The 57,500-nt window shown below is 52.6% G+C and overlaps 1 protein-coding gene and 3 long non-coding RNA genes across 4 annotated transcripts; 1 reads left to right on the forward strand and 3 right to left on the reverse strand.

Annotated features, from left to right (window-relative positions):
* The first annotated feature begins 21,561 nt into the window (after positions 1-21,561).
* LOC311428702 (ATP-dependent RNA helicase DDX25-like) lies at positions 21,562-29,265 on the forward strand. The gene is made up of 11 exons (XM_084540029.1): positions 21,562-22,418; positions 22,515-22,562; positions 22,899-23,034; positions 23,135-23,227; positions 23,362-23,464; positions 24,446-24,560; positions 25,048-25,225; positions 25,932-26,169; positions 26,700-26,862; positions 27,163-27,351; positions 28,950-29,265. The coding sequence occupies exons 1-11, from the start codon at positions 22,184-22,186 to the stop codon at positions 29,009-29,011; spliced, it is 1,560 nt and encodes a 519-aa protein (XP_084396155.1). The 5' UTR covers positions 21,562-22,183; the 3' UTR covers positions 29,012-29,265.
* Positions 29,266-36,943: 7,678 nt separating this feature from the next.
* On the reverse strand, positions 36,944-38,720 carry LOC311428703. Its single transcript, XR_014687826.1, has 5 exons — positions 38,627-38,720; positions 38,399-38,446; positions 37,894-37,941; positions 37,440-37,505; positions 36,944-37,086 (listed from the first exon to the last, which is right to left on the reverse strand). It is a non-coding gene; the product is annotated as an uncharacterized lncRNA (long non-coding RNA).
* A 3,771-nt stretch (positions 38,721-42,491) lies between these two features.
* LOC311428700 lies at positions 42,492-44,268 on the reverse strand. The gene is made up of 5 exons (XR_014687824.1): positions 44,175-44,268; positions 43,947-43,994; positions 43,442-43,489; positions 42,988-43,053; positions 42,492-42,634 (listed from the first exon to the last, which is right to left on the reverse strand). It is a non-coding gene; the product is annotated as an uncharacterized lncRNA (long non-coding RNA).
* Positions 44,269-48,066: 3,798 nt separating this feature from the next.
* LOC311428701 lies at positions 48,067-49,843 on the reverse strand. Its single transcript, XR_014687825.1, has 5 exons — positions 49,750-49,843; positions 49,522-49,569; positions 49,017-49,064; positions 48,563-48,628; positions 48,067-48,209 (listed from the first exon to the last, which is right to left on the reverse strand). It is a non-coding gene; the product is annotated as an uncharacterized lncRNA (long non-coding RNA).
* Between the last annotated feature and the right edge of the window lie 7,657 nt (positions 49,844-57,500).

Consider the following 57,500-nt stretch of genomic DNA (forward strand, 5'->3'; position numbering starts at 1 on the left):
AACAGGAGAGTAAACAGGAGGCCCTCTGAAATGTGGCAGTTCAAACATTTGAGATTCAAACAGGGTACGGGGATGTGAATGCCTGGATAGAATGGGTCAAATATACTGTCCAGAGTCTCAACCGTAGCTACTGCTATGCTTGTGCCTCGGGATGACCGATTGCCCAGATAGTGCCCTTCCCATGGGGGTGGACCAAAGACTCCCAACGGATGCGATGTATGATTGCATTGTACCAAGAAAAGACTGCCTGGGGAAATGAGGCCTGTAAGTCTCTCTTTGCTGTTTCTTGCATGATAACAATATCACAGTTCCCCCTGCATTCTCTACAGCTATAGGTAACCATACAGCTTGCCTCTCACGGCAGGGTGTGAGTGCTACCTGGCATCTGGGACAATTTGCCTTGTGCTACCAAGGACTTGATGGGAAACTGCTCAAGACTAGAGATCCCCAGGGCAGATCTCTGGTGGTACGGTGGAGGGAAGATATTACGGTCCACCCTACCATCTAATTGGGAAGGCACTTGTGCACTTGTTCAATCAGCTATACCCTTCACCCTGGCATTTGAAAGAGAAACATCACAAATACCCAGAAGAAGTAAAGGAGGCTTAGGAATATCATTTGATGATAGAGTATACATAGATTCTATTGGGGTACCTAGAGGAGTTCCGGATGAACATAAAGCCAGAAATTAAATTGCTGCAGGGTTTGAGTTACTGTTCTGGTGGGTAACAATCAATAAAAATGTGGATTGGATTAATTATTTCTATTATAATCAGCAGAGATTCATCAATTATACCAAGGATGCGATGAGAGGAATCGCTGAACAACGAGATGCCGTCAGCAAAATGGCTTGGGAAAACAGGATAGCATTAGATATGATGCTCGTGGAGAAGGGTGGTGTATGCGTGATGCTGGGCAACCGTTGTACTTTTAGCCGTAACAATACTGCCCCGGATGGCACAGTAACAAGAGCATTGCAAGGGCTTACCACCCTTGCCAATGAATTGGCAGAAAATTCGGGAGCAGACACTTCCATCACAGGATGGTTGAAATCTTGGTTTGGTAAATGGAAAGGGATGGTAATGTCCATATTTACATCCTCAATTATAGTAGCAGGAGTTTTGACAGCTATTGGCTGTTGCATTATCCCCTTTGTAAGGGGACTTGTCCAGCGGTTAATTGAAACCACATTATTGAAATAAATGACCATAGATCCACCACCCTACTCAGATAAAATGATATTAGAGGAAATGGAGAGCAAAGAAAGTGAAGAAGAGGAAGATATTTACCAAATTACACTTAAAATAAATAAATAAATAAAAATAAAAAGAGTTTTTGCAAAAATCAACAGTTTATAAAAAAAGAAAAGGGGGGAATTGTGGGAATAGAAATGTTGTTTTTGCAGAGTTACGTTGTTTAGAAGGAGGGAATGTGGTACTGAGATATGCTTACAGTAATAAGAAAGTTTAGCAGGCGACCTTGTAAAATGCAGACAATCAGACTCCTTAGGACAATTAGGTGAAAATCATGGTGTCAAGTCAAGTCAGATAAGTGAAGAAACATTACCACTTCAAGCAGTAAAAATGTCAAAAGAAATTTGAAATTTAACAGGCCGGCGACTGAAGGCCATGCATTGTTTGTGAAGCATCAGATAGATTGTGAATCTGGATTACCCACTCAGTGGGGAAACAGGGGAGGGTCCTGCCATCAAAAGGTATATAAACTGTGTTTTGGAACTAGTAGATGCGCTCTCTCCTGCTTGTGGGGCGCCCGCCATTGCAATCGCGAATAAATTTCTACTTCACTGAGATCCTCGCCTGAGCCTAAGTTATTGGCTACGGAGTGTTTCTCACATTGAGTAAGCAACAGCAAGCAAAACAGCGCTGGGCGGCCGGGGAGTCTCGGCTCCGCCAATGGCGCGCACCTCACCCCCGCCAGGGTCCCTTTTTATATCTTGGTAATTCCGGGATTACGCAGCACATCCTGGTATGTTCTGCGACTGCGCACACTGTTGCTAGGGGGTCGTCTCTGTCCCTCTGGTGGTCGTGAAGATGAAGGCCATAGTCTTCCTCGGCGTTGTGGTTCACCTTCTTTTTTTATTTGGTCATGTTGGCCCAGCGTGAGACAGGAAGGCAGGATGTTGATACACTAGTTCAGCAACTTATCAGGAGATGGTTACGTGAGCTTTGCAGCAGTGTCTTTGAACAAAAGAGGCAACTGAGATGCAGAAGGAGAGAAGGGGAGGGGGTTCTCTTTTTTGTTACATTAAGAAAAAGAATTTTCATAGTGTCTAGCCAAGCATTATACAGCTCCTTACTTCAGCAGGGAGTTTTCACAACTCCCGTTCCTCAAACAGAACTCCTTATTTTATAATACAAAGGGCAATGAACAAACATTTATTGTGTATTACAAGGGGTACGTATCATAAAGACTGGGAAGAAAAATATTTGTATTAAGTAAAAGGATTTACTAGATTTTCCAGAAAAGGGGGGACTGATATTGTATAAACTCAGGCTCTGCAGTCTATGCCTCTGAGAAAGCAGATTTAAGAAAGGAAAGACAAAACTGCTGCACATCAGCACCAGTGAGACAGAGGAGTGAGAAACAGCCCTGCAGACACCGAGGTCAGTACAGCAGGAGGGCAGGGGGTGCTCCAGGCTCACAGCAGCAGTTCCCCTGCGGCCTGTACAGGGAGAGGCCCCTGGTGGAGCAGGCTGTCGCCCTGCAGCCCATGGTGTACCACAGCGGCGCAGAGCTCCATGATGCAGCCAGGGAAGGAGCCCACAATGGATCTGACCTGAAGGAGGCTGTGGCCTGTGGAGAACCCCTGCTGGAGCAGACTCCAGGTCAGATCTGCAGCCCATGGAGAGGAGCCTCTGCAGGAACAGGGGACCTGGGGGGAGCTGCCACCCATGGGGTCCCATCCTGGAGCAGTTTGCGGCTGATGGATGGATCCCATGGTACGGACCCATACTTGGAGCAGTTCTCGAGGTGCTGCTGCCTGTGGGAAGCACACGCAGGATTCTTTTTGGAAAGGACTGCATCCCATGGGAGGTATCCCACTTTGGAGCAGGGGCAGAGAGTGACCGAGAAGGAGTGGCGGAGACAAAGTGCCATAAACTGACCACAACCCCTATTCCCTGTTTGTCTGCGCTGCGTGGGGGGAGCAGGTGGAAGAGGGCAGATGGGGTGGAAGGTGGTTTTAATTTGTTTTCTCTGTTTCTCACTTCTCTAGCTTGTTAGTAACAGGCAATACATTTCTCTAATCTCTCTCCACTGAGTCCATATTGCCCGTGGCAATCTCCTTGGCCTTATCTCAAGCCGTGAGCCCTTTTCATCGTATTTTCTCCCCCTTTCCCTTTGAGGTGTGGGAGTGAGAGAGCAGCTGTGGTGGAGCTCAGCTGCCCACCTGAGTAAAACCACGACACTCTTCAAGGAGGAGGTTATCACCAACGCATTCCGGGAAGCTCTTAGATTGCTTACGCCCTGCTGTGCTGTCCCTCCAACAGATGTGCAGTGGTTGACGTCTCCCATGAAGACCAGGGCTTGTGAATGTGAGGTTGCTTCCAGCTGCCTATAAAAGGCCTTATCTGCTTGGTCTTCCTGGTCGGGTGGCCCGTAGACAGCCTCCACTGTACTGCCACCTCTCTTGAATCCACCCTTAGTCCCATGCTTCACTTTGCCCCGATCTGCCCTAAACTGGGGGCATATGGCAGGTGGGAAGCGAGGGAGGGGGAATCTGCCCAACAGAGAAACACAGGCCTCTGGGCTCCCAGCTTTCCCCTCAGCCAGTCTGCTCACTGCGGTGGTGCTGCCAGAAAGGACCCAGGCATTCCAGTCACCGGCAGAGGAGAGGGGACACAGGCACACACACAAGGTAGCTTTGCTGAAGGTGTTTATTGCAGATGGGGGGGAAATGGGCCATATCGTCCAGAGGATCTGGCAGCACGATCCAGGGATGACCATCTCTTCATGTAACTGGGGGGCGACAGGATGGGGGTTCATCACAATCTGTGGGCCTGAAAGACAAAGCGCAAGACGTGATCGCCCAGCATCCGTGGGGACACGAGAGAGGCCTCGTCCCCACCAGGTCTCTGAAAAGATCAGAGGAGGAAGCAGGGAATCGTAGCCCACCCCCAGCCCCCAATACACCCCCAGCAGGACTCGGCTCTCTTGGGGTCTGTACGGCACCCAGAGCCCCTTGCCCAGCGTGCAGCTACCCTGGGGTGCCCATAGACCTCTGGACCCAGTCCTATGGGGATCCTGGGGGTCTGTATGGCATCAGAACCCCTGCCTACACTGCATGCTAAGCCTCTGGGTCCATCCAGCCTGCTGAGCATAAGGCCCAGGGACGGTTCTGTCCAGCCACAAAGTTCAACAAGGCCAAGTGCAAGGTCCTGCATCTGGGCTGGGGCAGTCCCAAGGACAAACACAGGCCAGGTGAAGAACAGATTGAGAACAGCCCTGAGGAGAAGGACCTCGGGGTGCTGGTTGACGAGAAGCTTGACGTGAGCCAGCAACGTGCACCTGCAGCCCCAAAAGGCAACCGTACCCTGGGCTGCATCAAAAGCAGCGTAGCCAGCAGGGCAAGGAAGGTAATTCTCCCCCTCTGCTCTGCTCTGCTCTGGTGAGACCCCACCTGGAGCCCTGTGGTCAGCTCTGGAGCCCCCAGCACCAGGAGGACATGGACCTATTAGAATGAGTCTAGAGGAGGGCCACAATGATGATCAAAGAGCTGGAGTACCTCTCCTATGAAGACAGGCTGAGGGAGCTGGGGTTGTCCAGCGTGGAGAAGAGGAGGCGCCAGGGACACATCATTGTGGCCTCTCAGTACTTAAAGGGGGTCTGCAGAAAAGATGGGGGGGGGCTCTTTCTCTGCGAGTGTAGTGATAGGACAAGGCGTAATGGTTTTAAACTAAAAGAGGGTAGGTTTAGATTAGATACTCAGAAGAAATTCTTCACTCTGAGGGTGGTGAGGCTCTGGCGCAGGTTGCCCAGAGACGTGGTGGATGCCTCATCCCTGGAAGTGCTCCAGGCCAGCTTGGGTGGGGCTTTGGGCAACCTGGTCTGCTGGGAGGTGTCCCTGCACATGGCAGGGGACTTGAAACTAGATGACCTTTAGGGTCCCCTCCAAACCAAAACATTCTGTGATTCCATGATCCTGAGACAGATCGTGGCTAATGCCCTCTATTGCCCCCAGCCATACACAAGTTCTGCCCAGCACAGAGGCCTCTGGGGTTTCCTGGAGTAAAGGATCCTTTGCAGGGCCAGCGACACGCCAGTGCTGCTCACCTAGGCATAGAGATCTGCAGCCAGGCGTTTCTTGCGCACTGCTGCCACCACCTCGACAGGCACAGGCTGCAGAGCCCTCTTCCCTCGCAGAAACTTCAGCTGCAGCAGGAGAGAGATCGTGAGACCTCAGTGGGCGCCGGGATGAATTCAACCCAGCAGGTGACGGCAGGGCACGGGGGAGGCAAATGGCCCCGCAGTTCTCAAGACTGGCTCCAGCCCAAGGCCACCCCGATACTCACTTCCAGATCAAAGCCTCCACTTGCCGCAAACTCAGAGTCTTTCAGGAACTAGGAAAGGAGAATGAGGGGGTCAGTCTGGATTGGTGCTTGATGTGGAAGGATGAAGGGGGCACAGGTGTCCCCAGTCACCCCTACTGCGTGGCTTCCCCTCGGTCTGCGAGGGAAAATCCCTTCTGCTCCCCACAGACCCGTTGCTCCCCAGCTTCATCTGGAATAGCTGTTGATGCAGGGACCTCGGGTGGGGATGGAGACAAGGATGTGGGGACCAAAAGACAGGGCACAGAGGGGATTCGAACAGAGGGAATTTGCAGACCCCAGGGGACTACTGGGCTGGGGGTGCTGAAGTTATGGGACCGTGTGGGACGCAAGTCAGGGGATAAGGAATTCAAAGAGAGCGAATGTGGAGACTTCAAGTGACGTGATTGGTGTGGGCTGAAGGAAGGGGCTTGAGGTGGACCAAAACGAGGGGACTGGGAGGACTGCTGGGGGGGTATTTGGAAGTGGGGGTGAAAGGAAGGGGACACCACAGCAATGGATTAGATGAAAGGCAGAGGACTGAGAGGAAAGAATGAAAGAAAGGCATTGGAAGAGATGAAAGGTACGGCACTGGGGAGCCTAGACAGGACATGGAGGAGATCCAGGGAAAGGGACACCTTGGTGCGGACCAAAGGCGTCGGGGCGGTGGGCTTAGGAGGGGTCCCCAGAGGTCTCTGGAGAGGGATCTCCAGACTCTTTGGGCATCCCACACACCTGACCAGGAGTGGAGGGATCACCTGGACACTTTATGGAGTTTTTGCCAAAGTCTAGGTGTCAGGGAGGGCGCAGTGCCCCCGGTCAGTGGGGTCTCCTCCCCAAGAGCTGCCCATAGCATGGAACCCATCCCCATAGCACTGGGGCTCACCAGAGCATCTGCTGGGAGGCATAGCATGGCGAGGAGCAGGGCCATGCTGAGCAGGGCGATCTTCATCTTCCTCCGTGGTCTACGCAGTCCCGGATGAGGCTGGAGAAAGTGAGGGGCAAGATTTATCTCTCGCAGGACTCCCCATTGACCCCACCCCGAGAGCCCAGGGGCAAAGCCACGCTTGGCATGCACCAGCCCTGGCAGTGAGCCCACCGCTGGCAGAGACTGACCCACACCTCCGCCACTCACCCAGCCACCTTCTGCGGCACCAGGCCAGCTTCCTGCACAGGGCAGCTCCACAGGGACGGCTCCAGGCATCAGGGGGTGGCGAGGGGGCGGTCAGACACCCTGCAGTGAGTTCCCCAGCAGGAAACCATCCTCCAACAGCCCCTAAAGCCATGTCTCCCTGTCTCCCAGTGCCCCTCACCTTCCAGGCCAGGCTTACTCCCCAGGACTCCCCCAGAGATGATGCAGCCTCAAATTAAGGGACTCTAAGCAGAGTTGTTTCTGACCCCTCTGCAGTCCCTTGAGTGAACGGGCACGCTGAGACTGACTCCTCTTCTTCAGGCACTGGGGACACTGGCATTAGGGGACACTGGGAAGGTAGGAGGACAGCTGGGGGGCATGGGCAATGGGGACAGCCGGGTGACTGAGAACTTGAGGTCCAGAGGGTGATCAGGGTACTGGGAGGCACTGGCCGTGAGGAGCACTGGTGAATGCTGGGCACCAGGGGATGAGGACTCTGCTTGCAGGAGCTGCTGGGGGCGGTCGAAGAGCACAGCTCCAGCCCAGACCATCTCCAAGTTATTGCAGGCCCCAAACTGGTCCCAGTCTCCAGCCATGGCCCCTGAGAGAGGACAGACAGCACAAGGTAACAAGCCCTGCCCTGGTCCATGCCTTGCCACTGTCTGGGGGCACCATGCCCTCCCGGACACCTGGGTCCTTCCCTGCAGAGCTGACCCCCACATGGCGAGTGCCAGTGCCCCATCACCAGCAAGGCTCCAGCTCCCCTTCCATTCCCACATGGGGCTCAGCCAAGTCTCCCCAAAGGCCTTGTTCCCAGGCAGTGTCCCTGCAATGCCCCTCGCCCCAGCAGAGGCTAGCCCTGTCCCTGAGCAGGATGAGGCCATTCAGAGGGGACGCGATGAGGCAGGCGCTTGTCCCCGGGCAGCTGCTCAGACCTAATTGCGGGAGCAAATTTCCTCTGGACAGGGAAGAGAGGTTTGACTCCAAAGCATCTCTGATAAGCTGTGTTTGCCCAGGGCCCGTGGGACAAGGAGCCCATTCAGGCAGCACGGTCCTTCCGGACAGGGCCCGAGCAGGAGGAGGTTGCAGCAGGACGTGGAGCAGCCTGGGCTCCCTCCAGCATTGGCAGTCAGCAGAGCCCATGGAGGGGGGCAGCCCTGGTGTGGTAGTGGAGGGGCACATCCTGGAGCACCCAGCATGCTGCGGTTCCCTCGCTGCCCTGGGGACCGGCTGGAGCCCAGAGGCAGTGGCAGTCCTCTGGGAGCAGCCTGACAGCCGGGTGGTCACTTTCCTTTGGAGAAACCTGATGGCAGGGCAGTCCTGGCAGAAAAGAGGCATTGAGCAGCAGTACAATAGAGGTGTCTCCCTGTGGGGCACTGCCTCTCTCTGCCCTGCCGGCTCTACAGATCTTCCAAGGGCTACCATGGGGGTTTTCTTCCCTGTCCCCCATCCTGGACATCAGTGTCTTAGGGTCCCTGGGCAGCATCCTCTGGGCAGTGTGCGCCAGGGGAGGCAGTGGCAGTGTGAACAACAGGCTCAACTCTCCCCTCAGATCAAGGAGAGCACCCCAGTGACCCTGAGACACAGTGGTTTCCAGCCAATGCTTGCCTCCTCATGCAGAACAGGGAAGCCAGATGTCCCACATCTTGTTTTCCTCCCCTGCAGATCACGTTGAATATTAGCTTTGGAAATTTACCAAAGAGTAGGCAGTCAACTGGAAGATTTCATGAACCGAAATGTTTGTGTTTTTTAACAGTGGCATATCTCTCCCCTCTTACACAAACATATCTTTTTAGATATCATTAAACCAGCAGATGGGATCTCCCTGAAGACCACTTTTAATAATGTCACTTTGTTTTTAAATATAATAAATAATGCAACACTGATAAGCTGATAATTCAGCTATCTGGCAAGTAGTGCAAGAAGCAGAAGCAGCCAAAATGAAAAACTTCCAGATGACTGCTTGCTCCAGGATGTGCCCCTCCACTACCACACCAGGGCTGCCCCCCTCCATGGGCTCTGCTGACTGCCAATGCTGGAGGGAGCCCAGGCTGCTCCACGTCCTGCTGCAACCTCCTCCTGCTCGGGCCCTGTCCGGAAGGACCGTGCTGCCTGAATGGGCTCCTTGTCCCACGGGCCCTGGGCAAACACAGCTTATCAGAGATGCTTTGGAGTCAAACCTCTCTTCCCTGTCCAGAGGAAATTTGCTCCCGCAATTAGGTCTGAGCAGCTGCCCGGGGACAAGCGCCTGCCTCATCGCGTCCCCTCTGAATGGCCTCATCCTGCTCAGGGACAGGGCTAGCCTCTGCTGGGGCGAGGGGCATTGCAGGGACACTGCCTGGGAACAAGGCCTTTGGGGAGACTTGGCTGAGCCCCATGTGGGAATGGAAGGGGAGCTGGAGCCTTGCTGGTGATGGGGCACTGGCACTCGCCATGTGGGGGTCAGCTCTGCAGGGAAGGACCCAGGTGTCCGGGAGGGCATGGTGCCCCCAGACAGTGGCAAGGCATGGACCAGGGCAGGGCTTGTTACCTTGTGCTGTCTGTCCTCTCTCAGGGGCCATGGCTGGAGACTGGGACCAGTTTGGGGCCTGCAATAACTTGGAGATGGTCTGGGCTGGAGCTGTGCTCTTCGACCGCCCCCAGCAGCTCCTGCAAGCAGAGTCCTCATCCCCTGGTGCCCAGCATTCACCAGTGCTCCTCACGGCCAGTGCCTCCCAGTACCCTGATCACCCTCTGGACCTCAAGTTCTCAGTCACCCGGCTGTCCCCATTGCCCATGCCCCCCAGCTGTCCTCCTACCTTCCCAGTGTCCCCTAATGCCAGTGTCCCCAGTGCCTGAAGAAGAGGAGTCAGTCTCAGCGTGCCCGTTCACTCAAGGGACTGCAGAGGGGTCAGAAACAACTCTGCTTAGAGTCCCTTAATTTGAGGCTGCATCATCTCTGGGGGAGTCCTGGGGAGTAAGCCTGGCCTGGAAGGTGAGGGGCACTGGGAGACAGGGAGACATGGCTTTAGGGGCTGTTGGAGGATGGTTTCCTGCTGGGGAACTCACTGCAGGGTGTCTGACCGCCCCCTCGCCACCCCCTGATGCCTGGAGCCGTCCCTGTGGAGCTGCCCTGTGCAGGAAGCTGGCCTGGTGCCGCAGAAGGTGGCTGGGTGAGTGGCGGAGGTGTGGGTCAGTCTCTGCCAGCGGTGGGCTCACTGCCAGGGCTGGTGCATGCCAAGCGTGGCTTTGCCCCTGGGCTCTCGGGGTGGGGTCAATGGGGAGTCCTGCGAGAGATAAATCTTGCCCCTCACTTTCTCCAGCCTCATCCGGGACTGCGTAGACCACGGAGGAAGATGAAGATCGCCCTGCTCAGCATGGCCCTGCTCCTCGCCATGCTATGCCTCCCAGCAGATGCTCTGGTGAGCCCCAGTGCTATGGGGATGGGTTCCATGCTATGGGCAGCTCTTGGGGAGGAGACCCCACTGACCGGGGGCACTGCGCCCTCCCTGACACCTAGACTTTGGCAAAAACTCCATAAAGTGTCCAGGTGATCCCTCCACTCCTGGTCAGGTGTGTGGGATGCCCAAAGAGTCTGGAGATCCCTCTCCAGAGACCTCTGGGGACCCCTCCTAAGCCCACCGCCCCGACGCCTTTGGTCCGCACCAAGGTGTCCCTTTCCCTGGATCTCCTCCATGTCCTGTCTAGGCTCCCCAGTGCCGTACCTTTCATCTCTTCCAATGCCTTTCTTTCATTCTTTCCTCTCAGTCCTCTGCCTTTCATCTAATCCATTGCTGTGGTGTCCCCTTCCTTTCACCCCCACTTCCAAATACCCCCCCAGCAGTCCTCCCAGTCCCCTCGTTTTGGTCCACCTCAAGCCCCTTCCTTCAGCCCACACCAATCACGTCACTTGAAGTCTCCACATTCGCTCTCTTTGAATTCCTTATCCCCTGACTTGCGTCCCACACGGTCCCATAACTTCAGCACCCCCAGCCCAGTAGTCCCCTGGGGTCTGCAAATTCCCTCTGTTCGAATCCCCTCTGTGCCCTGTCTTTTGGTCCCCACATCCTTGTCTCCATCCCCACCCGAGGTCCCTGCATCAACAGCTATTCCAGATGAAGCTGGGGAGCAACGGGTCTGTGGGGAGCAGAAGGGATTTTCCCTCGCAGACCGAGGGGAAGCCACGCAGTAGGGGTGACTGGGGACACCTGTGCCCCCTTCATCCTTCCACATCAAGCACCAATCCAGACTGACCCCCTCATTCTCCTTTCCTAGTTCCTGAAAGACTCTGAGTTTGCGGCAAGTGGAGGCTTTGATCTGGAAGTGAGTATCGGGGTGGCCTTGGGCTGGAGCCAGTCTTGAGAACTGCGGGGCCATTTGCCTCCCCCGTGCCCTGCCGTCACCTGCTGGGTTGAATTCATCCCGGCGCCCACTGAGGTCTCACGATCTCTCTCCTGCTGCAGCTGAAGTTTCTGCGAGGGAAGAGGGCTCTGCAGCCTGTGCCTGTCGAGGTGGTGGCAGCAGTGCGCAAGAAACGCCTGGCTGCAGATCTCTATGCCTAGGTGAGCAGCACTGGCGTGTCGCTGGCCCTGCAAAGGATCCTTTACTCCAGGAAACCCCAGAGGCCTCTGTGCTGGGCAGAACTTGTGTATGGCTGGGGGCAATAGAGGGCATTAGCCACGATCTGTCTCAGGATCATGGAATCACAGAATGTTTTGGTTTGGAGGGGACCCTAAAGGTCATCTAGTTTCAAGTCCCCTGCCATGTGCAGGGACACCTCCCAGCAGACCAGGTTGCCCAAAGCCCCACCCAAGCTGGCCTGGAGCACTTCCAGGGATGAGGCATCCACCACGTCTCTGGGCAACCTGCGCCAGAGCCTCACCACCCTCAGAGTGAAGAATTTCTTCTGAGTATCTAATCTAAACCTACCCTCTTTTAGTTTAAAACCATTACGCCTTGTCCTATCACTACACTCGCAGAGAAAGAGCCCCCCCCCATCTTTTCTGCAGACCCCCTTTAAGTACTGAGAGGCCACAATGATGTGTCCCTGGCGCCTCCTCTTCTCCACGCTGGACAACCCCAGCTCCCTCAGCCTGTCTTCATAGGAGAGGTACTCCAGCTCTTTGATCATCATTGTGGCCCTCCTCTAGACTCATTCTAATAGGTCCATGTCCTCCTGGTGCTGGGGGCTCCAGAGCTGACCACAGGGCTCCAGGTGGGGTCTCACCAGAGCAGAGCAGAGCAGAGGGGGAGAATTACCTTCCTTGCCCTGCTGGCTACGCTGCTTTTGATGCAGCCCAGGGTACGGTTGCCTTTTGGGGCTGCAGGTGCACGTTGCTGGCTCACGTCAAGCTTCTCGTCAACCAGCACCCCGAGGTCCTTCTCCTCAGGGCTGTTCTCAATCTGTTCTTCACCTGGCCTGTGTTTGTCCTTGGGACTGCCCCAGCCCAGATGCAGGACCTTGCACTTGGCCTTGTTGAACTTTGTGGCTGGACAGAACCGTCCCTGGGCCTTATGCTCAGCAGGCTGGATGGACCCAGAGGCTTAGCATGCAGTGTAGGCAGGGGTTCTGATGCCATACAGACCCCCAGGATCCCCATAGGACTGGGTCCAGAGGTCTATGGGCACCCCAGGGTAGCTGCACGCTGGGCAAGGGGCTCTGGGTGCCGTACAGACCCCAAGAGAGCCGAGTCCTGCTGGGGGTGTATTGGGGGCTGGGGGTGGGCTACGATTCCCTGCTTCCTCCTCTGATCTTTTCAGAGACCTGGTGGGGACGAGGCCTCTCTCGTGTCCCCACGGATGCTGGGCGATCACGTCTTGCGCTTTGTCTTTCAGGCCCACAGATTGTGATGAACCCCCATCCTGTCGCCCCCCAGTTACATGAAGAGATGGTCATCCCTGGATCGTGCTGCCAGATCCTCTGGACGATATGGCCCATTTCCCCCCCATCTGCAATAAACACCTTCAGCAAAGCTACCTTGTGTGTGTGCCTGTGTCCCCTCTCCTCTGCCGGTGACTGGAATGCCTGGGTCCTTTCTGGCAGCACCACCGCAGTGAGCAGACTGGCTGAGGGGAAAGCTGGGAGCCCAGAGGCCTGTGTTTCTCTGTTGGGCAGATTCCCCCTCCCTCGCTTCCCACCTGCCATATGCCCCCAGTTTAGGGCAGATCGGGGCAAAGTGAAGCATGGGACTAAGGGTGGATTCAAGAGAGGTGGCAGTACAGTGGAGGCTGTCTACGGGCCACCCGACCAGGAAGACCAAGCAGATAAGGCCTTTTATAGGCAGCTGGAAGCAACCTCACATTCACAAGCCCTGGTCTTCATGGGAGACGTCAACCACTGCACATCTGTTGGAGGGACAGCACAGCAGGGCGTAAGCAATCTAAGAGCTTCCCGGAATGCGTTGGTGATAACCTCCTCCTTGAAGAGTGTCGTGGTTTTACTCAGGTGGGCAGCTGAGCTCCACCACAGCTGCTCTCTCACTCCCACACCTCAAAGGGAAAGGGGGAGAAAATACGATGAAAAGGGCTCACGGCTTGAGATAAGGCCAAGGAGATTGCCACGGGCAATATGGACTCAGTGGAGAGAGATTAGAGAAATGTATTGCCTGTTACTAACAAGCTAGAGAAGTGAGAAACAGAGAAAACAAATTAAAACCACCTTCCACCCCATCTGCCCTCTTCCACCTGCTCCCCCCACGCAGCGCAGACAAACAGGGAATAGGGGTTGTGGTCAGTTTATGGCACTTTGTCTCCGCCACTCCTTCTCGGTCACTCTCTGCCCCTGCTCCAAAGTGGGATACCTCCCATGGGATGCAGTCCTTTCCAAAAAGAATCCTGCGTGTGCTTCCCACAGGCAGCAGCACCTCGAGAACTGCTCCAAGTATGGGTCCGTACCATGGGATCCATCCATCAGCCGCAAACTGCTCCAGGATGGGACCCCATGGGTGGCAGCTCCCCCCAGGTCCCCTGTTCCTGCAGAGGCTCCTCTCCATGGGCTGCAGATCTGACCTGGAGTCTGCTCCAGCAGGGGTTCTCCACAGGCCACAGCCTCCTTCAGGTCAGATCCATTGTGGGCTCCTTCCCTGGCTGCATCATGGAGCTCTGCGCCGCTGTGGTACACCATGGGCTGCAGGGCGACAGCCTGCTCCACCAGGGGCCTCTCCCTGTACAGGCCGCAGGGGAACTGCTGCTGTGAGCCTGGAGCACCCCCTGCCCTCCTGCTGTACTGACCTCGGTGTCTGCAGGGCTGTTTCTCACTCCTCTGTCTCACTGGTGCTGATGTGCAGCAGTTTTGTCTTTCCTTTCTTAAATCTGCTTTCTCAGAGGCATAGACTGCAGAGCCTGAGTTTATACAATATCAGTCCCCCCTTTTCTGGAAAATCTAGTAAATCCTTTTACTTAATACAAATATTTTTCTTCCCAGTCTTTATGATACGTACCCCTTGTAATACACAATAAATGTTTGTTCATTGCCCTTTGTATTATAAAATAAGGAGTTCTGTTTGAGGAACGGGAGTTGTGAAAACTCCCTGCTGAAGTAAGGAGCTGTATAATGCTTGGCTAGACACTATGAAAATTCTTTTTCTTAATGTAACAAAAAAGAGAACCCCCTCCCCTTCTCTCCTTCTGCATCTCAGTTGCCTCTTTTGTTCAAAGACACTGCTGCAAAGCTCACGTAACCATCTCCTGATAAGTTGCTGAACTAGTGTATCAACATCCTGCCTTCCTGTCTCACGCTGGGCCAACATGACCAAATAAAAAAAGAAGGTGAACCACAACGCCGAGGAAGACTATGGCCTTCATCTTCACGACCACCAGAGGGACAGAGACGACCCCCTAGCAACAGTGTGCGCAGTCGCAGAACATACCAGGATGTGCTGCGTAATCCCGGAATTACCAAGATATAAAAAGGGACCCTGGCGGGGGTGAGGTGCGCGCCATTGGCGGAGCCGAGACTCCCCGGCCGCCCAGCGCTGTTTTGCTTGCTGTTGCTTACTCAATGTGAGAAACACTCCGTAGCCAATAACTTAGGCTCAGGCGAGGATCTCAGTGAAGTAGAAATTTATTCGCGATTGCAATGGCGGGCGCCCCACAAGCAGGAGAGAGCGCATCTACTAGTTCCAAAACACAGTTTATATACCTTTTGATGGCAGGACCCTCCCCTGTTTCCCCACTGAGTGGGTAATCCAGATTCACAATCTATCTGATGCTTCACAAACAATGCATGGCCTTCAGTCGCCGGCCTGTTAAATTTCAAATTTCTTTTGACATTTTTACTGCTTGAAGCGGTAATGTTTCTTCACTTATCTGACTTGACTTGACACCATGATTTTCACCTAATTGTCCTAAGGAGTCTGATTGTCTGCATTTTACAAGGTCGCCTGCTAAACTTTCTTATTACTGTAAGCATATCTCAGTACCACATTCCCTCCTTCTAAACAACGTAACTCTGCAAAAACAACATTTCTATTCCCACAATTCCCCCCTTTTCTTTTTTTATAAACTGTTGATTTTTGCAAAAACTCTTTTTATTTTTATTTATTTATTTATTTTAAGTGTAATTTGGTAAATATCTTCCTCTTCTTCACTTTCTTTGCTCTCCATTTCCTCTAATATCATTTTATCTGAGTAGGGTGGTGGATCTATGGTCATTTATTTCAATAATGTGGTTTCAATTAACCGCTGGACAAGTCCCCTTACAAAGGGGATAATGCAACAGCCAATAGCTGTCAAAACTCCTGCTACTATAATTGAGGATGTAAATATGGACATTACCATCCCTTTCCATTTACCAAACCAAGATTTCAACCATCCTGTGATGGAAGTGTCTGCTCCCGAATTTTCTGCCAATTCATTGGCAAGGGTGGTAAGCCCTTGCAATGCTCTTGTTACTGTGCCATCCGGGGCAGTATTGTTACGGCTAAAAGTACAACGGTTGCCCAGCATCACGCATACACCACCCTTCTCCACGAGCATCATATCTAATGCTATCCTGTTTTCCCAAGCCATTTTGCTGACGGCATCTCGTTGTTCAGCGATTCCTCTCATCGCATCCTTGGTATAATTGATGAATCTCTGCTGATTATAATAGAAATAATTAATCCAATCCACATTTTTATTGATTGTTACCCACCAGAACAGTAACTCAAACCCTGCAGCAATTTAATTTCTGGCTTTATGTTCATCCGGAACTCCTCTAGGTACCCCAATAGAATCTATGTATACTCTATCATCAAATGATATTCCTAAGCCTCCTTTACTTCTTCTGGGTATTTGTGATGTTTCTCTTTCAAATGCCAGGGTGAAGGGTATAGCTGATTGAACAAGTGCACAAGTGCCTTCCCAATTAGATGGTAGGGTGGACCGTAATATCTTCCCTCCACCGTACCACCAGAGATCTGCCCTGGGGATCTCTAGTCTTGAGCAGTTTCCCATCAAGTCCTTGGTAGCACAAGGCAAATTGTCCCAGATGCCAGGTAGCACTCACACCCTGCCGTGAGAGGCAAGCTGTATGGTTACCTATAGCTGTAGAGAATGCAGGGGGAACTGTGATATTGTTATCATGCAAGAAACAGCAAAGAGAGACTTACAGGCCTCATTTCCCCAGGCAGTCTTTTCTTGGTACAATGCAATCATACATCGCATCCGTTGGGAGTCTTTGGTCCACCCCCATGGGAAGGGCACTATCTGGGCAATCGGTCATCCCGAGGCACAAGCATAGCAGTAGCTACGGTTGAGACTCTGGACAGTATATTTGACCCATTCTATCCAGGCATTCACATCCCCGTACCCTGTTTGAATCTCAAATGTTTGAACTGCCACATTTCAGAGGGCCTCCTGTTTACTCTCCTGTTTTCTCCTTGAGTTTCTCCCTTTCTCTGATGGCAATAGACGATTGTTTCCATACAGCTATTCTCAATCTGGCTGTTGTGTCTCTCCCAGTTATTTGTTCTTTCTGCTCAATTGTCATTGGGCATTTAAATCTCCACAAGCTAACACCTCACAAGCATCAAATGTGACGGCTTGTGGTACATAACCCTCTGTCACAGTCACCCATATTTTGATGGGGTATCCCGTTTTTGCTATTATCTGGTCATGCCTTTTCCAAGTTACCAATTGACCGAGGCCTTCTCTGAGGCCTAGAATCACTAAAAACAAAATTAGCAATCAATTTTTCCCTGTCATTATTTTTAAACCTTAGGTTTCCAAATAATTATCGATACAAAAATAAGATGTACACTACTACTATAACAACCCCCCCCTTGGGAGCACTGCAGTTCGCTATAGGTCTGTCCTTTCTCTCAATCACAAGTCACACTCGTTAGTTACCTGTGAAAATAAAAGGTTAGTTTACAATTGTAAGCTCTTATCCTGCTCAGAGTCCACTACGAGATTTTTCTCTTCAATTTTAACTTCCAACAAGTCTTTTGTAGGAACAGCTTCCCAGGTACTAGCGTCGACAGATGCCTTCACTCGAGTATAGTGAGTCCAACCTTTTTCCGCAGTTCTTACGGCTGTTTCAGTGGTCAGTAATTGTCCTTCCCATTCAGGCCGGAGTTGACTCTTTCCAGGTCCGAATCAGGACCCAGTTTCCTGGGTGATGGTGGTGAATGGGGAATTCCAAAGGTGGGGTTTGAGCCAACAACCCACAGGTCCTGAGAGATGACAAAGAAGACAACCCCAGAATACAGTTCTTAAGAAAACTCTCTTATTTTGAATTGTGGTATCTCATCCCTTCTGCCCAGATAGGGCAATCTGAACAGCATCTCATATGGTGAAATTCCTATATCCTTTCTTGGTGCTGTTTAAACCTGTAGGAGTAAGCATTTTACCCAAGGAAGTTGGGTTTCTAACACTAGTTTAGTTAATTGCTTCTTTAATGTCTGATTCATTCACTCCACCTTCCCAGCAAAGGAGGGGTGCCAGGGGCTGTGAAAATCCCACTCAATCTCTAAGGCCTGCTTTAACCCTTGCAGTAAAGCTTACACCCATCCAGTCACGTGCTCAATTAGGACAAACAAGTAACTCAGTAAAGTTTACCTGTATACTTTGGAAAGGTCAGACCCCTGGCTCCCGTCCCTCTCTGGATGGGTTACAGAACACCTTTTTATTTACCTTTTGACATATGGTACATCCTCTACATATGTGCTTCCCTAAAGTGTATATTCCTACACAGACATACTTTCTTAGCACAATATCACACATTGCTTGCACCTCCCAACGACTCTTTTGATGTAAAACAGTTAATATTTGCCTCATTATCACTTTATTCAGCATTTCTCTCCCATCAGGGAGTATCCGTTTTCCTTCAGACTTCATGGCTCCTGATTCCTTAAAAAAATCATTCTTTTAAAACTTTTTAGTTCTTTCTTAATTTTCAACAATTCCCTGAATCCTCTCTGTATTTATTCTTCATTTTCCCTCAGACATTAGATGCCTTAAATACCTGACTTCTCTTTCTCCATATTGAAACCTTTTTTTTTTTTTTTTTTTTTTTTAATACTCTCAAGCCCTGCTTTCCCAGAAAGTTGAATAGCTTGTTAGTAGCTTTCTTCACAACTCTTTTCTCCTGTCCTGACAATAGAAAATGATCCACATATTTGTAACATTAATACCTCCTTGGGAGGTTGTAATTGCTCCAAAATCTTTTTTAAAACTTACCCATATAGATAGGTGGCCCTGTAAACCCCCCGAGGTAAAATTGTCCACCTATATTGTTGCTTCCGCCCCCATTTCAGGGTCTTTCCAGTCAGAGGTGAATATATGTTTGCTCTCAGGGCCTGAGAGCACTCCATTAATTACACTGTTATTCCAGTCTAATAATTTACTAGTTGAATGCCCAATTTAATCATCAAATCCCTTCCCAACAAGTTAGTCTCTGCCTTGGATACATACAATAATTGCCCAGCGATCATTTTATTCCCTAGTCTTAGCTTGGTATCCCCCAAAACTGGCACTGTTATCCCAGCCCCTTCTACCCCCATCACTTTTTAGGGTTTCATTAGTTAATTTAATCCCTGATACTTTACAAGTCAGTAATGACCTAGCTACCCCAGTGTATTGGGTTTGATGGCAAGGTTTGGGGGCTGTGAGTGGGGGGGTGGGAAACTGCAGTGGCAGCCCTCGTGAGAAAAACCCAGAAGCCTCCCCGTAGCAGATAAGGGACAATTTCATCTGGCCCCAAAGGGGCCCACTGCTGCCCAGAGCCAAGCCACGAGCAATACAGTCCGTGCCTCTGTGAGAGCACATCCACGAAAACAAACAAACAAAGAAACAAACAAAAACCTGCTGCTCAACAGCAGTTGGGAGAGCGAGAAACCCCCCGCAGACACCAAAGTCAGTGCAGAAGGAGGGGGAGGAGGCGCTCCAGGCGCTGGAGCCGAAGCCCCCCTGCGGCCGCTGGAGAGGCCCCTGGTGGAGCAGGCTGTTCCCCCCTCCTGTCCCCCTCCCCGATGCTTGGGAAACCGAACAAACACCACAACAAATATGCAAATATACCAAAACTTCTAGACTGTTACTTAGATAATGCCTACATCCTCTTTCCCTGCTCATTCAACTTCAAACAGCTCTGTTAAATATTACATGCCACACCTTTAACACCTTCAGCAACCCTTTTAACACTTCCTTCATCTTTCTCCAGACTGTACTTTTCTAATACCAGCACCGAAGGCTCAGTCAGGGTCCAACTTAATTCCATACCTTTTCCCTCCAAGATACTGAAACAACATATCAATATAGCATATTTCATCCCATTTTCCTTCTTCCCTCCTTCTTCCACTCCAGATATTCCTATTCGAAGTGGCCAGCCTGGCCACACTTAAAACATCTTATCAAAGCCTGTCTCTGCTAGGACTCGGGCCGCAACACAGGCAGCCTTCTTTGCCTGCCATTCCTTCATCTCTCTTCCCCTCCTTTCCATCCTGGCCCTGACTCCCTCTGAAGATTTTCTTCATCTTTCTCCAACCCTCTGCCTCACTACCCGCTGCACTGTCAATACCATTAGTTTTGATCTCTTTTTTCTTTTTTTCCTTCTTATCTCCCCTCCAGACACACACCTCCAGGGCCTCCCACAGGAGGGTCCCCCAGTGACTGTTCACTACATCCCCCCACCTTCTGAAGCATTTTCTGTGTATTTTGCAAGGCTTTAATCACACAATGAACTTTCAAGAGCCCTTGGGATACTGGGTCATCAGGTCTCATCCCCAAGTACTTTCTCATTCTGACCCCAAGTCTCTCATATGATTTCTGTGTTGCACACTATTATTATTCCAGCCAGGATTGGCAAGTGGGTATTTCTGCCCTGCCAGTATTACTCCTGGTCCTGGAGGATGAGCTCTTCCCCATTCTTGTATAGCAGCTCTCCTCCTGATCATTCCCATTTCTTTCCCTGTAAACAACATACTTATAGACATAATTCCCTCCCCCAAGAGTATAAATAAGGTCGTAGGAACTGGTCTAATTGTTCAACTAGGCTGTTGGGGTCCTCGAATAAAGACTTCCTCTCCTTCTTAAAAGTCCTAACCTCTCTGCTGGTAAGGAGGAGGGGGTAGTTCACCTAAGAGGATACACAGTTAGTGTTAGTACTGTTAGTATCAGGGAAGGCAAAATTCTCAATATATCTTCTACCTTGTTCTAATTCTTGCCAGAGCCTAGAGTATGATACTTCTTTAGGGACAGTGTTAATTACAGTCCCTATCTCCCTTCCTGGAGTGACTGCTGCTGCCACCAGTTCAATATTAAGATTATAGGGAGCATAACTTGGCTCCTTCTCTGAAAAAGGAATCTTATTGTTTACACGTAAATTTAAAGCCTGAATTTTCATCAGACCCATATTTTGGCCAAAATACTGCTGTTTCCTTAATTGGTTCTTTTGTCCAGACTGATACACAATATTTAACCCTTTTTTTTTTTTTTTTTAAATTATTTTTCTTTTACAATCCCTCTAATTTTGGGATTATGTTTCCGATTTCTTATCATTCTTCAGGAAGAACTATTAGTAGGCACTCCCCCAGGGATATCTCCCTGTCCCCTGGAACTCATATTTTCCCATTTTTCCTAACCCTCGCCAGTATGTGCTACAGAATTTTCCCTTCTGCAGTGTACCACACACCAACGTACTGAAAGATGGGGGTGTACCGCCAAGCACTTCCCCGTGCCAGCGTTACCGCACACCTGAGTTTACCAGATTCCCTGGTGTACTTCCAAGCACTTCCCCGTGCAAGGATTACCGTACACCAGATTCCCCTGGTGTAGTGCCAGCACTTCCCCGTGCAAGGGCTTACCATACACCAGATCACCCGACCCCCAAGGCAATACTCAATATTTCTGACCTTGGTCTGTGCACAGAGTTACCGGATCGATTCTTAAAAAAAAACCGGAGTGCCTACCTTCTTCCTTTCCCCACTACTTCACGGATCCTGCCTCTTTAACCAGTCTCGGGCCCTCTGTCAGCTTTCCGCAGAACCGCCACCGTCGATGCACAGGACCGCTGAAATCAGCGGGGCATGCCTTCCTGCTGCTGCGGCGGTGGGGCTCCCCAGTAGGTGACTGGCTCCCGGACGAGCCCCCAAATTGTGAGAAACACTCCGTAGCCAATAACTTAGGCTCAGGCGAGGATCTCAGTGAAGTAGAAATTTATTCGCGATTGCAACGGCGGGCGCCCCACAAGCAGGAGAGAGCGCATCTACTAGTTCCAAAACACAGTTTATATACCTTTTGATGGCAGGACCCTCCCCTGTTTCCCCACTGAGTGGGTAATCCAGATTCACAATCTATCTGATGCTTCACAAACAATGCATGGCCTTCAGTCGCCGGCCTGTTAAATTTCAAATTTCTTTTGACATTTTTACTGCTTGAAGTGGTAATGTTTCTTCACTTATCTGACTTGACTTGACACCATGATTTTCACCTAATTGTCCTAAGGAGTCTGATTGTCTGCATTTTACAAGGTCGCCTGCTAAACTTTCTTATCACTGTAAGCATATCTCAGTACCACATTCCCTCCTTCTAAACAACGTAACTCTGCAAAAACAACATTTCTATTCCCACACTCAATAAATTCCTTTCTATTATTAATGCAATGCTCTCTGAAAATTAATTAAGGGGGCAACTTACAACACCCCTCAATACCTTGCCATGCACTTTTGTCAAGGAAGCTAACATGGACATTCGTTGTAACAATTTCCAATTCCAAATACTACAAAAGACAATATTAAACTTATTCCGGCCCTTGTTGGAGATGGGTGACCCAGTTACTAGCCAACCGGCCGACTGGAAGAGGTTCTTCACCCAGAGGGCAGTCGTGCACTGGCACCGGCTCCCCAGGGACGTGGTCCCGGACCAAGCCGGAGGTTAGGACTGTGCTCGTAGTCCTACGGGCTGAACTCTGGGGTAGGCCCGTGTGGGGCCCCTCCGCGCCCTCCTTGTCCGGGGCCCGCCGGCAGCCGCCTTGCGCCCTGCCGGCCGCCGGGGGGCAGCAGGCGGCGGCGCCTGGGGAAGGTTCGCGAGCTGCGGCGGCGGGGGCGCGATGGCCTCGGGCGGCGGGGGCCGGCGGCGGGAGCGGGCGCGGGGCCCGGGCAGCCTCCTGCCGGGCAGCCCGTCCCCGGGCAGCCCGTCCCCGGCCAGCCCGTCCCCCGCGCGCTCCCCTGGCCGGGGCCGCCTCTGCCGTCGGCGCCGCGGGCTGTGCGGGCTGTGCGGCTCGCCTGGCCGCCGGCAGCGGTGCGCGGGCCGGCGCCGGGAGCTGTGTCCGTGTCGGCAGCGGGGTGAGGGCCGGCCCCCCTCGGGGCCCCGTGTGCCGGGGCCGGCCCGGGCGGGGCTGCGGGGAGGTGCTGAGCGTCGTGTGTCTTGTCCCGTGGCAGAGCCCGCCTGCACGAGCGAGGACGAGGAGAGCGAGGAGGAGGACAGAGGTGGGTCCCGCCGGGCCTTGTCCCCCGGGGCCTGCGCGCAGGCCGCAGGGCCGGCACCCCCGGGGCCGGGCTGGGGGAGCGGCAGCTCCCGGAGCCTCGGCAGCAGGCGAGGGCAGCGGAGGCGTGGGCCGGGGCAGGGTGCCAGGCTGCCGTGAAGTCCAGCCGGGTTCCTCGGGACTGAGGTAGGTTGCGCAGGAGAAGAGCTCGGCGAAGAGCCGGCGGTGGCAGGGGCGGTGGGGGCGGATGGCTGGAGAGCCCCGTGTGTGTGGGACGGGGGGCCCGAGGGGAGGCTTCTCCTGGGCACCGGGGCTTGTCACGAGCCCGCGCCTTCTCTAGTGGACTTGGCGGAGAGCTCGCTGTTGAACAAGCTGATCCACACGTCCCTCGTGGAGTCCAGCCATCACGTGGAGATCCTGCAGCAGGACCCCAGCTCGCCTCTCTTCTCGGTGAAAAGCTTTGAGGAGCTGCCCCTGTGAGTAGGCGGCAGCCCCGAGGCAGGCGGGCTTTGGAGCTGCCCCTGGGCGCTGTTAGCCGTTCCTTGTGGAACGGTCGCTTTTGGTGCTTTTGGGCAGGAAGAAGGAGCTCTTGCAGGGGGTCTACGCCATGGGCTTCAACAGGCCGTCCAAGATCCAGGAGACAGCTCTGCCAATGCTGCTGGCCCATCCGTGAGTACCGGGGCCGCCCGGGTGAGCAGAGCGGTACCACCACCGCCTTGGCTCCCCTGCGGCACCGTGGCGTCGGGGTGCCGGTGCGGGGACGCCAAGCCTTTGTGCTCGGCTAAGCAGCCTTTGCCTTGCAGGCCCCAAAACCTGATTGCACAGAGCCAGTCAGGGACAGGGAAAACGGCAGCTTTTGTGTTGGCGATGTTGAGCAGAGTTAACGGTGCAGAGAAGTACCCGCAGGTAACGTAGGAAGGGGAAAGGCCATGCGGCAGGGGTTTGGCTGCACCCTCAAGCCGCTGTCCGTGGACAGAGCTCTGGTTTTGTCCCAGTCTCAACGGTGGTCTAGCCGCTGTAGCCACTGTAGTGGGCTGGTAAACACCCAGGTAGCGTCCCAGCAGCAGGGAGGTTGGATAGAAAGCTTGGGAGCAGATGCAGCTGCCAGCTAAAGGAGGGTACTTTTACTGGGTAGCAGTGGATTTAGCCAGGCCCTAGGTATCCTGACGTTCTGTTTTGAGGAGCATGCAGCCAGCTTTGAGAAGCACGTGCAGAGACTCCAGCTGTTTGCTGTGACTTGCGCTAGTTTCTGGTGCCGTAAAAGCTCCTGAGAAGGCAAGGCACCTCTCTGGGTTCAGAAGCACCTACGCAGGCTGGGTGCTGCACTTCAAAGTCTTGAGTCTCAAGCATCCTATGTAATTTAAACTCTCAGTTGAAAGCTGGGCACAGAAGCAAATGGCACTGTGCCTGAGGAAACAAATTTCCCTAGCAGAAATCACGGGATCCCAGAACGGGCGAGGTTGGAAGGGCCCTCTGACGCTCATCTAGTCCAACTCCCCTGCTGATCAGGATCACCTAGAGCACACTGTGCAGGATGGCATCCAGGCGGGTTTAGAATGTCTCCAAAGAAGGAGACTCCACAGCCTCTCTGGGCAGCCGGTTCTGGCGCTCTGTCACCCTCACAGTAAAGAAGGGACCTCTCCTAGTAGCTGCCTTGAGTCCCTTCTGCCTTCAGCTGTACCTTCCAGGTTACCTTCCAAAGCTGCAAATGCGACTGCCGTTGCTGATCCCTCTGCAGATTTGGAAGAGTTTAGCGGTGAGATTTCAGCGTGCTGAGCTTTCCGTTCCTTTGAAATGCCTTCTCGTTTGCGTAGGGTATGCCATGCCAGGGGCACTGCGTGCTTTTAAAAGATGTGGCTCTTGTCTGACAGCTGTCTTATCTCTCAGTGCCTCTGCTTGGCTCCAACCTACGAGCTGGCCCTGCAGATCGGACATGTGATCGAGAAGATGGGTCAGTTTTGTGCCGACATCAGGGTTACGTACGCTGTTCAGGGAAACAGAGGTGAGTCCAGCCCTGCTGAGCGGAGCTGCGGGCGGTGTAACAGTCCTGTAAGGAGCTAGCGGGATGCTGTGAGAGCTGTGAACTAGCGGGAGCTGTGCGGAGCTCTGAAGGCACATGAAACGGCGTGTGAATTCCCGTGCCTTCTAAGGAGTCATTCTCGTGACCGCTGTCTCCTTTCAGAGGTGGGGCACCCCTTTTGCTGGTTTCCACCTGACAAGGCGTCAGGGAAGCGTCAGCCCTGCTTGATGGCTCCCTGCAATTTTAAGCTCCTGAGCTCCGCTTTGCAATGACCCCCTCAAAGGCATTGCTAGGCAGTCCGAAGCTGACGCAGCAGGGTGGGAACCATGCTCAAGCAGCCGGAACATAGCAGATGTTGAGTCCCTATCTCTCTGGATACTACCCTGCTCATTCGCAGCCAGGTGTGTGTGGCCGAGAAACATAATGCTCCTTGCACTGAGGTGGTGTGATACGATTTCTCCTCCTGCAGTTCTGCCAGGTGCCTTGCTGGAGGAGCAGATTGTCATCGGGACTCCTGGGACAATGCTGGACTGGTGTTTCAAACGGCGAGTGGTGAATATGAAGAGAATCAGCCTGTTTGTGCTGGATGAAGCTGACGTAATGATGGACCGTCAGGGCTTCTCGTACCAAAGCATTCGCATTCAGAGGTGAATACCAGTGCTGGCTTGTGTCCTGCCACAATTTGAGATAGTCAAATGCGGTGTTTCGAGATGCCCTTAGATACATTGGGTAGCGAAAGAAATAGAAGAGGAGAGACAGGAAAAGACAAGAGAGAGAGGGAGAGAGAGGAAGAAAGAAATCCACTTTGTGTGGAAGAAACTGCAGAACAAGGGAGCCAAAGAAATTGTCTCTGACTGCTACATCCCTTGGATGTCCTTGGCCAGACGTAGCTTTGCTCCTGATCAGAACGTAGACAAGTAAATCCTCCTCCCCCACTTTTTGCTGGTTGCTCAGCTTTGAAAAACTCTGTGGGCCATGAAGGTCTTTACAGAGTGAATGACAGGGCTTGAAATGTAGCTCGAGAATCAGGGGATACGGGGACCTGTCCTTGGCACGTGGAAATGCTGTGTGTGAGCGGTGTCTGCAGGTGCAAAGAAGGAGGCCAAGTGTTAATTGGGTGTTTTTTCCTCCGATAGTAGATAGCCTTTTGGAATAATAATACTGCAAATGCAGAGTAGCTTATTCCGACAGGCCTCTTCCGTAGGGCTGACTCATTCTGGAGTGCTGTGCTGTGCTGCGCTGAGTGAGGAATGGCCCTCCCTGGATGGAGGAATCCCTTTGTTTCCAAAGCCTGTTCATCCAGAGGTAGCTTGTAGCATGCCTCAGGGGTAACAAGTCCTTTTTGTGCTCTAGGGCTTTACCGAGGGGCTGCCAAATGCTGCTTTTCTCTGCAACCTTCAAGGAAACAGTGTGGAATTTTGCAAAGCAAATTATCTCCAACCCCATCATAATAAAGCTCCGTCAGGAAGAGCTGACCCTGAGCAATATCAGGCAGTACTACTTTGTGTGCAGGAACAGAGAGGAGAAGTACGAGGCCCTGTGCAACATCTACGGCAGCATCACCATTGGGCAGGCTATGATATTCTGCCAGGTAAAGCAGCTAGTTTGCCAGGAGAGAGTGGTGGTGTCCTTGCAGTCAGTGGTTTGTAAACGATCCGTCTTACAGCGTGGCCTCAGTACTTCTGCTGAGACCATCAAAAGGAAGGGAGGGATGGGAAGCACCTGGGCAGCACTTAAAGGACAGCCCTTCTGGCACAGCCATTAGATTGGCTGGAGCTGAGCGTGAAAGCACGGGCACGATGACTTGCAGCAAGTGCAGCCTTTAAAAGAGGTGTTCTAGCAGCATCTGTCGTGACGGTTGAGATCCCGTTTGCCTGGCTTCCCCAGGGAGCATTGCATAGGAAGCATACTGTGTTTCCTTGCCCTTTGCACTTTGTGTTGGGCTTCTTGCTCGCCTGCATCGCTCTGGTCTTCTTTGGAGGCTCTGCCTGTTAAAAAGCAGCAGGGGCTCAACTGAAGGGATTTAGGGGAAGCTTAGCAGTGAAGGATAGGCAATGACTGAGAGGAGCAGCAGCAGCAGAGCTGCTGCAAAAGCTCCTCCTGCCTCTCCCACGCATCTAGACTCGCAGGAGTGCGGACTGGCTGTCGGTGGAGATGAGCAAAGATGGGCACCAGGTCGCCATGCTGACGGCAGAGCTGACCATAGTGCAGAGGGCCGATGTGATTCAGAGATTCCGCGATGGGAAGGAGAAGGTCCTCATCACCACAAACGTCTGTGCTAGAGGTAGCGTATCCTGAAAAGCAACACCCTGGCGGCGTCTGCAGTGTGGGAATCCCCTTGCTTTGCCCCATGGCCCATCAACTCACAGGGGACACACGATGCTGCTTTGTTTCTGGTGACACAACCCGTGCTCCGTGGCCTCTCCATGTAGGTCTTTTGTTGCCTTGACATGTCACTGTAGTGTGTGCTGCAGAGCCAGGGCTGACCGCTTTATACTGCAAGTGGACTAGCCCCGATCTGGACGCAGGTGATTGCCTTCGGATCTGTGGGAGCCTGGTTGCGAGAAACCTCTCTGTCTTTCAGGGATTGATGTGGCACAAGTCACCATCGTGGTGAACTTCAGCCTCCCTGTTAATCAGGAGAAGCAGCTGGATTTTGAGACCTACCTGCACCGCATTGGTCGAACGGGTCGCTTTGGGAAGAAGGGCATTGCCTTCAACATGGTGGAAAGGCAGACCACGTACCTCGTGCACAGTATAGAGGAGCATTTCCGTGAGTATCCTTGTGCCCAGCTCTGAGACGCTGCGAAGAGCTGAGGGACACGTGGATGAGGAGTGCATTGGGAAGCGTTAAGGGATGTCAGGAGTGTGGCCACCTCTTGCAGCTGCTCTCTTGGGCACGGACCCCACCCACGCACCTGATACCCTGGCGTGGACCTGAGGTACCCCACAGTCACTAGCTGGCCCAGGCTGAAGTTTGCGGGTGAATGCACACACACATACCCCCTCCATACCCACACAGTCTGTAGGAGGTACAGATGCTCACCTCTGCCTCCAGCAGCTGTCACTTCGAGTTCATCATGTACACGCACACACAGTCACAGTCACTCCGGTGCCCCCCAGCAGATGTTTTTTTGGATGCACAGCATCCCCAGCCCAGTGGCTGGGAGTTGAAGAACCGTGCTTGCTGCAGCATCTGCAGTGAGACCCCTGCAGTGGCTCCAGTAGGTGGCAGCCGAGGCCAAGGGCAGCCTTGTCCCTGTCTGACTGCAGGAGTTGGCACCAGTTTTCATTCATGCACGGGTCTCAGCAGTAGCTGGTGAGAAGGTACTGCTGTTCTGCTGTACGCACGCACGTACACACACACACACACACACATACCAGGGATTGAGTGTGAGATCACAGGGAGACAGAAGTGGGAAAAGATTTAAGCAGGCGTAAGACTACAAGACAGACCGTGGCGATCAGTGTCGGGGCTAAACCAAAGAAGCACACCGACTAGCCCCATTTCACATGCAAGTGGCCGCTTCTATGCCCTTTCCTGCTTACCCCCTCTTTGCACGTCCCACCTCCCTTTCCTCCTGCACGTCCCATCCTGGGTTTGTACAGCCCTCCCAGTTCCCACACCCCTTCCAGTCCAGGTCCCCCTGGCTCACAGCCTTACGAGCTGTAAAGTGCAGGTGGTTCTTCTGGGAAGCGGCAGCTGTAGTTTCTCGATAGCCCACCAATGAGTGTGAGTGGTGAGGTTAGTTTCTCGTCATTGTCTCATTGGTTTTGTCAGGTCTGTGTCAGGTGTTTTGTTGCTTGTTTCCTCCTTTTCCCACGTTGCCCAGTTGCCAAGGCCCTTGATCGGATAACCTCTGTGGAATAAACACTCTGAGCTCCATCAGTCAGTGTGACTGATCAGTTTGGGTTCCCATCACTACATACGTCCCTTATCATTTGTCGGTCAGGTTTGTGTCTGTTGTGCTCTCTCAAAGTTTGATTACCTTTTGAACTCCGCAGTGTGGAAATGCCATGCTGAGCACTTTGGGTAGCTTTTCAGCCCAGAGCGAGGTTAGCACGTGCACTGAGCCAGGAAGCCGTATCCCAGAGGTGGCCAGTTGGTCCTGAGATAGCTGGAATCTGTGTCACTTCTACCTCTACCTCTACTCAACTGGGTTTGATGCAAACAGCTGGGCAGGTTTCTAACCTCTCACCTCCGGCCACATTCTGAACAGCTCACAGCTTGTTTTATGTCATCTGTGGAAGGCAGAGCCGAGAGTCCTGGGCATGGCTGCCAGGGTTTGCCACTGCTAGCAGCCCCCGAGCAGCAGTGCTATGCCTTTGCCAACTCCTGGGCAGGCACTGACATTTGTTTTCTTTCTTCAGAGACCGAGATCAAGAGGCTTGACCCAGATGACATGGACGAGCTGGAACAGCTGGACAACTGAGCAAAATGTCAGGATTTGCTCCAGTGAATCCAAGTTTTGGTTTAACATGGATGGGAAAAGGTTTGGGAAATCTCCCAGTTTTCTTCAAAGTTCCTGAAGATGCTTGGTTTTGTTGTGATGTTTTACAAAATGGGAAGATGGGAGGGGAGCGGGGGGGGAGTGGGGGGAAAGACACACACGACCCTCATCCCTCAAAGTTTTGGGATTCTTGCGATTGTTTTTCTGGTAATAAAACTTCCTTGGTTTGTCTCTGAGGTTTTTACAGCCATAATTTTGTGTGTCATGATGAATCACCTGAAAACAGAACATGCAGGGGTTTAACAACATGGACCGTTTGGAGCAAGTCCAGAGGAGGGCCACGAGGATGATTGCAGGGCTGGAGCATCTCTCCGATAAAGACAGACTGAGAGAGCTGGGGGTGTTTGGCCTGGAAAAGAGCAGGGTTTGGGGAGACCTTACAGCAGCCTTCTAGTACCTAATGGGGGGCCACAAGGAAGCTGGAAAGGGAGTCTATCAGTGAATGTAGTGACAGGACAAGGAGTAATGGATTTCAACACAGGGCTCCAGGTGTCCCAAGGCCCGTGGTCGGTGTTGAAAACAGAGGCAAAGAAGACATTAAACGTCTGCTTTGTCTGTGACCCTATTTGTGAGGTGAATAATAGACTACTGTTACTTGTAGTCCCTTTTTTGGTGTTGACATACTTTAAAAAGCCCTTTTTGTTGCCTCCGACAGTACTGGCCAGCTTCAACTCCGAGTTTTGGCCGCACTTTTCTCCTTCCAGGCACACAGCATTTCTGTTGTCCTCCCTTGTCACTTGAACTTGCCTCCAGTGTCCATAGACTTTCCTTTTCCGCCTAAGTTATAGAAGAAGATTCCTGCTCAGCCAAGCCAGCATTCTGTCCTTCTTGTTTAACATCTAACACTTTGGAATCACCTGGTCCTGTGCTCTTAAGAGATGGCTCTTAAAAAGTGACCAGCACTGACGGACTCTGACACCTTCAGAAACAGATTCCCAAGGGACCTTATGAAGTGGTTAATAGCCTGACATCTGTTCTTCTCATATCCAAGGATGACATTTTGAGTGGAGTTTTTCTCCTGTCACCAAAGATTTTAAACTCAACTACTTCATGGTCACTTTGGCCAAGACAGCCACAAATTGCCACTTTACCTTCTCTGTTTACAAACAACAAATCCTGGAGGCACCTTTCCCCTTCGTGCCTGTACCAAGAAGTTAGCTTCAGTGTGCATTAGTTATTTCTGTTAGGAATTCATTAGGAATACTGTTTGTATTGACAGTTGGTATTCCCAGTTAATGTCTGTGAAGTTGAAGTCACCCATAAGGATCAGGTTAGCTGATCTAGAGACATCCCTTGATAATCTGTGACCTTCAAGTTCCCAGTCTTCATACCTATTGTATAAGGGCACCTGGGAAGGCGAGGTAGGGAAGGAGGGGATTTGCTTGCTGCCCTGACCAGAAAAATTCCAGGTGCTGGGACAGAAGTGACCTCACAGCCAGCATCCACAGGGCTACAAGGAACTGTTGTCCTCAGGAGGCCTCTTCTCAGCCCACCCAGGAGTACGGGTTGCAGGGAGTGCCCTGCACAATCACTCAGGTACTCTGCCTGCCAAGCAGCTCATGCTGCAGAAGGCCTCCCCCATGTTCCACCCACATTCCACCTCCTCGCAACTCGCTCAGGCAGTATCTCTGTAAACCTCCATTGGAAACGACAGGCTCATGCACTCCCTGCAGACAGAGACCTGAACAGCCACATCTTTGGGGAGGCATTTGGTACAGGTTGCCACAGACTTTTGGCAAGTGCTTTAGCAAGTGCATGCCAACTGGTGGTGTGGCCATGGCTGGGATTGCTTTCTGGGAGGTACCTGGTAGGTGAGACAGTCTATGGAGTAGATGTCAGTTGTTCTTCCCCTATCCATGAGTGCTGTAAGTCCCTTGTAGAAGGCCACCAGGCACAATTTGCCCTTCGTGAATGTGATATAAGTTCATCTGATTCGTGTCAGTATGGAACAGTGCTAGGGCCGCATGGTATGATGAATGTGACCTTCTGTCTTACATACCCCTGTATAACCACAAGTCTAAGAAAAACAGAATGGTTAATGTATATAGTTCTTGTACCTTGACTTTGGTTTCTTCCCTTTCCTCCCAGTGTCCCAGTCTCCCCCTCATTATAGTCAATTTATGAAATCTTCAGAAATATTCCTCAAATCCATGAGCCTATTTGCTTTTGTTATTCTGAACTCTTATTCCTAACAGTTACAGCCTTTTTGCCGCCTTTGTGGATGATTTAGTACTGCTATAGATGTGACTGGAGTGTCCCTGTGAATGGCCTGTGAGGAATGTTTTAACAATTCGTGAAGTGTCAATAGAGAGCTATTTGTATTTGTATGTTCTTTCTTTGAAGTCTCTGATGTCTGGGAGTTTCAGAACAACTGCTAACAACTAGTAACTGTTATGGCTTCTCAATGGAACATTATGCAAGCCCCTGATATCTGGCCAGGTGGCCAGGAGATTAAGGAGAAGAAAAAAGAATCTGAAGGACGGCTAGGAGACAAAACTTGCAGGGGATGCTGTGTAAGCTTTTGACATGCTGCCAAGGAGTACAAAGGGGAAGGACAAGAAAAAAAAACTGAGAGGAAGACTACGAGCCTTCAGCATGAAAGACCCCCAGAGACCACCAGGGGGACCACTGGAGACTGATGTGCATGCTCCAGTAGGAGGGACTGGATCCTGGAAGCTAATTATAATAACCCAGTTTTTTTTAGAAGTAGTAATGAACATGTATTAGTCTAGGAGCATAAAAATCAGCTACTTGATGTAACTGGTGTGCGTCCTGGCGGAGCGGAGACTCCCGACGCACCCAGCGCTGTTTGCTTACCTCTATTCCTTTAATAAATTGTAAACTTTGATTATAATCCTATTTTGAAGACTGAGCCATTTATAACAGTGAAGCCATGTTGGCTGTTGCCAGTTGCCTCCTTATTTTCCACATGCCTCAGCATATTTTCCAGGAGGATCTGCTCCATGATCTTGCCAGGTACAGAGGTAAGACTGACTGGCCTCTAGTGTAGATGCACTTCAGGCCTATTTGGACGATAGCGTAGATGTACTACAGCCTGACTGCACATTAGTGTAAATGCACTAGGGCTAGTCAAGCTCTTTTTCACTACCCCATATCTCCCATCTCTCTTTTCCCAGCTTCCCCTGGGGGAAGCCCTACCCCTACCTTTTTATGGAATTAGGGAAAAGCTCTAATTCATGCATGACCATTCCTGGCCACTTCTGTGGTTTCTAACTTGTCCATGTCCGTTGTGCCTTTGCTGCTGCATGGCTCTCCATCCCCTAACTCAACATGGATGGCAGACCAATCAACCTTGTTAGCCCACTGTCCTATAACCTTTGTCATACCACCCCCAGGCTTGTCTCTGTCAAGCCTGGTTTTACTCCTTTCCCCTCTTCAAATCTAGTTTAAAGCCCTATCACTGTGTTCTGCCAACTCCTGAAAGAAATCAAAGATCCCTCTTAGAGACAAGTGAACCCCTCCACTGCCAGCAGGCCTGGTGTCTTGTAAAATGACCTGTGATCAAAAAAAAGTTCTTCTATTGACACCAGGCTCTGTGACAGGTATTGTTTTGCTGGGTCTTCCTGTTCTTTGCCTTGTTATTGTCTGCAGATGGAGGGATAGAGGAAAACACCATCTGTTCTGCCAATCCCTTAACCAGGTGTCCCAAGGCCCTGAAGTAAATTTTATTTGCCCTTAGGTAAGGAGGTAGGCTTCAGAAAAGTGCTGTCCCCTCTCTTCAGGATCCTCTTTTCTGACCATATCTTATCTCATTAGCGTGATAGCACTCATTTTCTGCCAAGTGTTTGAGACATCATTCTTTTGTAGCTTTTCAGTCTCTTACACCCATGGAGAGGACCAGGGTGAAGCAGGCAGTGTCCCTGCAGACCACTGGGTACCATGTTGGAGTACATCTCCACCCTGCAGCCCCTGGAGGAGCTCATACTGAAGCAGGTGGAGCTGGCCTGAATCATAGAATCACAGAATCATCTAGGTTGGAAGAGACCTCCACGATCATCTAGTCCAACCTCTGACCTAACACTAACAAGTCCTCCACTAAACCATATCACTAAACTTTAAATGTTTTTTAAAGAAGGGATAGTGACTCAACCAATTCCCTGGGCAGCCTATTCCCAAGGCAGGTCAATCTGGCCTGAAGGAGGCTGCAGCCCATGGCTGTCCACACAGGAGCAGGCCCCTGGCAGGACCTGACTTCCATGAAGAGGAGTCCATGGTGGAGCAGGTGATCTGGTGGGAGCTGCCAAATGTGGAGGAGGCGTGCTGGAGCCACCCGGTCCTGAAGGATTTCACCCTGTATTACAGACAAATATTGAGCAGTTCTTGAAGAACTGCAGTCTGTGGGAGGTCCTTCTAGGATCAGTTCATGAAGGACTGCCTGCATCCCTTGAGAGGCACACTGTACTGGAGGATGGGAAGCAGGTGAGTTGGCAATTTCCCTGTCCTTTTAATAACTCATGAGATGTTTTTGATGTTGATGTTATTAATGTTATTGTTGTTCTTGGTTGGTTGGTTGCTTAGGTATGTTTTGTGTTGTTGTTGTTCCATTTCTTTTTTTTTTTTTTTTCCTGGATTTTCCCTGTCCTGAGGAGGAGAGTGAGACAGAAGCATGTTGGTGCTTAGTAACCTACCAGTGCTAAACAGCCACCGCTCCATACAGCAGGCTGTGCAATGGGGGTACTCAGCACGGGGCTGCAAAAACACCTGTGAACCCAGGAGTGCTGGGCCCCTGTGGAAGAAACCGCTGCCCATCACAGAGTGGGGAAGAGGACCTAGGGATGCGGGCTGTCTGTCTGGACTCCTCTCCTGACCCCTCTCCAAATGGGGGCTGGTGTTCACACAGTGCTCCACAGGCCTCTGCAGCAGCCTGCTTGCACTGGTCCCTCCAAAACAGGGGTGCACCAAGGTGTGGCACCAGCTGCTCCTCATCTCTTTCTCTTCCAGGTGGATGCTCAAGGAAATCCTCCACTCAGGAGAGGTCCCAGGCTACCAGGCCTCCAGTCCTTCCCTCAAGCTTAGCACTGGTGCTGCCAGAGAAGATCCAGGTGTCTGGGTGCTAGCAGATGTTTGCCCCTGAAGCATCTCTGATAAGCCCTGTTTGCCCGGGGCTGATGAGACAAGGAGCCCATTCAGGGATGCTGGCACCTGGTGTGAGGGCCCCATGAGGTGGGGGAGCTGGGGTGGTCAAGTGGCCTGGACGCCTGCTTGCCTTCGCTGCCCTGGGGATTTGTCTGCTCATCGGGCATGGCCTCCTTTCTCCTGCCCCTGCCTGCCTTAGGAAAGCCGCCAAACCACAGGATGATGTCAGTTCAAGTCTATTTGCATGTATTGCAATCTTCCCATGAAAAGAATCTACTACACAGCATTAGAGCCTTTCAAGCTTTTTTATTTTATTTTATTTTTTTTTTATTTTTATTTTTTTTTTTTCCTAACATTGATAGTGCTAAATTTAACTGCAACAATCCAGACAGTCTTTTGAGGGCAACAGTCCAGGGCAAAACTCTGCAGTCTTCCACGCAGCCTGTAGCAACCTGGGTCCTTCATGTCTGGGGAGGGTTGCTGTCCACATCCCCTACTAGAAGGAGAGGAGGAGGACACAGAGCACCCTCGTAGGCTTAGGAAATCTAGGACCATTTTCAGTTCAGCACAATGATCTCTTCTCCCTCTTGTGCATTTTGAAAAGTGACCACTGAGGCACGCCAGATTTCCTGCTCCAATCCCACTCACCTCTTCTCCCCCTGACAGCTAGGCCATAGTGTCCCAGCAGGTGAGAAGGCAAAGGCTGCTGCTCCCAAAGTATTTCTTCTGCGCAGGCCACAGTCCTCGCAACGCTCCCATCCCCTCAGCTTGCAGGGTTACAGCCACCAGCAAGGTTTTCTTCCTAATTGTCTTCTCTGGCTGGTTCGCTCTGAGCACCGAGTGTGTGTCTGGTACTGCTGGCAAAACGCTGCTGCGCAGCCACAAGTACTGGGTTACTCACATCCCAGCACTCCATGGGCATCACTGACCCATGGCAGAGTGCCTCTGTGCTCTGCTGGAAGGCGCCAACAGATTTGCCACTCTCTTAAGGTAACTGAAATTCATAGAGTCATAGAATCGTTTAGGTTGGAAAAGGCCTCTATGAACATCTGCTCCACGCTGTAACCCAGCACTGACAAGTCCACCACTAAACCACACTAATAAGTTCTAGTTCTACACGTTTTTGAAGAACTCCAGGAACGGTGACTCAACAACTGCCCTGGGCAGCCTGTTCCCATACTTCCCAACGCTTTCGGTCAAGAAAGTTTTCCTAATATCCAAAGTAAACCTCCCCTAGCGCAACTTAAGTCCATTTCCTCTTGTCTTCTCACTTGCTGCTTGGGAGAAGACACCAATCCCCACCTCACTATAGCCTGATTTGTACAGACCTATTCCCACCTCACCACAGCCTCCTTTAAGCTAACTGCAGAGTGTTATCAGGAGTTGCCCGAGCCTCCTTTTCTCCAGGCTGAAGAACCCCAGCTCCCTCAGCCGCTCCTCATAAGACTTGTTCTCGGGACCCTTCACCAGCCTCGCTGCCCTTCTCTGGACATGCTCCAGCACGTCAATGTCCTTCTTGTAGTGAGGGGCCCGAAACTGAGCACAGTATTTGAGGTGCGGCCTCACCGGAGCTGAGTACAGAGGGACAATCACTGCCCTAGTGCTGCTGGCCACGCTATTTCTGGTACAAGCCAGGATGCTGTTGGTCTTCTTGGCCACCTGACCACACCGCTGGCTCATATTCAGGCAGCTGTCGACCAACCCCCCAGCACCCTTTCCGCCAGGCAGCTTTCCAGACCGTCTCTTCCCCCTGCCTGCAGCGTTGCATGGGCTTGCTGTGCCCCAAGTGCAGGACCCGACACTTAGCCTTGCTGTACCTCAGACAGTAGGCCTCGGACCATCAGTCCAGCCTATCTAGACCCCTCTGCAGAGCCCTCCTACCCTCGAGCAGATCGACACTTGTGCCTAACTTGGTGTTGTCTGGAAACTTACTGAGGGTGTGCTTGATCCCCTCGTGCAAATCCTTGAGAAAGATATTGAAGAGAATTGGTCCTGGTACTGAGCCCTGAGGGACACCACTAGTGACCGACATCCAGCTGGATTTAACTCCATTCACCACACGACTTTGGGCCTGGCCACTCAGCCAGCTTTTAACCCAATGAAGCGGACACTTGTCCGGGCCTTCAGCAGCCAACTGCTCCAGGACAATGGTGGGGGAAACGGTGTCAAAAGCCTTACTGAAGTCTAGGTAGACCATACGCAGGGCCTTTCCCTCATCCACTGAGCGTGTCACATTGCCGTAGAAGGAGACCAGCTTTGTCAAGCAGTACCTACCGGTGCTAAACAGCCACCGCTCCATACAGCAGGCTGTGCAATGGGGGTACTCAGCACGGGGCTGCAAAAACACCTGTGAACCCAGGAGTGCTGGGCCCCTGTGGAAGAAACCGCTGCCCATCACAGAGTGGGGAAGAGGACCTAGGGATGCGGGCTGTCGGTCTGGACTCCTCTCCTGACCCCTCTCCAAATGGGGGCTGGTGTTCACACAGTGCTCCACAGGCCTCTGCAGCAGCCTGCTTGCACTGGTCCCTCCAAAACAGGGGTGCACCAAGGTGTGGCACCAGCTGCTCCTCATCTCTTTCTCTTCCAGGTGGATGCTCAAGGAAATCCTCCACTCAGGAGAGGTCCCAGGCTACCAGGCCTCCAGTCCTTCCCTCAAGCTTAGCACTGGTGCTGCCAGAGAAGATCCAGGTGTCTGGGTGCTAGCAGATGAGGGTGGACCTGGAACCCCCCCAAAGACACAGACACACAGAGCAGAGCTTTGCTGGAGGGCTTTATTGATCATTAGAGGAAAAAGGTCCAGGGCTCCCATGACATCAGGTCGGTGCGTCCAGGGCTGATCATCTCCTCATGCCACTGGGGGGGGCTGAGGACAGGGGGGGTTCACATCATGTCTTCTTCTCCTGAAAGACACAGCCCAAAACGTGCCCCCCAGAGTCCACTGGGACAAGAGAAGCTTTGTCCCTGTGGGGTTTCTCTCAAAGGACCAAGGGAATCTCTCCCATATCTGCGGTGTCCCTGGGCTGCCTGCATGGCAGCCAGAATCCTGCCTGTCCCTTACAGAGACATTCCTGGTCTGTACACAACTGTGGAGCACAAGGGAAAGACTGGGGGATGGCATTTCCCAGGTCCCTCCAGAGCAGGTCATGGGCAGCCCCTTTCACCCAGACCCGGACCCAGGCCCTGACACCCAATTCCCCAAGGACTCCGGGTTCTGCCAGGGTCACCTGGCAGCCTTTGTGGGGCTCCTACTCACCTAGGCTCTGAGGGCTGCAGACAGGCTTCTCTTGCGCAAGGCCTTTACCCCCGTGTCCAAGGCAGGCTGGAGAGAAAGGGAGTGTTAGGGCCAAACTGGGTTGTACTGGGAGGCAGGGGAAGGCAAGGGGGGCTCTGGGGAAAGGGACCTCCAAGGAAAATTGTGTGGATGCTTGAGTGAGTATTGTGGGGCAATGAAGTATAGTGGGACACACTGGGGTTGCCCAAGACACTGAAGTGCCTTGGGAAAGGCAAGGGAAGGCCTGAAGCCTCCAGACCTCGTGGTGCCTCCCAGAGCCCCTTCTCCTGCACATTGTCCACCTGCAGCAGGAGGCAGCCCATGAGAGACCTGGTAGGTCACAGGGACGTCCCCATGTGCCATGAGGAATGAGAAAGGCGAGCACAACTCTGCGCTTCCCCGGCCTGGCCAGCCCCAGGGTCACCCCGCTACTCACTGGCACAGCAACATCTTCACTTGCTGTCACATCAACATCTGCCACGTCCTAGGGAAGAAGAGCCATGAGGCAGTCGTGAGTGGAGCTCAGTGGTGATGGGATGGTGTTGGGCTGGTGGGGTTGGGTAGTCCCAGGGTTTTGCTGTCCACCCCTCCCCTTGGCTCGGCGCGAGTGCTCCCCATAACCTCACTGCTCCTAAGGCTTCTCTGGGATGTCTGCCCATGCAAGGACACCAGTGTTGGGGGTGGGGGACAAGGAGAGTGTGGGGAATTGGGGTACCCAAAGGGAGGGAGTTGGAGTCTTTGCCAGCCCCTTGCTTGGCAAGGGGAGAAGCAAAGCAAGGAGGTTTGATGCCCACCACTGCGGATTTCTTTTGCAAGAGAGTTGACAGCTGTCAGCTGGGGGAGGAATCCCAGCCCAGTCTGGCCAGAGATCCTCTGAGATGGTCACCTCTTTGGGGTCCTATTGCCCAGAGTGAGACCTGAGGGGCCACGTGAGCACTTACCACCTGGTCCAAGGCCACCACAGATGATTCAGCAGGATGAAGAGCCACCTGTGGCAGGAGAGAAAGGAGCAAGAGAAGGTATGAAAGAGACCGGGGCAGCCAGGCACGGACCCACATTGCGTTGAGACCCCAGTGTCCAAAGAGGGCAAAGTACGCCTGGCCAGAGGGGCCCCCTGCAGCCCATCCCCACCTCCAGCCTTCAGCCTGTGCCCACGATGGGGGGCTCACCTGCGCATCTGCCGGGTGGCACAGGATGGCGAGGAGCAGGGCCACACTGAGCACAGCAACCTTCATCTTCCTCTGCGGTCTGGTGAGTCTTGAGTGAAGCTGGAGAAGGTGAGGGACAAGATTTATTCCTGCCCGGTCTCCTCCCGTCTCCCCCAAGAGCCCCTGGGGCAAAGCTGGGTTTGGCAGGGACACCAGCCCTGGCAACGAGCCCAGCCCTGGCACAGACTGACCCCCACCCCTGGCACTCAGCCAGCCACCTTCCCCGGCACCAGGCCAGCTTCCTGCGTGGGGCAGCTCCATGAGGCAGCTCCATCCAGGCATGAGTTGGTGGGGGGCAGTGCCTCACCTTCTCCTGGTCGGTCTGCCTGTGCCCCCCACCTGCCTCTGCCTCATTTCTCCCTGTCCAGTCAACCCCCCAGGGCTCCCCGTGTGCCAGTATCTTGCCTGAAAGCGGGGCTCTCCAAGCACCGTTGTCCCAGGCACTTTTCCAGGCCTTTGGAGAAAGAGGAGACTGGACTCAGTGCGGTTCATGGGCTAGCAGGAACTGTGGGAACTGGGGACACTGGAAGGTGGTGGTGAGGTTTAGAGGCATGATCAGTGGGCACTCTTGGGGAACTGGGAAAAAGAGTACAGTCAGCGGGGATACTGGGCAGCACTGGAAATGAGTTGTTCTGGTGACGGGTGGGCAGCAGGAGATGGCAGGTTAGCCTTGCAAGGTTTTCTGCAGGCCCCAAACTTGTCCCCCTCTTCGGGCACTCTTGCCCTCCCCAGTGTGGAGACCAGAGAGGAATGTTGCCAGAGCTGCTGCTGCTGCCTGTGGCCACGGTTCCCGCGTGGACACCTGGGTCCTTCTTTGCAGAGCTGCCCCTGGACAGCGGGTGACAGTGCCTCCAGCCCCAGCAAGGCCCCGACCCCAGCCCCGGCTGGGAATCAGCCAATGGTCCTCAAAGACCCTTGTCCCCGGGGAGTGTCCCTTCAGTGCCCTCACCCCAGGCACAGGTCACTGCTGTCCCCAGGCAGGATGTGGCCATTCAGAGGGGACCCGATGAAGCAGGCTCTTGTTCCTGGGCAGCCGCTCGAAGCTAATGGCAGGGGAACAAAGCTCCCCTGGCCTCAGGAGAGATGTTTGCCCCTGAAGCATCTCTGATAAGCCGTTTGCCCGGGGCTGATGAGACAAGGAGCCCATTCAGGGATGCTGGCACCTGGTGTGAGGGCCCCATGAGGTGGGGGAGCTGGGGTGGTCAAGTGGCCTGGACGCCTGCTTGCCTTCGCTGCCCTGGGGATTTGTCTGCTCATCGGGCATGGCCTCCTTTCTCCTGCCCCTGCCTGCCTTAGGAAAGCCGCCAAACCACAGGATGATGTCAGTTCAAGTCTATTTGCATGTATTGCAATCTTCCCATGAAAAGAATCTACTACACAGCATTAGAGCCTTTCAAGCTTTTTTTTTTTTTTTTTTCCTAACATTGATAGTGCTAAATTTAACTGCAACAATCCAGACAGTCTTTTGAGGGCAACAGTCCAGGGCAAAACTCTGCAGTCTTCCACGCAGCCTGTAGCAACCTGGGTCCTTCATGTCTGGGGAGGGTTGCTGTCCACATCCCCTACTAGAAGGAGAGGAGGAGGACACAGAGCACCCTCGTAGGCTTAGGAAATCTAGGACCATTTTCAGTTCAGCACAATGATCTCTTCTCCCTCTTGTGCATTTTGAAAAGTGACCACTGAGGCACGCCAGATTTCCTGCTCCAATCCCACTCACCTCTTCTCCCCCTGACAGCTAGGCCATAGTGTCCCAGCAGGTGAGAAGGCAAAGGCTGCTGCTCCCAAAGTATTTCTTCTGCGCAGGCCACAGTCCTCGCAACGCTCCCATCCCCTCAGCTTGCAGGGTTACAGCCACCAGCAAGGTTTTCTTCCTAATTGTCTTCTCTGGCTGGTTCGCTCTGAGCACCGAGTGTGTGTCTGGTACTGCTGGCAAAACGCTGCTGCGCAGCCACAAGTACTGGGTTACTCACATCCCAGCACTCCATGGGCATCACTGACCCATGGCAGAGTGCCTCTGTGCTCTGCTGGAAGGCGCCAACAGATTTGCCACTCTCTTAAGGTAACTGAAATTCATAGAGTCATAGAATCGTTTAGGTTGGAAAAGGCCTCTATGAACATCTGCTCCACGCTGTAACCCAGCACTGACAAGTCCACCACTAAACCACACTAATAAGTTCTAGTTCTACACGTTTTTGAAGAACTCCAGGAACGGTGACTCAACAACTGCCCTGGGCAGCCTGTTCCCATACTTCCCAACGCTTTCGGTCAAGAAAGTTTTCCTAATATCCAAAGTAAACCTCCCCTAGCGCAACTTAAGTCCATTTCCTCTTGTCTTCTCACTTGCTGCTTGGGAGAAGACACCAATCCCCACCTCACTATAGCCTGATTTGTACAGACCTATTCCCACCTCACCACAGCCTCCTTTAAGCTAACTGCAGAGTGTTATCAGGAGTTGCCCGAGCCTCCTTTTCTCCAGGCTGAAGAACCCCAGCTCCCTCAGCCGCTCCTCATAAGACTTGTTCTCGGGACCCTTCACCAGCCTCGCTGCCCTTCTCTGGACATGCTCCAGCACGTCAATGTCCTTCTTGTAGTGAGGGGCCCGAAACTGAGCACAGTATTTGAGGTGCGGCCTCACCGGAGCTGAGTACAGAGGGACAATCACTGCCCTAGTGCTGCTGGCCACGCTATTTCTGGTACAAGCCAGGATGCTGTTGGTCTTCTTGGCCACCTGACCACACCGCTGGCTCATATTCAGGCAGCTGTCGACCAACCCCCCAGCACCCTTTCCGCCAGGCAGCTTTCCAGACCGTCTCTTCCCCCTGCCTGCAGCGTTGCATGGGCTTGCTGTGCCCCAAGTGCAGGACCCGACACTTAGCCTTGCTGTACCTCAGACAGTAGGCCTCGGACCATCAGTCCAGCCTATCTAGACCCCTCTGCAGAGCCCTCCTACCCTCGAGCAGATCGACACTTGTGCCTAACTTGGTGTTGTCTGGAAACTTACTGAGGGTGTGCTTGATCCCCTCGTGCAAATCCTTGAGAAAGATATTGAAGAGAATTGGTCCTGGTACTGAGCCCTGAGGGACACCACTAGTGACCGACATCCAGCTGGATTTAACTCCATTCACCACACGACTTTGGGCCTGGCCACTCAGCCAGCTTTTAACCCAATGAAGCGGACACTTGTCCGGGCCTTCAGCAGCCAACTGCTCCAGGACAATGGTGGGGGAAACGGTGTCAAAAGCCTTACTGAAGTCTAGGTAGACCATACGCAGGGCCTTTCCCTCATCCACTGAGCGTGTCACATTGCCGTAGAAGGAGACCAGCTTTGTCAAGCAGTACCTACCGGTGCTAAACAGCCACCGCTCCATACAGCAGGCTGTGCAATGGGGGTACTCAGCACGGGGCTGCAAAAACACCTGTGAACCCAGGAGTGCTGGGCCCCTGTGGAAGAAACCGCTGCCCATCACAGAGTGGGGAAGAGGACCTAGGGATGCGGGCTGTCGGTCTGGACTCCTCTCCTGACCCCTCTCCAAATGGGGGCTGGTGTTCACACAGTGCTCCACAGGCCTCTGCAGCAGCCTGCTTGCACTGGTCCCTCCAAAACAGGGGTGCACCAAGGTGTGGCACCAGCTGCTCCTCATCTCTTTCTCTTCCAGGTGGATGCTCAAGGAAATCCTCCACTCAGGAGAGGTCCCAGGCTACCAGGCCTCCAGTCCTTCCCTCAAGCTTAGCACTGGTGCTGCCAGAGAAGATCCAGGTGTCTGGGTGCTAGCAGATGAGGGTGGACCTGGAACCCCCCCAAAGACACAGACACACAGAGCAGAGCTTTGCTGGAGGGCTTTATTGATCATTAGAGGAAAAAGGTCCAGGGCTCCCATGACATCAGGTCGGTGCGTCCAGGGCTGATCATCTCCTCATGCCACTGGGGGGGGCTGAGGACAGGGGGGGTTCACATCATGTCTTCTTCTCCTGAAAGACACAGCCCAAAACGTGCCCCCCAGAGTCCACTGGGACAAGAGAAGCTTTGTCCCTGTGGGGTTTCTCTCAAAGGACCAAGGGAATCTCTCCCATATCTGCGGTGTCCCTGGGCTGCCTGCATGGCAGCCAGAATCCTGCCTGTCCCTTACAGAGACATTCCTGGTCTGTACACAACTGTGGAGCACAAGGGAAAGACTGGGGGATGGCATTTCCCAGGTCCCTCCAGAGCAGGTCATGGGCAGCCCCTTTCACCCAGACCCGGACCCAGGCCCTGACACCCAATTCCCCAAGGACTCCGGGTTCTGCCAGGGTCACCTGGCAGCCTTTGTGGGGCTCCTACTCACCTAGGCTCTGAGGGCTGCAGACAGGCTTCTCTTGCGCAAGGCCTTTACCCCCGTGTCCAAGGCAGGCTGGAGAGAAAGGGAGTGTTAGGGCCAAACTGGGTTGTACTGGGAGGCAGGGGAAGGCAAGGGGGGCTCTGGGGAAAGGGACCTCCAAGGAAAATTGTGTGGATGCTTGAGTGAGTATTGTGGGGCAATGAAGTATAGTGGGACACACTGGGGTTGCCCAAGACACTGAAGTGCCTTGGGAAAGGCAAGGGAAGGCCTGAAGCCTCCAGACCTCGTGGTGCCTCCCAGAGCCCCTTCTCCTGCACATTGTCCACCTGCAGCAGGAGGCAGCCCATGAGAGACCTGGTAGGTCACAGGGACGTCCCCATGTGCCATGAGGAATGAGAAAGGCGAGCACAACTCTGCGCTTCCCCGGCCTGGCCAGCCCCAGGGTCACCCCGCTACTCACTGGCACAGCAACATCTTCACTTGCTGTCACATCAACATCTGCCACGTCCTAGGGAAGAAGAGCCATGAGGCAGTCGTGAGTGGAGCTCAGTGGTGATGGGATGGTGTTGGGCTGGTGGGGTTGGGTAGTCCCAGGGTTTTGCTGTCCACCCCTCCCCTTGGCTCGGCGCGAGTGCTCCCCATAACCTCACTGCTCCTAAGGCTTCTCTGGGATGTCTGCCCATGCAAGGACACCAGTGTTGGGGGTGGGGGACAAGGAGAGTGTGGGGAATTGGGGTACCCAAAGGGAGGGAGTTGGAGTCTTTGCCAGCCCCTTGCTTGGCAAGGGGAGAAGCAAAGCAAGGAGGTTTGATGCCCACCACTGCGGATTTCTTTTGCAAGAGAGTTGACAGCTGTCAGCTGGGGGAGGAATCCCAGCCCAGTCTGGCCAGAGATCCTCTGAGATGGTCACCTCTTTGGGGTCCTATTGCCCAGAGTGAGACCTGAGGGGCCACGTGAGCACTTACCACCTGGTCCAAGGCCACCACAGATGATTCAGCAGGATGAAGAGCCACCTGTGGCAGGAGAGAAAGGAGCAAGAGAAGGTATGAAAGAGACCGGGGCAGCCAGGCACGGACCCACATTGCGTTGAGACCCCAGTGTCCAAAGAGGGCAAAGTACGCCTGGCCAGAGGGGCCCCCTGCAGCCCATCCCCACCTCCAGCCTTCAGCCTGTGCCCACGATGGGGGGCTCACCTGCGCATCTGCCGGGTGGCACAGGATGGCGAGGAGCAGGGCCACACTGAGCACAGCAACCTTCATCTTCCTCTGCGGTCTGGTGAGTCTTGAGTGAAGCTGGAGAAGGTGAGGGACAAGATTTATTCCTGCCCGGTCTCCTCCCGTCTCCCCCAAGAGCCCCTGGGGCAAAGCTGGGTTTGGCAGGGACACCAGCCCTGGCAACGAGCCCAGCCCTGGCACAGACTGACCCCCACCCCTGGCACTCAGCCAGCCACCTTCCCCGGCACCAGGCCAGCTTCCTGCGTGGGGCAGCTCCATGAGGCAGCTCCATCCAGGCATGAGTTGGTGGGGGGCAGTGCCTCACCTTCTCCTGGTCGGTCTGCCTGTGCCCCCCACCTGCCTCTGCCTCATTTCTCCCTGTCCAGTCAACCCCCCAGGGCTCCCCGTGTGCCAGTATCTTGCCTGAAAGCGGGGCTCTCCAAGCACCGTTGTCCCAGGCACTTTTCCAGGCCTTTGGAGAAAGAGGAGACTGGACTCAGTGCGGTTCATGGGCTAGCAGGAACTGTGGGAACTGGGGACACTGGAAGGTGGTGGTGAGGTTTAGAGGCATGATCAGTGGGCACTCTTGGGGAACTGGGAAAAAGAGTACAGTCAGCGGGGATACTGGGCAGCACTGGAAATGAGTTGTTCTGGTGACGGGTGGGCAGCAGGAGATGGCAGGTTAGCCTTGCAAGGTTTTCTGCAGGCCCCAAACTTGTCCCCCTCTTCGGGCACTCTTGCCCTCCCCAGTGTGGAGACCAGAGAGGAATGTTGCCAGAGCTGCTGCTGCTGCCTGTGGCCACGGTTCCCGCGTGGACACCTGGGTCCTTCTTTGCAGAGCTGCCCCTGGACAGCGGGTGACAGTGCCTCCAGCCCCAGCAAGGCCCCGACCCCAGCCCCGGCTGGGAATCAGCCAATGGTCCTCAAAGACCCTTGTCCCCGGGGAGTGTCCCTTCAGTGCCCTCACCCCAGGCACAGGTCACTGCTGTCCCCAGGCAGGATGTGGCCATTCAGAGGGGACCCGATGAAGCAGGCTCTTGTTCCTGGGCAGCCGCTCGAAGCTAATGGCAGGGGAACAAAGCTCCCCTGGCCTCAGGAGAGATGTTTGCCCCTGAAGCATCTCTGATAAGCCGTTTGCCCGGGGCTGATGAGACAAGGAGCCCATTCAGGGATGCTGGCACCTGGTGTGAGGGCCCCATGAGGTGGGGGAGCTGGGGTGGTCAAGTGGCCTGGACGCCTGCTTGCCTTCGCTGCCCTGGGGATTTGTCTGCTCATCGGGCATGGCCTCCTTTCTCCTGCCCCTGCCTGCCTTAGGAAAGCCGCCAAACCACAGGATGATGTCAGTTCAAGTCTATTTGCATGTATTGCAATCTTCCCATGAAAAGAATCTACTACACAGCATTAGAGCCTTTCAAGCTTTTTTATTTTATTTTATTTTTTTTTTATTTTTATTTTTTTTTTTCCTAACATTGATAGTGCTAAATTTAACTGCAACAATCCAGACAGTCTTTTGAGGGCAACAGTCCAGGGCAAAACTCTGCAGTCTTCCACGCAGCCTGTAGCAACCTGGGTCCTTCATGTCTGGGGAGGGTTGCTGTCCACATCCCCTACTAGAAGGAGAGGAGGAGGACACAGAGCACCCTCGTAGGCTTAGGAAATCTAGGACCATTTTCAGTTCAGCACAATGATCTCTTCTCCCTCTTGTGCATTTTGAAAAGTGACCACTGAGGCACGCCAGATTTCCTGCTCCAATCCCACTCACCTCTTCTCCCCCTGACAGCTAGGCCATAGTGTCCCAGCAGGTGAGAAGGCAAAGGCTGCTGCTCCCAAAGTATTTCTTCTGCGCAGGCCACAGTCCTCGCAACGCTCCCATCCCCTCAGCTTGCAGGGTTACAGCCACCAGCAAGGTTTTCTTCCTAATTGTCTTCTCTGGCTGGTTCGCTCTGAGCACCGAGTGTGTGTCTGGTACTGCTGGCAAAACGCTGCTGCGCAGCCACAAGTACTGGGTTACTCACATCCCAGCACTCCATGGGCATCACTGACCCATGGCAGAGTGCCTCTGTGCTCTGCTGGAAGGCGCCAACAGATTTGCCACTCTCTTAAGGTAACTGAAATTCATAGAGTCATAGAATCGTTTAGGTTGGAAAAGGCCTCTATGAACATCTGCTCCACGCTGTAACCCAGCACTGACAAGTCCACCACTAAACCACACTAATAAGTTCTAGTTCTACACGTTTTTGAAGAACTCCAGGAACGGTGACTCAACAACTGCCCTGGGCAGCCTGTTCCCATACTTCCCAACGCTTTCGGTCAAGAAAGTTTTCCTAATATCCAAAGTAAACCTCCCCTAGCGCAACTTAAGTCCATTTCCTCTTGTCTTCTCACTTGCTGCTTGGGAGAAGACACCAATCCCCACCTCACTATAGCCTGATTTGTACAGACCTATTCCCACCTCACCACAGCCTCCTTTAAGCTAACTGCAGAGTGTTATCAGGAGTTGCCCGAGCCTCCTTTTCTCCAGGCTGAAGAACCCCAGCTCCCTCAGCTGCTCCTCATAAGACTTGTTCTCGGGACCCTTCACCAGCCTCGCTGCCCTTCTCTGGACATGCTCCAGCACGTCAATGTCCTTCTTGTAGTGAGGGGCCCGAAACTGAGCACAGTATTTGAGGTGCGGCCTCACCGGAGCTGAGTACAGAGGGACAATCACTGCCCTAGTGCTGCTGGCCACGCTATTTCTGGTACAAGCCAGGATGCTGTTGGTCTTCTTGGCCACCTGACCACACCGCTGGCTCATATTCAGGCAGCTGTCGACCAACCCCCCAGCACCCTTTCCGCCAGGCAGCTTTCCAGACCGTCTCTTCCCCCTGCCTGCAGCGTTGCATGGGCTTGCTGTGCCCCAAGTGCAGGACCCGACACTTAGCCTTGCTGTACCTCAGACAGTAGGCCTCGGACCATCAGTCCAGCCTATCTAGACCCCTCTGCAGAGCCCTCCTACCCTCGAGCAGATCGACACTTGTGCCTAACTTGGTGTTGTCTGGAAACTTACTGAGGGTGTGCTTGATCCCCTCGTGCAAATCCTTGAGAAAGATATTGAAGAGAATTGGTCCTGGTACTGAGCCCTGAGGGACACCACTAGTGACCGACATCCAGCTGGATTTAACTCCATTCACCACACGACTTTGGGCCTGGCCACTCAGCCAGCTTTTAACCCAATGAAGCGGACACTTGTCCGGGCCTTCAGCAGCCAACTGCTCCAGGACAATGGTGGGGGAAACGGTGTCAAAAGCCTTACTGAAGTCTAGGTAGACCATACGCAGGGCCTTTCCCTCATCCACTGAGCGTGTCACATTGCCGTAGAAGGAGACCAGCTTTGTCAAGCAGTACCTACCGGTGCTAAACAGCCACCGCTCCATACAGCAGGCTGTGCAATGGGGGTACTCAGCACGGGGCTGCAAAAACACCTGTGAACCCAGGAGTGCTGGGCCCCTGTGGAAGAAACCGCTGCCCATCACAGAGTGGGGAAGAGGACCTAGGGATGCGGGCTGTCTGTCTGGACTCCTCTCCTGACCCCTCTCCAAATGGGGGCTGGTGTTCACACAGTGCTCCACAGGCCTCTGCAGCAGCCTGCTTGCACTGGTCCCTCCAAAACAGGGGTGCACCAAGGTGTGGCACCAGCTGCTCCTCATCTCTTTCTCTTCCAGGTGGATGCTCAAGGAAATCCTCCACTCAGGAGAGGTCCCAGGCTACCAGGCCTCCAGTCCTTCCCTCAAGCTTAGCACTGGTGCTGCCAGAGAAGATCCAGGTGTCTGGGTGCTAGCAGATGAGGGTGGACCTGGAACCCCCCCAAAGACACAGACACACAGAGCAGAGCTTTGCTGGAGGGCTTTATTGATCATTAGAGGAAAAAGGTCCAGGGCTCCCATGACATCAGGTCGGTGCGTCCAGGGCTGATCATCTCCTCATGCCACTGGGGGGGGCTGAGGACAGGGGGGGTTCACATCATGTCTTCTTCTCCTGAAAGACACAGCCCAAAATGTGCCCCCCAGAGTCCACTGGGACAAGAGAAGCTTTGTCCCTGTGGGGTTTCTCTCAAAGGACCAAGGGAATCTCTCCCATATCTGCGGTGTCCCTGGGCTGCCTGCATGGCAGCCAGAATCCTGCCTGTCCCTTACAGAGACATTCCTGGTCTGTACACAACTGTGGAGCACAAGGGAAAGACTGGGGGATGGCATTTCCCAGGTCCCTCCAGAGCAGGTCATGGGCAGCCCCTTTCACCCAGACCCAGACCCAGGCCCTGACACCCAATTCCCCAAGGACTCCGGGTTCTGCCAGGGTCACCTGGCAGCCTTTGTGGGGCTCCTACTCACCTAGGCTCTGAGGGCTGCAGACAGGCTTCTCTTGCGCAAGGCCTTTACCCCCGTGTCCAAGGCAGGCTGGAGAGAAAGGGAGTGTTAGGGCCAAACTGGGTTGTACTGGGAGGCAGGGGAAGGCAAGGGGGGCTCTGGGGAAAGGGACCTCCAAGGAAAATTGTGTGGATGCTTGAGTGAGTATTGTGGGGCAATGAAGTATAGTGGGACACACTGGGGTTGCCCAAGACACTGAAGTGCCTTGGGAAAGGCAAGGGAAGGCCTGAAGCCTCCAGACCTCGTGGTGCCTCCCAGAGCCCCTTCTCCTGCACATTGTCCACCTGCAGCAGGAGGCAGCCCATGAGAGACCTGGTAGGTCACAGGGACGTCCCCATGTGCCATGAGGAATGAGAAAGGCGAGCACAACTCTGCGCTTCCCCGGCCTGGCCAGCCCCAGGGTCACCCCGCTACTCACTGGCACAGCAACATCTTCACTTGCTGTCACATCAACATCTGCCACGTCCTAGGGAAGAAGAGCCATGAGGCAGTCGTGAGTGGAGCTCAGTGGTGATGGGATGGTGTTGGGCTGGTGGGGTTGGGTAGTCCCAGGGTTTTGCTGTCCACCCCTCCCCTTGGCTCGGCGCGAGTGCTCCCCATAACCTCACTGCTCCTAAGGCTTCTCTGGGATGTCTGCCCATGCAAGGACACCAGTGTTGGGGGTGGGGGACAAGGAGAGTGTGGGGAATTGGGGTACCCAAAGGGAGGGAGTTGGAGTCTTTGCCAGCCCCTTGCTTGGCAAGGGGAGAAGCAAAGCAAGGAGGTTTGATGCCCACCACTGCGGATTTCTTTTGCAAGAGAGTTGACAGCTGTCAGCTGGGGGAGGAATCCCAGCCCAGTCTGGCCAGAGATCCTCTGAGATGGTCACCTCTTTGGGGTCCTATTGCCCAGAGTGAGACCTGAGGGGCCACGTGAGCACTTACCACCTGGTCCAAGGCCACCACAGATGATTCAGCAGGATGAAGAGCCACCTGTGGCAGGAGAGAAAGGAGCAAGAGAAGGTATGAAAGAGACCGGGGCAGCCAGGCACGGACCCACATTGCGTTGAGACCCCAGTGTCCAAAGAGGGCAAAGTACGCCTGGCCAGAGGGGCCCCCTGCAGCCCATCCCCACCTCCAGCCTTCAGCCTGTGCCCACGATGGGGGGCTCACCTGCGCATCTGCCGGGTGGCACAGGATGGCGAGGAGCAGGGCCACACTGAGCACAGCAACCTTCATCTTCCTCTGCGGTCTGGTGAGTCTTGAGTGAAGCTGGAGAAGGTGAGGGACAAGATTTATTCCTGCCCGGTCTCCTCCTGTCTCCCCCAAGAGCCCCTGGGGCAAAGCTGGGTTTGGCAGGGACACCAGCCCTGGCAACGAGCCCAGCCCTGGCACAGACTGACCCCCACCCCTGGCACTCAGCCAGCCACCTTCCCCGGCACCAGGCCAGCTTCCTGCGTGGGGCAGCTCCATGAGGCAGCTCCATCCAGGCATGAGTTGGTGGGGGGCAGTGCCTCACCTTCTCCTGGTCGGTCTGCCTGTGCCCCCCACCTGCCTCTGCCTCATTTCTCCCTGTCCAGTCAACCCCCCAGGGCTCCCCGTGTGCCAGTATCTTGCCTGAAAGCGGGGCTCTCCAAGCACCGTTGTCCTAGGCACTTTTCCAGGCCTTTGGAGAAAGAGGAGACTGGACTCAGTGCGGTTCATGGGCTAGCAGGAACTGTGGGAACTGGGGACACTGGAAGGTGGTGGTGAGGTTTAGAGGCATGATCAGTGGGCACTCTTGGGGAACTGGGAAAAAGAGTACAGTCAGCGGGGATACTGGGCAGCACTGGAAATGAGTTGTTCTGGTGACGGGTGGGCAGCAGGAGATGGCAGGTTAGCCTTGCAAGGTTTTCTGCAGGCCCCAAACTTGTCCCCCTCTTCGGGCACTCTTGCCCTCCCCAGTGTGGAGACCAGAGAGGAATGTTGCCAGAGCTGCTGCTGCTGCCTGTGGCCACGGTTCCCGCGTGGACACCTGGGTCCTTCTTTGCAGAGCTGCCCCTGGACAGCGGGTGACAGTGCCTCCAGCCCCAGCAAGGCCCCGACCCCAGCCCCGGCTGGGAATCAGCCAATGGTCCTCAAAGACCCTTGTCCCCGGGGAGTGTCCCTTCAGTGCCCTCACCCCAGGCACAGGTCACTGCTGTCCCCAGGCAGGATGTGGCCATTCAGAGGGGACCCGATGAAGCAGGCTCTTGTTCCTGGGCAGCCGCTCGAAGCTAATGGCAGGGGAACAAAGCTCCCCTGGCCTCAGGAGAGATGTTTGCCCCTGAAGCATCTCTGATAAGCCCTGTTTGCCTGGGGCTGATGAGACAAGGAGCCCATTCAGGGATGCTGGCACCTGGTGTGAGGGCCCCATGAGGTGGGGGAGCTGGGGTGGTCAAGTGGCCTGGACGCCTGCTTGCCTTCGCTGCCCTGGGGATTTGTCTGCTCATCGGGCATGGCCTCCTTTCTCCTGCCCCTGCCTGCCTTAGGAAAGCCGCCAAACCACAGGATGATGTCAGTTCAAGTCTATTTGCATGTATTGCAATCTTCCCATGAAAAGAATCTACTACACAGCATTAGAGCCTTTCAAGCTTTTTTTTTTTTTTTTTTTTCCTAACATTGATAGTGCTAAATTTAACTGCAACAATCCAGACAGTCTTTTGAGGGCAACAGTCCAGGGCAAAACTCTGCAGTCTTCCACGCAGCCTGTAGCAACCTGGGTCCTTCATGTCTGGGGAGGGTTGCTGTCCACATCCCCTACTAGAAGGAGAGGAGGAGGACACAGAGCACCCTCGTAGGCTTAGGAAATCTAGGACCATTTTCAGTTCAGCACAATGATCTCTTCTCCCTCTTGTGCATTTTGAAAAGTGACCACTGAGGCACGCCACATTTCCTGCTCCAATCCCACTCACCGCTTCTCCCCCTGACAGCTAGGCCATAGTGTCCCAGCAGGTGAGAAGGCAAAGGCTGCTGCTCCCAAAGTATTTCTTCTGCGCAGGCCACAGTCTTCGCAACGCTCCCTTCTCCGTGTCACTCCATGGGCATCTCTGACCCATGGCAGAGTGCCTCTGCGCTCTGCTGGAAGGCTCCAACCTGTTTGCCACTCATTGTTAGGTAACTGAAAAGAAGTAACTTCATCTAACATCTAGCAAATCTAATATCTGCTTGGAGCAACAGGAACATTGAGTGCAGTGAACTGACTTCCTGTACCAGGGTCCTCTGATTCTCCGTATTACTGTCCTCCTGTTTAGGCTCTATCTGCTGCCAGTGCTACAGGGAGCCCAGGCATTGGTGGATGAGCACCCGGCATGCTCAGGTGGCAAATATATTGGCACCCAGGAGATAAAATATGTACTTTGAGGAATAGGCAGGATGATCCAGGCTTTGGAGATGTTTAAAGGATTAGTAGCTGAGGAATTGCTAATGAGGAAGACCATTATGTTGAGATTCCGGGGAGGTTGGGGGAGGGGAGGAGGGGTTCAGGGAATTAATTGTTTAAGCAATCAGCTAGGGGATTGTACAAGCATGTAAATATATTGATAAGGAATTGCATACAGAGTTGAATGGAAAATCCTTTGTTGTATCAGCTCTGTGGGAAAACACCTGGTACTCAGACTTGCACCATTCTAAAATAAATAATATCTTGTCCTAGTGAGCCTATTGGGTCATTGAAACACAGGGTAATGAATCTGAAATTTTTATTGGACAAAAGAATGACAGGACCTTTAAATTACTTCCTAAAGGAAACCCCTTTTCCAGAGCATGAGTGATAAGTGTTCTGCATACACTCACATTAGTGAAGTCATCTGTGGGTTCTGTACACTGACAGACCTGAGTTTTGAATCTCTTGGAGGGGTATCACCCACATGTACACAGCTCTTGGATTTAGTTCCAAAAAAAAGCCATGTCTCCAGGGGGTCCCCAGGGCCATGGGTACAAGTAATAATAATTTTGGTACAATTGAATAGGGGACTATCTGGTGATGTCAGTCATGTGTATTTTAATGGGTTTATTTTCTGTTTTATCCAGAGCTTTTTAAGTGACCAAGCCCATTCATGAGATCTGTTTCCCCTTCAGACTTTGTGGCCAGCATGTGCATCAGGAATTCGAATATGCCATTTGATATCCCATTTATTACTATACTCACATTGAAAGGGGTCTTGAGTTTTCAGTAAATTCACCATTTAAACTCCAAGGATATTCCAAACAGAGATGTGCCTCAATTCCACTTTTCACAGCTATAATGCTGCCATTATATATTCCATATTCATTCAGAACTGTTGCATTTCAGGTCAGATTCCATACTTTGGTATTAAGGCCATCTTAATTCCCTCACCAGCTGATGAAGGAAGAGCTGTGCATGCCCCTTGGTTACGATAGTTCCATCTCACTTAAGTCCTTGTATTAAGTCCCATTCAGGGTTTGGAGATTCATTTCCTTTTCTCCTTCCAAGGAGGACAAGGAGGTAGGCCTCCAAAAACATCCTTCACTGTTACAGTATACAAAATTATACAAAGCAGGTTTACCCACTTATGTTAGCCAAACTCTCAATTAAATGAGACAGGATTTTACATCCACAGTGTGTGAATATATACTTCTCCTGCACCATTTTTTCCCGTGTAAAGAACAAGAACAGGTAACAATGCAAACAATAATCCACGCAGCAAAGAAAAGCCTTTCACCAAACTTTCCAGGTTGGAAGTGGATAATCCATCCGTGACTTCTCAGGGTGATGCCTTGGGCTCAAAGTGTGTATCTTTTACTACTGGGAGGTCATGTCATCCTCCACAGGGAGCAAAGTCACAGTGTATTAGCTTCCCATTTCTCTTGATCCTTCTAATATCCAACTCGGATTTTGTTTCCCCAAACCAGTGAATTCCATATGACTTCCATAATTAATTAATTCTAGCACTAGTTCCCCCAAAGTGATATGGAGGGTCCTTCCAAACAGGGAAGAAATCTAATTCTGAGACCCTATGTAGAAGTCAGATTTGGCGATTACTGGAGAAGAGAGGAGATGAGGTGAAGTGAGATGAGGTGAGGTGAGGTGAGGTGAGGTGAGGTGAGGTAAAGCAAGCTGAAGTGAGGTGAGAATTGTTGAGATTAGGTAATGTTATGTGTGGTGTGGTGTGGTGAGCTGAGCTAAGCTGAGCTGAGGTGAAGTGAGGTGAGTTGAAGTGTGTTCAGCTTAGGTGAGATAAGGTGAGTTGATGTTTGTTAAGGTAAGGTGAAGTGATGTTAGTTAAGGTGAGATGAGATGATGTTAGGTGACTTGAGATGAGGTTAGGTGAGGTAAGGTGAGGTAATTTGAGGTGACATGAGATGAGGCAAAATGAGGTAAGGTGAGGTGAAGAGGTTATGTAAGATGAAGTGTGCTGAGGTGAGATGAAATGATATGTGGTGAGGTGAGCGCCTTATTTCATCTGTCCTCACCTCACCAGAATGCTCACCTCACCATCTTTACTCGTCTCACCTTAGCTCAGCTCACCTCATCACACCACACCTCAGTTCACATCATCTCACCACAAATTATCTCATCTCATCTCACCTCAACTCACATCTCCTCATCTCATCTCAATACACCTAACCTCACCTCATCTCACTTCTCCTCACCTCACCACAGCCTGTCTCATTTCATCTCTTCTCACCTCCACTCGCCTCATCTAGTTTCACATCATCTCATCTCACTTCACCTCCTCTCAGCTCATGTCATCTCATCTCTTTTCATCTCCTTAGTTCGCCTCAGGTTACCTCACCTCATCTCACCTTACCTAACATCACCTCACCTGTAATCACGTCACCTCATATAAGTTCAGCTCATCTCAACTTACCTCTTTCTAACTCATCTCACATTACCTAACTTCTACTCATCTCACCTTACCTAATATTACCTCACCTCTAATCACCGCACTTCACATAACCTCACCTCAGCTCAACTCACCTCACCTTATCTGATGTCACCTCATCTCACCTCAACCTAACCTAACTGCAGTTTAACCCAATTCTCCTCACCTCAACTCCCCTCAGTTAAACTCATGTCACTCACCTCTTCTAATCTCACCTCACATCACCTTACCTTACCTCACTTCTCCTCACCTAACCTCACCTCATCTCATTACCTATCACCTGGCAACACCTGATGTCACCTCAACACAGATCAACACACTTCACATCCACTCCTATTCCCTCCCCACATCTTTGTGCCTCTCCTCTCCACTTAACACATCTCATCTCATCTCATCTCATCTCATCTCATCTCATCTCATCTCATCTCATCTCATCTCATCTCATCTCATCTCATCTCATCTCATCTCATCTCAATCTCATCTCATCTCATCTCATCTCATCTCATCTCATCTCATCTCATCTCATCTCATCTCATCTCATCTCATCTCATTTCAGTTTACCTTACCTCACTTCACAGCTCATACTATTTCATCTCACCTCACCTCACCTCATGTCACCTCATCTCACCTTGCCTAATACCTCCCCTCACCTAAACTCACCTCACAGCAGTTCAACCCACATCATTTTACATCACCTCACCTTATCTCACCTCACATCACCTCACTTTAACTAATCTCATGTCACTTCATCTGACCTCAGCACACATCACCACAGTTCAACCCACATCACCTCAACTAACATTACCTCACCTCAGTGCAGTTCTACCCACTTCACCTCAACTAACATAACCTACTTCACCTCATGTCACCAAAACTCTGATAACATCCCTTCCCTTCCCTTCCCTTCCCTTCCCTTCCCTTCCCTTCCCTTCCCTTCCCTTCCCTTCCCTTCCCTTCCCTTCCCTTCCCTTCCCTTCCCTTCCCTTCCCTTCCCTTCCCTTCCCTTCCCTTCCCTTCCCTTCCCTTCCCTTCCCTTCCCTTCCCTTCCCTTCCCTTCCCTTCCCTTCCCTTCCCTTCCCTTCCCTTCCCTTCCCTTCCCTTCCCTTCCCTTCCCTTCCCTTCCCTTCCCTTCCCTTCCCTTCCCTTCCCTTCCCTTCCCTTCCCTTCCCTTCCCTTCCCTTCCCTTCCCTTCCCTTCCCTTCCCTTCCCTTCCCTTCCCTTCCCTGAGGGATTTTTTGAAACAGCAAAAATCCCATGCCTTGCTGTAGCTGAGCAAACCAAGCTACCAGGGCAACTATGAGAAGTTCCCATGACAATGTTCCCACATTGCCCAATTGAGGAATTCAGAAAAATATTGTTACCAGCCTCTGGCTTCAAGAACAAGGTCTAGGTGACTGCTAATCACAAAGGGGTTGTTTTCTTGCAGGTGGGGTTGTTTTCTTGTAGTTGTTTGTCTGAGTGCTTTTGACCAATAATCTTGTGTGAGACACTATCACCCATGTTAAGTTCACTATAAAAGTTAGGCTATTTGGGCAATAAAATGGAGCATGATCTGACTCTACTGGTGTCTGTTGTGCTTTTGGCTGTGCTTTCTGCAATCTATGGCGGCTTGCTGTAGCTGAGCAAACCAAGCTACCAGGAGAAGAAGAAGATGAAGAAGAAGAAGAAGAGGAAGAAGAGGAAGAGGAAGGGGAAGGGGAAGGGGAAGGGGAAGGGGAAGGGGAAGGGGAAGGGGAAGGGGAAGAGGAAGAGGAAGAGGAAGAGGAAGAGGAAGAGGAAGAGGAAGAGGAAGAGGAAGAGGAAGAGGAAGAAGTAGAAGAAACTAAGAAGACTAAGAAAACGAAGAAGAAGAAGAAGAAGAAGAAGAAGAAGAAGAAGAAGAAGAAGAAGACTAAGTAAATGAAGAAGAAAACAAAGAAGAAGAAGAAACGAAGAAGACTAAGAAAATGAAGAAGAAAATGAAGAAGAAGAAGAAGAAGAAGAAGAGGAAGAAGAAGAGGAAGAGGAAGAAGGGGAAGGGGAAGAGGAAGAGGAATTAGAAGAGGAAGAGGAAGAAGAAGAAGACGACGAAGAAGTAGAAGAAACCAAGAAGACTAAGAAAATGAAGAAGAAGAAGAAGTTGAAGAAGAAGACTAAGAAAACGAAGAAGACGAAGAAGAAGACGAAGAAGAAGAAACGAAGAAGACTAAGAAAACCAAGAAGAAGAAGAAGAATATGAAGAAGAAGATGAAGAAGAAGAAGAAGAAGATGATGATGATGAAGAAGAAGAAGAAGATGATGATGAAGAAGAAGAAGAAGAAGAAGAAGAAGAAGAAGAAGAAGAAGAAGAAGAAGAAGAAGAAGAAGAGGTAGATGTGTTGTGTCTGTCTGAGCTGGAATCACCTTCTCTCTGCAGTAGCCCACACAATGCTGTGCTCTGCACTCGTAGCTGGAACAGCACTGATATCACTCCAGTGTTGTGTCTATTGCTGTGTAATGCTGGCACAGCATCATGACTCCTTCCAAGCCCCCAAGAGCCAGAAGGATGGGGGTGGGCAAGTGATGGGGAGGGGACATTGACGGGGCAGCTGACCTAAACCAACCAAAAGGATATTCCATAACACCTAATGTCACACTCAGCAAGGGGGGGCTCTCGTGGGGGAGGGGGCTGTTCCTCTTGAACAACCACTACGTGTTTGAGGCCCTGCTTCCCAGGACGTGGACGAACACTGCTCGTTGATGGGAAGTAGAGAATATTTTTTTCTCTCTCTCTCTGTGCTTCCGCGTGGACCGATTGTTTCTTTTGTTTCTGTTTTTCCTCCCCATTCCCTTTCCCTTTAATTAAACCTTTCTCATCTCAAACCTCGAGTTCTCTGTGTTGTATTTTCTCCCCCTTCCTCTTTGAGGAGAGGGGGAGTGAGAGAGCGGTTGTGGTGGAGCTCGGCTGCCCACCTGAGTAAAACCACCACAGTCCTTTTTGGCGCCCAACATGGGGCTCGAGGGTTGAGATAACAATAGCATTGATTGAAGTATTTACAACTAACATATTGGTAGTCATAATGCTCGGTTTTCTGGTAG

The sequence above is a fragment of the Aythya ferina genome (assembly GCF_964211825.1).
Source record: "Aythya ferina genome assembly, contig: HAP1_SCAFFOLD_117, whole genome shotgun sequence".
NCBI lineage: Eukaryota > Metazoa > Chordata > Aves > Anseriformes > Anatidae > Aythya > Aythya ferina.

What these genes read in the sequence shown, in the direction of transcription:
- LOC311428702 (XM_084540029.1), top strand. Translation starts at nt 22,184, where the DNA reads ATGGCCTCGGGCGGCGGGGGCCGGCGGCGGGAGCGGGCGCGGGGCCCG. An exon ending in CGCTGTTCAGGGAAACAGAG is followed by an intron (nt 24,561 to 25,047) that starts GTGAGTCCAGCC and finishes CTCCTCCTGCAG; the next exon opens with TTCTGCCAGGTGCCTTGCTG. An exon ending in CACAAACGTCTGTGCTAGAG is followed by an intron (nt 26,863 to 27,162) that starts GTAGCGTATCCT and finishes TCTGTCTTTCAG; the next exon opens with GGATTGATGTGGCACAAGTC.